This window comes from Daucus carota, chromosome 1, assembly GCF_001625215.2.
Source record: "Daucus carota subsp. sativus chromosome 1, DH1 v3.0, whole genome shotgun sequence".
NCBI lineage: Eukaryota > Viridiplantae > Streptophyta > Magnoliopsida > Apiales > Apiaceae > Daucus > Daucus carota.
This window is the reverse complement of record NC_030381.2, coordinates 19,197,310-19,255,625: the sequence shown is the minus strand read 5'-3', so window position 1 is coordinate 19,255,625 and position 58,316 is coordinate 19,197,310. Positions and strand designations below refer to the sequence as shown.

General features: G+C 35.6%; 6 protein-coding genes across 6 annotated transcripts; 2 read left to right on the top strand and 4 right to left on the bottom strand.

Annotated features, from left to right (window-relative positions):
• Positions 1–3,586: 3,586 nt before the first annotated feature.
• LOC108204929 (DEAD-box ATP-dependent RNA helicase 39) lies at positions 3,587–9,543 on the top strand. The gene is made up of 9 exons (XM_017374625.1): positions 3,587–4,257; positions 5,045–5,140; positions 5,216–5,404; positions 5,530–5,670; positions 6,573–6,713; positions 7,631–7,773; positions 8,178–8,307; positions 8,410–8,458; positions 8,801–9,543. The coding sequence occupies exons 1-9, from the start codon at positions 3,730–3,732 to the stop codon at positions 9,367–9,369; spliced, it is 1,986 nt and encodes a 661-aa protein (XP_017230114.1). The 5' UTR covers positions 3,587–3,729; the 3' UTR covers positions 9,370–9,543.
• Positions 9,544–9,725: 182 nt separating this feature from the next.
• On the bottom strand, positions 9,726–10,082 carry LOC108204930 (uncharacterized). Its single transcript, XM_017374626.2, has one exon. The coding sequence runs from the start codon at positions 10,080–10,082 to the stop codon at positions 9,726–9,728; it is 357 nt and encodes a 118-aa protein (XP_017230115.1).
• Positions 10,083–15,062: 4,980 nt separating this feature from the next.
• LOC108215427 (LRR receptor-like serine/threonine-protein kinase RGI5) lies at positions 15,063–19,161 on the bottom strand. The gene is made up of 2 exons (XM_017387932.2): positions 15,884–19,161; positions 15,063–15,690 (listed from the first exon to the last, which is right to left on the bottom strand). The coding sequence occupies exons 1-2, from the start codon at positions 18,759–18,761 to the stop codon at positions 15,308–15,310; spliced, it is 3,261 nt and encodes a 1,086-aa protein (XP_017243421.1). The 5' UTR covers positions 18,762–19,161; the 3' UTR covers positions 15,063–15,307.
• Positions 19,162–25,465: 6,304 nt separating this feature from the next.
• LOC108215957 (protein PIGMENT DEFECTIVE 338, chloroplastic) lies at positions 25,466–33,737 on the bottom strand. Its single transcript, XM_064092481.1, has 8 exons — positions 32,784–33,737; positions 29,292–29,366; positions 29,109–29,180; positions 28,381–28,461; positions 28,183–28,280; positions 27,052–27,177; positions 26,113–26,161; positions 25,466–25,995 (listed from the first exon to the last, which is right to left on the bottom strand). Exons 1-8 carry the CDS (start codon positions 33,690–33,692, stop codon positions 25,789–25,791), a joined length of 1,617 nt encoding a protein of 538 aa, XP_063948551.1. The 5' UTR covers positions 33,693–33,737; the 3' UTR covers positions 25,466–25,788.
• Positions 33,738–39,805: 6,068 nt separating this feature from the next.
• On the top strand, positions 39,806–53,299 carry LOC108192632 (type IV inositol polyphosphate 5-phosphatase 3). Its single transcript, XM_064092477.1, has 12 exons — positions 39,806–40,072; positions 40,207–40,315; positions 40,949–41,016; positions 41,550–41,629; positions 41,767–41,871; positions 42,101–42,430; positions 43,732–44,203; positions 50,606–50,790; positions 50,987–51,095; positions 51,386–51,528; positions 52,286–52,520; positions 52,669–53,299. Exons 1-11 carry the CDS (start codon positions 40,037–40,039, stop codon positions 52,512–52,514), a joined length of 1,866 nt encoding a protein of 621 aa, XP_063948547.1. The 5' UTR covers positions 39,806–40,036; the 3' UTR covers positions 52,515–52,520; positions 52,669–53,299.
• Positions 53,300–53,314: 15 nt separating this feature from the next.
• On the bottom strand, positions 53,315–57,247 carry LOC108192376 (probable choline kinase 2). The gene is made up of 8 exons (XM_017373199.2): positions 57,060–57,247; positions 56,294–56,668; positions 55,637–55,758; positions 55,350–55,545; positions 54,776–54,893; positions 54,621–54,668; positions 53,805–53,905; positions 53,315–53,698 (listed from the first exon to the last, which is right to left on the bottom strand). The coding sequence occupies exons 2-8, from the start codon at positions 56,639–56,641 to the stop codon at positions 53,549–53,551; spliced, it is 1,083 nt and encodes a 360-aa protein (XP_017228688.1). The 5' UTR covers positions 56,642–56,668; positions 57,060–57,247; the 3' UTR covers positions 53,315–53,548.
• Positions 57,248–58,316: the final 1,069 nt, after the last annotated feature.

Here is a 58,316-nt window from a genome sequence, read left to right as displayed (position 1 = left end):
GTGATTTAAAGAGCCACTAAGGGGCCGTTTGGTTAGGGGTATTCAGGAAAGGGAAAGGTAATCAAGAGGGAGAAACAAGAGGCTCTTAGTGATTTAAAGAGCCACTAAGGGGCCGTTTGGTTAGGGGTATTCAGGAAAGGGAAAGGTAATCAACCTATTGATTCCCTTTGTACGTATTTGTTTTGTAAAAATCATCTTTCTCTTTCTCCTTTTTTAGTAGTGGGTTTACCCAATAATGCTCATAGCTCATTCTCCACCCCCAACTAGGTATTTGGATTCCCTTTCCCCACCTTTTTTCTATTTTGAGTTATAATTCATATTTTAAACAATTAATATAAAAGATTATCATATAAAGTATTTTTAAGAATTAAAAATAATTTTAATTTAGTTTTTTAAATTAAATATAATTGTGACATAATTTACATGTTAATTTATTTTAAAAAATTAATAGTATGGTTAAATAAATTAGATTAATTTATTAGAATGTAAATAAATTATCTTGTTATAGATATGAATACATTTTACTCTTTTGAAATTATATAATATTAAAAAAATCGAATATAAAATTAATCACACAAATTTCCATTCCGTTTCTGCAACAAAACCAAACAGGTAAAACAATTCAGGATCATTCTTTTCCTTTCTCCGCGTTTCCTTTTTTGGATTCCATTCTGTTTTCTCGAATCGAACCAAACGGCCCCTAAGAGTCTCTTGGAGCAACATTTTTCCTCTCCCTCCTCAAATCTCAAGTTAGGAGCCTAAATGAAAAGTTTCTTGGAGATGCTCTAAGTTTCTAGTTCCATCAGGATTGTTAGAGGAACTCAATAATGCCGCCTAAATATAATAAATTAAAATTATTTAGTGATTTAGGATATTACATACATATATCAATTATAACAATATCATTATGTCATATTATTTATCATTATGTCATATTTATTGAAGAAATAATAAATCTGGAACATGCATCATTATTATATCTGTATTATTAAAATAGTAATATATCTATATATCTATATCTATACGAAGGAGGATCTCAGGAGGTCGACACGGCGTCTTCTAAATCTCACGTTCTATTTTTTCACATTTCCTAGAATTTCATTATTTGTTTATCAATGTTTTAAAATTTGGGATTTTTCGACAGAAAGTCAAAGGTCTCAATATTAATCATTGAACTTCACTACTTTAGTTAGGTATCCGTAAAGACTGAAACTGAAAATTTTATGTTCAACTTCACATCTCAAAACCTTTGAGTTCAAGTTCACATTTCAAAACTGACGATCAACGTCATGGCATTCGGATCTTCTTTGGATCTAAACAATTCTGGTTCTAAAGAATACAATTTCACTTCCGATAATATTCTCCTCTCTTATGAAGATCAAGCTAATCGACAAAATTCCAAACAGAACCTGAAACAAATATAATAGTTAGTAAGACACAAATAAGAAGTTAAAAATTATCATTTTTAGAAGATGAACGGAAAAGTTCGTCGAAAAAAATTTGCTCGAGGTTTGGACTGATTTTTGCCCTTGGATGAACTTGGACAGTCTTTACGGAGACCGGAAAGTGGTGCTGAGTGAGTTAGCTTGGTGTGAAAGAGCATGCAGATCAAAACCTTGAATATATATTCGAGAGAGAGAAGGTTTTAGAGAAAAAAAAAATATTCAGACAGTGTATAAACTTTTAAATCTTAAACATTTCTAAAAATTTCAGCACTTTATTAGTTCTTAGTTTAGAAAAAAATACGTTGGGGGAAATGGGATTTACAAGAGAAGTTGAGAGGTTAAATGTAATATTGTAAATGAAGTAATATTTGAAACGAAATTCAAATTAAAGTTGATTTGTCCCGTTGTCCCCCAAAAGCATAAAGTTTATGATAAAGTTGACCAACAATTATTGACAAAAATCTCAGTATTTAAATGTTCTAAAAGAAAGGCACACATATCGAGATAACGGTAACAAGTGTTACACTAAATAATATAATTTTTCGAACATTCTCAATAATTTCAGAAAATTATGATTAAATCATAGAATATTGAAAAATGATAATCTAAAAATTTTAATCAATTTTGGTCAAAATTGACTTGGTCAAACATACAATCAAACAATAAAATTGGTTCTTAGACCAAATATCTCAGAAAATTATGAAACTTTTGTTGTGCCTTACAACATTATTAAAATGGTCCATTTTAAGTTTCAAGTCATTCCAGCAAATGAAATTATTACATGTATGAGGTCGTCCAAGTAGCCGTCTCCATCATCGGAGATTATTTTGTTTGTTTTATCTTATTTGTTTCTTTCAATAATCTTCCTCGTTTAGGAAAGATTTATCTCATTTGATTTGTTTTTTAGACCTACATCATCGGAGCTTCCGATTTACATTTTTTATTCGATTCAAGCGGAGTTTATCGGATACGAGAGTTAACCGTTCTTCCTGTGGTTTCGACTGTTAGATTTAAGTTTTTATTTTCGTTTGTTTTCAGTTTGCTTTTATTTCGATTTGTGATTTGTATTTTCAGGTGGTCTTCTCTCCCTGATGAGAGTTTTGTTTTTCGCTTCTTAATTGTAAGCAAGTAGTGAGGTCTTGATTTGGTGATGAAAGTTCGTATGGAATCGCTGTTTTGATCGATATCTATTTCAGGGTATGATGAGAAGAGTACCACTAATTCAATGAGAATGCATGAAGCGGGTACTTGTATTTGTATATACATTTTCTTCAAAATATCGTTTAACTGTCTCTTTATGAGAAGAAGCGATTGCAAATTACTGTTTGTTCGACTCGATCATTGTTGTAGATGCCATATGGCTTTTTATTATTAGATTAACACCTTTATTTAAAAAAAGTGAATTTATTCTATTTGGATTTAAAACGATTAAAATCAGTTCCTTTGGTGAATAAAATATGATTAGCTTTTTACAATTTTAAATAGAACTTTTGTTGATATTTGAAAAAGACTTCGAAATGAATTTCTACGAAAATAAAATATTTACTGAGTGAAGGAAATATTTTTGAGAGATTAAAATGATTTATTTCATAAATAATAAATTATCTGTATTTGGAATAATTTTCTTAAAAAATAGGGATAATACGTTATGTCCTACAAATAAATGTCAAAAGAGTTCCTAAAGAATATAATGAATGTATATTTCTTGTTCAAGTTTCTTTTAAATTTATTTTCACAATTGTGAGTTAGAAAATAACATTAAATGATACCTTTTTTCCGAGAAATTGCGATATAAAATTTTGATTACTCCTTAGAAAAGTGAAAAGTAAACTTCTTATAAAATAAGAAATAATTTTATATTTTAATATCATATAAATATATCTGAAAAATATTTAAATTAGAATTGATCGTTTGACTTTTGATAGGATCAGTTTAATAAATTATCTCATTAAAGAGGAATATATGTGTATTTGGATTTTATGTTCGTTATGCAAATATCAAAATAATCATTTATAAAGCAATTCTTTCAAATCTAATTTAAAATTTATAAATAAAAAATAATATGATTCTATTTTAAAAAATTATATATTACTCAATATTTTATTCCCTGCACAAATTTTTTATAAATAACATTTACATCTAAAATTGTCTAATGCAAGCCCTTCAAGTCAAGTAATTTGGGATAACGCAACTTTCTTCTTCCCAGCCGGACCAAACCTCACACAGATACACAAACAATACTTACACCTATACACACAAATCCATCATCACGCAACAATCTCAAATGGGCACAACTGGTAGAACAATCTTAACACTCTCACTCTCCTCAACAGCCACTCGTTTCTCATTTTTACACATCCCCAAGACTTACAAGCCCATTTCACCGCTCTACCTCAAAAGGGTTTATCTGGGTTTTAGACCCCTTTGCTCAAACACTTCAATAGCCACAAACCCATCAGTAAATGAAGCTATAGAACCCATGAAACACTCAATTTTGCTTGAAAGGCTCAGAGTTAGGCACCTCAAGGACTCTACTAAAACCCCACAATCAAGAAGTGGTCAAGAAAGTGGTGGAGTGAGTGAGGGGGGTAAGGTTGGGAAGAAGGGGAGTGAGAATGGGGGTAAAGTTGTGAACTTTGGGGAGTTGGGGTTGAGTGATGAGGTTATTGGGGCTTTAGTCGAAATGGGTATTTCTGTTCCTACTGAGATTCAGTGTATTGGTGTGCCTGTTGTTCTTGAGGAGAAAAGTGTGGTTTTGGGGTCTCATACGGGTTCCGGAAAGACTCTTGCCTATATGTTGCCACTTGCTCAGGTTGATTTTTAAATTCCTGAAATGGGATTTAAGTATATGCCTTGTTGGTGAAAGGATTGCTGTAGTATGAACTTTTGGTGAATTAGTTTTGTCAAGCTAAACCTATGTGTGGTTATTGATTATGTTGACTTTAACTGTTTAGGATACTTGAGAAATATTGGTTGCACGTGTTTTAGTATGTGATAGATATAGCCAGCAAGATGTAAATTAACAGTTGTTCAAGTTATATAGTATGTTTTGGCTTGCCCATATTTAATTCGGGTTTTGGGACATGTTATATGTCTTACCGAATGACCTATTTACTAGTCGCACTTGATTGATATTTGTTTAAAAGCATAAGTAATTGTCTTTGTAGTATGCAATATTTTCAACATATAGGTCACTAAATCATTTCGAGATGTTGATCAAGGTCCGTGTTTTGACCTTATAGCAGCTTTTGCATTTATGTATCATCTGCTGAATTGCTTATTGAATCACCTCCTATATGAACCGATCTGGCATATTCTTTTTCCTTGGTAGGGATGTCTATGGCCCAGGGATCGTAATGCTCACTTGTTGAGATTATATTGAGGCAACATCTTAGTTTCTATTTTGTGTGCTTACTAAACTCTGAGAATCCATAGGCACACATCCCAAAAACCAACTAATATAATAACTCAACCATACATTGCCACTGGATGTGTCAGAACGTGATTTTGAAGTTCTTTCTTAAGAGTAATTACACACCGACTTTGTTTTATGGTTGCAGAAAATATACATAAACAAGTTTTATGCTCAAATTTTGTAGTTGTTGAGACGGGATGAGGCACTGTACGGTATGTTAATGAAGCCTAGACGTCCTCGAGCCGTTGTTCTATGCCCCACTAGAGAGCTCTCTGAGCAGGTCTGTAAGTTTACTATATTTGGATCCACATAAGTTTTAAGGACTTCCTATAACGGCAAGGAATTACCTTTTCAGGTTTTCCGTGTGGCAAAGTCTGTTAGCCACCATGCCCGGTTCAGGTGTACCATGGTTAGTGGTGGTGGCCGTCTAAGACCCCAGGAGGATTCACTAAATGGCCCAATTGATATGGTGGTTGGCACACCAGGCAGGGTTCTTCAACATATTGAGGAGGGAAACATTGTCTATGGTGACATCAAATATGTGGTGATTATCTCTCTACTTTTGCATATAGGGACTTCTTTGTGTTCACTCTTTTTTCAACTTACTGCAAGTGCTTGACTACTCTACTTCTTATTATAAACTCACAATGGCATTCCAATTACATGTAGGTTTTGGATGAGGCAGATACCATGTTTGATCGTGGCTTTGGTCCTGATATTCGCAAGTTTCTTGGCCCCTTGAAAAATCGAGCATCAAAACCTGGAGGCTTAGATTTTCAAACTGTTTTAGTTACTGCAACAATGACACAGGTTTGCTGATACTTTATCTTTCCAATTCTTCTACTGTATTCTACTATCCAATTAAAATTAGTATTAAAAGGACATTTGGTACCACAGAATTGAAGCTTACTTATAGTGGGGACTTCTATTGTAACAGTCAACTCTGAATCACCAATCGTCTCATTAGAAATATTCTTTTGTTATTTTCGTAGAAGCAGTGTACATAGATGAATATGTTTATTCGAGTAAATGATATTTCTAATGCTGACATCCTGGTATGCTTTGTAATGGTGCTGCCTAATTTATTGTTATATTTCTGGAATATATTTAGTGTATGCTGCTTGAAGGGTGTCTTACTTAAAAACTAATTGAACAGAAGAGTGACCCATCACTCCAATAGAAGATAATTAACATTTCTACTTTCTTACTTGTGTGCAAATAGAACAATCTTGGCTCTTGCATATCATTCGGGAACAATCTGCACTTGTGCATAACTTGTTTTTGTCTGTGACATGTGTGCACGCGCGTTTATGGGAGGTAGTGAAGGATACTTATAAAGACCAGAAAGGGTCTGTATTTCTGACCTTCTAAACTTATATCGAAATGCATTAGAGCTTTATTCTTGAATAGGCCAACTAAATTTGATTTATGGACTTCATTGCATATAGCAAATATAGAACTTTGTCCCTGGTCAAAGTATACCAAATCTTAAAGAAGCTGATGCAAGTAAATAAGCGGATAACCGAGTAGGTTGATACACAGATTTCACTCTAAGTTTAAATAACAATGCTGAATTTGAATTAGCTATATTTAAATAATTGAATAATCCATTAAGTGAAGTTGTTCCTCTTTTATGCAGTCTGCATATCATTTTGGTCTCTATATTTCAATCTGGGAGAATTTGGTATATCTGATTATTTTGTTATTTACAGGCAGTGCAAAAGTTGGTTGATGAGGAGTTTCAAGGAATTCTACATGTCCGTACTTCAACATTACATAAAAAGATTGCATTGGCACGCCATGATTTTATTAAACTCTCAGGTGCAGAAAACAAGCTTGAGGCATTATTACAGGTTAGTTCAGATGCTTTACTTGCAAGTATGATAATATCTATACTTCTATTCTCTCATTAATTAGTAACAATTTGTGCTGTATAAATACTACATAGTATATACATATAGTGGAAGAACTATAGTTACTCTAATCTTTTTCTATTGTTATCTAGAATTTTTGGAGTGGGGGCGAAAATAGGTTGCAGACTTGTCACGATGACAAGGCTGTGAATGATAAACAAGTGTAGTATCAGAATGAATATTTGTAGTTGGAAATTTTGATGTACTTGTATGTTTGAAATAATATCTATGAGGAAGTTGGATGTTTGATATTGAAGATTGGTTTTTTTTTTTCCCCATTATATTATTGAAGTAATCTTTGTGTAAAAGAAGTTATGATTATTGTGTTTTCCAATTTGATAAAGGGTATAATGATCAGGGCTATATTAGAGTAAAACAACTGGTAGTAAGGATTACGAAACATATTATTTAGAATCTTAGCTAGTATAAAGATCATTCCCTAAATCATCATAATTGTTGAAGTTAGTATAGTGTTATGGAATTTTTAAGTCAGTGGATCTTTAGACAAAATTTTCTTTTGGCTATAATATGTTGCATTTTAAGCATTTTTGTTCAAAATTACTCAATTGCTAGAAGGCCAGCTGTTAAAAATTGCTTTTTAGACATCATATGGGAATGTTGCAATTGTACCTATTACAAATGTAAGTATAAGCTATAGCATTTTCTAGGACATACCTGATCACCTGCAGTTTAGTCACGCTCCAGAGACACTTGGTGGAGCTACTTTCTGTGTTTCACTTTTGATATGGCTTTGTGAAATGTGGAAGCAGCTAGGTGCCTGTTTTATCTAAATTCATGTTATAGACAGTGGTGGCAGAACAGAACTTAACTGTTTAGTTTGTCTATATCAATTTCAGGTTCTGGAGCCAAGTTTAGCCAAGGGGAATAGAGTTATGGTGTTCTGCAATACATTAAATTCTAGTCGTGCTGTGGATCATTTTCTAAGTGAAAACCAAATCTCTACTGTTAACTACCACGGAGAAGTACCGGCAGAACAAAGGTGAGTAGGTACCAGGGTATACCTATTTGCTACATATATGCATACATTATTGTAGGGAAATCTTTACATTGCATACATTCTTTCAACACTTTCTGCTCTGTAAAACTCGTGCCACTGCCTGGATATTATATGTTTCTGGACTCTAGTCTTTGATAAGGTATGTGAAGATCCAAGTAAATCATCCGGCTAGGCACATTTTGGTAATTATAACTTTAGTTATAAACTTATTATATATCATCTATGATTGAAAATTTTATCTCTTAGCAGAACTATCGTATTCCCAAGCATGAAATATAGTCGTAGAAAACCAAAGGCTTGTGGATGCTTTTATACAATAAGATGCATGACAATCCTCTGTACTAGCAAAAGCTTGCGGTCATAAGTGTGTATTTTCTACATGATAGGGTTGAAAACTTAAAGAAGTTCAAAAGTGATGATGGAGATTGCCCAACACTCGTCTGCACAGACTTGGCTGCTAGAGGATTGGATCTGGATGTTGATCATGTTATTATGTTTGATTTCCCGCTGACCTCTGTAGGCATTCTATCTGAAATCTGTTAATATTCTATTGCTACAGTAGCTTTCGCATCAAGTGTTTCTTATTCTTTTACAGTAATAACCTACTATTGAATGCAGATTGACTATCTTCATCGAACTGGAAGAACAGCTCGAATGGGTGCAAAAGGTATGTAATATGTTAATGTACCCTTTGCTTTTTATGAAATGACCTCGGTACATTCTTGAAGCATTATATGACCTTAGTCTCAGTTTCCAAATTTGGGTGCAATTATGTTGAATACGAATCCAAAGCATGTACACCTGCACAGCACTCCTGTAAATGACATATTAAATTATTGTCGTCCAGTGTCAAGTGGTTTGACAATGAAATTGCTACTTTGAATATATTGCTCGTCTCTGTTGTGCTAGGGCTCATTTATTTTAGGGTTTACTTCCCGATTATAATTGTAGTTAGGTTTTGGGTACCAAGTGCTTTAAATTTTACAAAATTATCATCTTCAATTAACAGGAAAGGTGACAAGTTTGATAGCTAAAAAGGACCATAGTTTAGCAACTAGAATCGAGGAAGCCATAATGAAAAATGAGAGCTTGGAGTCTCTTACAGTAGATTATATTAAAAGAGATACGGCCAGGTCAAAAATATCTCAGAATACAGTTAAAAATGCAAAGTTGATTAAAGTTTCAAGTCGGGGGAAGAAAGCTGTATCTGGGAAATCAGCCTCTGTTCATGGCAAGGCTGGAAGCACAAGGGCATCTGGATCAAACTCTGGCAGAGCCTCCTCCACAATCAAATCTAAGAGGGGAGCGACTAAGGTTTCAAGACCACTGAAGTCTTCAAACACAAGTAACTCAAGAGGACCAGTGTCTGGTGGCAAGAAGCAGAGCTCGGGATTTAAGGTTTCAAAGCCTGTAAAATCTTCAACTGTGAGTAGCAATAGAGGGCCAGCAACCGGTGGCAAGAAACAGACAGGCAGTGGGAAGTCCAGTGCTGTGAAGTCTACATCAAAGCTGAATGTTGTTGGGTTCAGGGGGCGCAGCTCGTCATCTAACAAGAGCGGACCATTCAGAGCTTCTTGATTGCAGCGGCACAACAAATTTTGCTTTAAATTTCTTGTACATGTAATTTATTTATATGATGTATAATGTTACGAGGGGAACCAGTAATCTTTACCTTGTCATCTACTAACCAATTTCCACCTTGTAAGATGATTTATCTATAATGTTTAAAAAGAATCCAATATTTTTTTTCTACTGCAATGTGTTTAATGCCTGTCAAGTAGCTGAAGGTAAGGCCAGTTGGCAATAAGAACCTTGTGTATTTCTGTTGGACATTAACATTGAACAAATGACTTGCATTATATATAGAAAATTACAATCAAGAAATTGATCTGTATAAAGACCATAAGCAAACAAAAGAGTGCAAATTCTGTGTTTCATTTCCAAGTAAGAGCAAGAGGTGCAGCTGAAGGTTTAGGAGGTGTAACAACATTCCCTGTGGAATCATAAATTATGACACCTGAGAAATCCGGGAGCTGACACTTGCCACCCATGACTATATTCTTCTTCCAGACAGAAACTTCACCACTATTAGTGCTTTCATCACAGTTTCCAAACTGAAAACCATGATCCCCAGCCCCTTGTTGGTAGAGCTGTATAACAGGATCATGTTTATGGTAACCATAGCAGGCACTCCAGCGACGCCATTTTCGTGAAAGAAACAACTTCATCGACACATTTGCTCCAGATATTTTGCTTCTTAGCCGTTGCACCATGGAAACTTGTCTAGCCATGATGATTTTCTCTCTCACATCTATCTTAAACCTTGGTTGTTTTCTGTTTTATATAAGCAGTTGCAGACAATAATGTAGTTGGTTAGAGTTGGTGTGTTTAGAGGATTTGTTAAACAATTGTAACTGAGATTTTGACTAGAACACAATCTTTTTGTGGTTTTGGTGATCATTCAGTTATTTTAGTTAAGGTCAAATACATAACACACGTGGGCCTTCTCTTGAAAACCCATTATGGGCCTTTTCTGTTGGCCCATATAGCGTTAAGAATCTTTTCTTTTGAGAGCCCAGATATTATCTTACTTTTTTCTTCAGGACTCTACAATCAATTTCTTGAATTAGGGTTTTGAGTTCTTGAACCTAACCAATCTCTATCTTTCAAAATGCATCATCGTTCATCAATCTCTCTCTGCAAATCTTTGCTTTCTAGATACCCTTTTCGAAGTTCTTCAAAACCCATAAATTTGTTTCCCCTAAAATCACTCTCTACGCTATCAAATCAACCCATCTTAAAACCCAATAAAGATCACTTTTTTATCAACCAAAAGAGCACAACCCCATCAATTCACTTCAAGAATGCACAAAACTCAAGGCAATACAGTGTAGATACAGATAAAGTAGTGGATGAAATCAATCTCAAGTTTGCAGAGGCTAGAGAGGAGATTGAAATGGCATTAGAATCGAAAGAAACAGTGTATTTTGATGAAGAAGCTGAGTGTGCTCGTATCGCTGTTAAAGAAGTTTTGGACTTGTTTGAAGGGTTGTTGGCTAAATTGCCTGATAAAGAGAAGGGAGTAGTGCAGAGATCAATGGGGCTCAAGATTGAGCAGCTGAAGGCTGAGCTTGCCCAACTTAATGAGTAGTGAGCTTTTGCGCTTTTTAAGCACCGGGTCTTTACGGAAACAGCAAGGTGAGAAACTACATTTTGCCGATCGAGACAAGACTTATGTAAGTGTAATCTTATAGTTTTGAGGAATCTAATTTGATGATGATGATGATGATATTGATTATAACGTTCAATAATGGCGTATGAGAGTAATTTTCATTTAATTAATTATGTAGTTTTATTGAATAAGACGTGACTTATTGTACTCTCGCGCAATGGAATGGATAATTCTATTATAAATTGTATTGCTTTTGCGAGCTGCAACTTAATTAGGTTTTTTTTATATTTAAAACTGTTCATTTTGTTTTAGTAGCTAGTACTTATGATTAAAGTTGAGCACTGGAAATGATCATCTTGTGGAATTTGCCTGGCAGCTAGCAACTAAGAATGAACTGCTTGCCTAAAAAGCCTAGGACATGATGTCTTAACCAGTGATTTCATTACATAATGTTACCTATGACTACTATCTACTTATCTAGTATCTATATATAATAAAATTTGCAAACGACTTCCCAGTTTTTATAGTGGACTAGGTGAAATCTTCTTATACTCTGAATCGACATAATGAAATTCTGACATGTGCTTATGCTTTGCTGATAACATATATTCGCTTGATGAAAAATCATAATGAGAGAAAAATTTCGAGCAGAAGTACCACAAATCATAATATTCTTTTTGACCAGAGACATTTAAGAAATTCTTATTGAAGCCTCTCTAAAGCTTTGTTTAAATATATATAATAGTAGTTATAAGAATTTGTAAGGTTCATGCAATTTGGTTTACTAGAGTTCAGACTTCAGAATATGTACAAGGAGATTTGAGATTGATGTGTTGGACACAAAAAGAAACTTCTTTGCTGATTCTGACTTAAAGCAATCTGCATCTATATATGATAAAAACATAATCATAAATATTTCAAAAGTAAGCTCTTAGGTTCCTTGAAGAGGCTACCAGAAACCCATGCATATTCTTATTAGTATATAGCAAAGAAGTAGATGAAGAAAGGAGCTTCTTTTTGGATCTGCTATCAAGAAGGATGCAAAATCCTAACAAGGGAACCTAACACCGGGAATGGATTCTATAGTCAGGCTAGGCAAGATCTGTAATGTTTATGAACCTGCTAACTAGAATTTTGGGAAGTGATAAAAATGTGAATCAACTTCTGTTGCTTGTACTGAAAGTGGCAACTACAATTTAGAATCACCAAAAAAGAAAATGGCTACGAATGGATATCTCTGCCTTACTGCGAGTCAGCACCTCCGAAATAAACGGAGGATTTCATTCAGTGACCCCGCGATCACCCTCTAAACAATCAGAAGAGGGTTCTAGTAATTTCTCAGTCCTGGTCCTGGTGGCAGGGGATTCGGAGATATAGTTGCCGGTGTGTGACATCAAGTACATAAACTAACTATAGTATTTAATCTTGATTTTTCTAGGAAACTTGAGTGAAGCCTATAGTATGAGTAATAAAATAGAGAGTTCTATCGTTGGTTTTGTGCTCAAGTGGAGTAGCTGAACTAAAAAATGATTTAGTCCAATTGAGAATTAAATAATTTGTGATGAGTGATCCTATAATTGAGGACAGATATGCATGCATGATGATGTGTATTTCGAACCTCATTGAGCAAGTTATTCTATTTGGACATATAAACACCTCCAGCAGTCGCTGCTTGTAGAATGCTAGTCTTCATTTCCTCAGAGTGACACCTTTATTGAGTGCAGAACCACGGATCCTTGTTAGAAGTTTTTCTTCCCAGTTGTAAGTACCAGCTTGCACGACATAATAATATACATTGAAATGGTTGGTTTAGTTTATTTCTGACTTTTGTGATATTCAATTCTTTTCAAACATGGTAGTCAAAAATCTCATTAGTGATTGATGAATGCCGAAATGTTATAATTCAAAGGTATGGATGAGACAGGTATGTGGGAAAAGGTGCGAAAACTGAAAAACAAGTATCTCGAGAGGAGATTTATTAGGTTTAACATAGTAGGCGTGCAAATTCTATTGTAGTTTGATTATATCTTGGTTAGTTGTAATTAGTTTATTAGTATTGCCCCTCTGATATCATTTGTATATTTCTACCTTTGGGAGCATATGTGAAATGGTTTGCATATCATTAAAAGTACAAACCTGAAGCATAAGTGAATCAAGATTGTTTTTAGCATTCAAGAGTCTTGCATGAAGTTGTAGATACAAAAGTAACTGTCGCTTATATTTCGGGGACAGTCTTGTCATAAATCTTATTGTTAGCCAGTGCTGATCATCTTAAAAATTGTTTAAAACTGGTGGTTCCATATGTGAACCTTTTGATGTTGCAACTCAGGTGGCCTTGTTGATTTCTGGTGCAGATGAAAGATACTATGATCATAGTAGTAACTACTGTTGAGTCTTTTTGAGACCCTCTCAAAGTAAATTCCATTTAAATGTCCTCATTTGTTTTCCATCAGGTTGATAAATAAGCTCTAAAATCTAAAGTTTCATCAGTGCATTGGGCTACTTTTTTCATCGGTGCTTTGCACTTGCAGTATAACTTGGTTGGTGGAATTGGAGTTCATCTATAAACCATTTCTTAAACAACTTCAATACTTTGGATTTGAAATTACGGATTCAATTCTCTCTAAAAAAAAAACACGGATTCAATTCATTTCACAAGGTACTATGCGTTAGTATTATAACCTTGTGGAATATCATATTTCATTATTTTCATTATCAAAATTCTTAATTCTTCATTCTGCAAAATATGTGCAAAAATCTTGATATTATTATTTGTAGCTTCAGAGAATGTGCAAAATTCTTGATACTATCATAAGTAGCTTCAAAGAATGCGCTGAATTCCTTACATTACCGTTGATCGTACGACTTGATTGTAAAAATCCTTATATTATTATTTCTCCGTTTTAAATCGGACTATGTCTGTTGATGTTGGTCCGTCTGCTTGTAAGAGCTTGGATTTTGACATGACGTACTCTGCAACTACATGAAGTGAAGACTCCCCTCTTTATTCTTATTATCAAATTAAATTACCTAAATAAAAAAAATAAATTATTTAAGTTCTATTAATGTATAATCTGTTCAACTTATCTATCTACTCAAGTGTTGCTCAGAATCACTAGCTTTTGGATTCTTGGTTGCCCCCACACGGTTGCAACCGGTTTCTTTCTACTTGCCTATCACTTGATACATGTTATGTCATTACTTTGTCCAAAGAGAGACAATATCTCATGGCTCCATGGATTTTCTGACAGAACAAGTGAATGTATGGGAACAAATCTCAGAAACTGATAGTGCAATCTTACTGGATTCTCTTTTTGACCAAATTTTCATTTTTTCTGAATAAAAACACAAGTGGGATATGGACTTGCTCTTATTCAAATATGTAATGTGTGTTTGGGGAGACAGTTCCATTGTATGTGAAAGCATGTGGGGAATGGATGAATGCATGGTCTGTTATCATCTGTCTCTCTTTCCACTGCATTTCATGGCCTACATCAAAGTGTGATGTTCTTACAATTCCCTTTTTATCTTCGTTGCACGAGCAGGGTCTGGTGAAGGTTTTTCCACGATTCGGGATTTAGACAGTAGCCATTGCAGCAGTTACAGGGAAGGCGTTTTCACGAAGATACGAGGCTTGGCCATTGAGCCAGTTAGGTTTCCATATGAACAACAGACTAATGGCCTGTTTGGGAATGTGGATTTCGTTTGAAATTCTGGATTTGATGAAATAACTTGTTTGGGAATTTGAAAATGAAATCCAGACATTTAAATATTAGTATAAATCTGAGAATTGGAAATGACAACTCAAATCCTGTCATTTGAGATCCATCATTTGAAATGAAATGCACATTTCCAAACGGCCTCTTAATGAAAATGTGTTTTCTCTGTTGTAAAATGGATCTCTCTCTCCATGTGTGTGCGTTTATGTAAAGATGACTGAGTTTTTTAAGTTGTGCAATGTAAAACAAACAGCAACTCTTGGGGTGAAATGCAGCAACAATGCTATGCTTTTAGCCTTTTGAACTGTTAAGAACAAACAGACACTTAAAGGCTTCGAAGATGGATACTATTTTTTATTTAAATTTGCGATTTACATTCCTCTTAATCTTTCATGTATTCCAACATAGTCTGAGAATTACAGGAAACAGATAGCAAGAAAGAACAATGGCAAAAACATGATCCTAATCAGCTACATTAGGGATTCTAAAACTGTACAATAACAATATTCTTATCGAAAGCCAATACTACTACCTTCTAGCTTTTCCTACCTTTCCTGGCAATAATAATTCCAATTATCTTTTCCCTCCTGATAAATCTATGAACTTCTCACAATGAGGAGAAATATCAGCTCTGACTTGTGGATTGTTTGATTAAAGGCTGAGAAGTTTTCGCCCATTCCTCGGGAGTACTCTTAACTTCCATTAGCAATGCAACCACTTCTTTCATGGTCGGCCGTTCAGCTGGTGATGAGTTTACGCAGAACATGGCTATTCCGAGTGTTTGGAGCATTTCTTGTACCATCTGATCAGGTAGTCCCCTGAGCTTTGAGTCCAGAATTGTAACAGCTGGTTCGAAGCTTCCCATTTTCTTCTTCACCCAATCAACTATGTGTGATCCATCACCAACTCGGGATTCAACAGCGCTGCGCCCACTTAGGATCTCTAGCAAAACCACTCCATAACTATAGACATCGCTCTTTTCTGTTATGTTCATGGTGTATCCATATTCTGCATTAATATTAATAGATAACATTGTCATATAGTAATAACAAAATACTAAACCAATTACAAAAATGACTAAATCTAAGAGAATAGCATGCCAGACAGTATTTTCACAGTTAGTATGACAGCAAAATTATAATTTGTAATTAGCTATTGATGCTTAAGATCTATGCAAGACGAGGAAGTTTAAGTCACTTGCCTGGGGCAATGTATCCATACGAACCAGCTACCCTGGACATTGCTTGATGGTAAGTTGGAGAATTCATCAGCCTCGCCAGTCCGAAATCAGCCAGATAAGTTTCAAACCTAGAGTCCAGTAGAATGTTATTGCATTTCACATCTCTGTGTAGAATTGTTGGAACACAGTCATGATGAAGATAAGCAAGACCCTGGGCTGCTCCAACTGCAACTTTATACCTCGTCTCCCAATCCAGATTTCTGTTGCTCTGCAGAAGTTGTTGGAGATTCCCATTCGAGATATAGTTGTAGAGCAAGAGTTTGACACTCTTATTGGAACAGTACCCTAAAAGCTTTACTATGTTCCTATGCCGAATGTGCCCAAGGATTTGAATTTCTGCAGCAAAAGAGTCTATAGCTGCCTCTTCATCTCCCTTTGTTTTCCAAAGCTTCTTTACTGCTATCAACTCTCCATTGGGCATTTCTGCCTTGTAAACAACTCCAGAACAGCCTTTCCCGATCACATTTTCATCTTTGAGGCAATCTAGGATGTTGTCGATAGTGAAATTTAGCTTTTGAAATGGAATGAATGTCCAGGGATAAGAAAAATCTTCTCGGCCCGATGAAGAGGCTAATGTGCAAGATGATTTGTCTGCCATATACCTGTGATTCCTTGATACGAAAATCCAGAAGGCAACAACTGCTATTGTCACAGAAGTTAAAATAACAGCTACCAAAGCTACAGTCTTGGCAGATTTTAATCTGTTCTTGCGAAACTGATGTGAGGAGCAAGTATAACCGTTAACAGATTGGCAAAGATCTTCATTTTCAAGGAATGAGTCGGAAGATAATGTTTTGAAAAAAGGTGTCACGGGTATAGGACCTGAAAAATTATTGTATGAAATATTTAAAGAAGTAAGGCTTGTGAGGGAACCTAAAATTGCAATCTTTCCGTGGAGCATGTTGTGCGAAAGATCGAGGGCTTGCAATTGTGTCAAATCAGACATAGTCTCAGGGATCTCACCTGTAAATCCATTTGAGCTCAAGTCTAGACTAATGGTTAAGCTTGTAACATCACCAATCTCATCTGGGATTGCACCAGAAAGACTATTGAAGCTCAAATCAAGTAGAGTTAGTTTCTGAAGATTCCTAATGGACTTTGGTATTGAACCAGTAAGCAAATTGTTGTTGAGAATCATTTTATTTAAGTAACTGAAGTTCCCAAAACTCCAAGGAATTTCTCCAGTAAAACCGTTCCTGCTGAGATCAAGCTGCTCTAAATTCACAAGCTCCCCCAACCGAGATGGTATATCACCACTGATATGGTTATTGTGCACATCAAAAAGCTCAAGAACCGTTATATTAGCAATCTCCGCAGGCAAACCACCAGAGAAATGATTTGCATATAGATCAAGAAACACAAGATTTTGCAATTGGCCCAACTCCTTTGGAATGTGTCCTGAGAGCTGGTTCTCCCCAAGTCTTAATCTCACTAAAGACTGGCAATTAGCAACACTTGGAGGCAGCCCTCCCGACAAAGAATTCCCCAGTAATAGTAGCTTGCTCAGTTTTTTCAAACCAAATAACTCCTCAGGTATACTGCCAGTGAGTTTGTTCTTAGAAAGATCGACTGAATATAGTTCAGTGCAGTTCCCAAAAGAAGCTGGTATAGTTCCAGAGACCAAATTCCCCCAAAGAAAGAAACTCTGCAAGAATTTCAGATTTCCAATTTGTGATGGAATTGGACCTGAAAGTTGATTCTTGTCAAGCTGAAGAGCTGTAAGACTAGTGCAGTTACTCAACTGCCATGGAATAGACCCTGTAAGAAAATTATCAGACAAATGCAGCTCTTCAAGAAGTACTAGCTTCCCCAAATCACCTGGAATTACACCGCTTAACTCATTTGCAGAAACATCAAACACTACTAGGGATGAACAATTTGATATTTCACCCGGGATAGGTCCACTAAGAGAGTTTCCCCACAGGAGCAAGCTAGTAAGTTTCTGTAACTTGCCCAACTGTTGAGGCATTGAACCAGTGAGCTTGTTCATATGCAAATACAAATTCCTCAGCTCTGAACACAGCCCAAGTTCAGGAGGGATTCTCCCAGATATTTCAGTGTCGTAAATTGCCAAAGTTTGGAGATTGATCAAGTTTCCAAATGTAGGCGGTATGACACCAGATAGTCCAGTAGCTGCCGCGCCAAATGTTGTGAGATTAGTGAGTAATCCCAACTGCAGAGGTATTGCTCCACTCAAATATGGATTACCCCCAATCCTAAACTGTTGTAAGGAACTTAATGAGCCTAACTGCGACGGAATCGACCCATTAAGTAGATTATCTTGAACACAAAACACTTGCAAAGATGAAAGATTCCCAATTTGTGGAGGTATAGAATCTGTGAGTTGATTAGTATTCAAGAACAGAAACTGCAGTGAACTGAGCTGGCCTAGTTCAGGAGGGATTGACCCTGACAACGAATTCGAAGACAAGTCCAAAAGATGCAGATGACTAAATGAGCCAAAATAAGATGGAATATGACCAGAAATATTAGTAGAAGAGAGATTAAGAAGCTGCAGAGATGACAGTGAAGAAAGCTCTAAAGGCAAACCAGAGAGATTGAGAAAAGTGTTTGGTATAGAAACAGAAATAACCCTGTCTTGTGGAGAACAAGTAATACCTTGCCAAGAACATGGAGTTTGGCTTGAAGGGGTCCAAGTAGACAAAACAGAAGATGAAGATTTTGCATAATGGTCTGCAGTAGAGACCAGAGAGAGCAGAGCTTGGCCATCACTAGAGAGAGATGTCACAAGTTCTGGCCTTGTAAAAACTACCAAAAAACAAGAATAAACCAAGAAAAGTGAAGAGACTAAATCAAGGGTTGCTTTATTTTTCTCCATTTTTTGAGACTTAAAATCAAGAAATGGGCTTACAAGTATGGTGGTGGTGGTGGTGATGGTGAAAGTGAAAGTCCACTCTAGTAGACAACATGCATGTGAAGAACACAAATGTGAGATAATAATAAGAATGCTTAAAACTCACATTTGTGTGTGAATGTGTGTAAATGTTTCATTGCATGTGAACAAAAAGAGAAACTTCAAAAGGAAACTAGTAGTGTTATTGTTGTTGTGTATCTTGAAGCTATCATCTTACCGGAAAATAAAAATGTGTTCTTGAAACTCCGGCAGGCAGGGGGTTAAGTGGTTTCACTGTAAGCTTTAGGGTTGCTTCAGAGAGTGGCTCAGCTTTTGAGATTTGGACTCAAAGATGTTGCACTAAATATATCTTTTGTGCATTGCAGTGAACAGGAGCTCTCTGGTTTCATTTTAATATTTTTTTCTTTTTTATTTTCGTATGCAAAACTTTTTTTATTTAAGGGTAGACAAACTTGGTGGTAAAATTATGAATATTGTAACACAGCTTTAAAGTTTTTTCTAAAGATATTTTAAAAAATGACCACAAATCTCAAAAATTCTAGAAGTATTGTCAATAATAACTGAGTTGGAAAAAATATCCCCAATATCAGTTAGCAATGTCTCATAATTTAGCGTTTTGATGTTTCAGCGCCATCAAAACGCTACACTAGATTGCAACTAGCGTTTTGTTCTCTTAAACCTAATAGAACGCTAAACGATATAGCGTTTTGTATAAATATATATGTAGCCTTCACTAAATGTTATGTGGGATTATTTTTCTGTATCATAATATTTAGGACATTAATCATGGATATATTGTTTAAATACTCTCTAGTGTTTCCCTCCTCTCATTTTATGTCTTTTTGAAAAAAAAAATATACCCTAAAAACAATATGAGTTCATTGTCTATTCGTGATAATTAAACTAAATTAAATTATTTTATGAGTATAATGTATATTAGTCGAATATTGAAAATTGTATTACAAGAATATCTTTAAACTATTCAAAACACAGTATGTACAAAATACTAGCAAGGAGTATTTACTAAGAATAATTTTAGCTGGACAACCTCTTCGAGACTTATTAACATGCACTTCTATCATTGCCTATATTTTATATAAAACTAGTTGAGAAGCCGCGCGTTGCGGCGGTCTATAAAAATTATATTAATGATTCAATATTAATATTTGTAAAATAAAATAATTTTGTGGTTGTCTATAAAAAATATATTAATACTTGAAAATTAATATTTTTAGGATAAAATAAATTTATATTATAAAAATTTTGATGTAATACCAATGCTAATATATAAAATTGCAAAATTGGACTATAATTCATGGTGAAAAAATGAAAATAAATTTATACACATAATTACCAATTTAAATCATGACGAATCTTAATTTTATTTGTTCTTTTAAACGTAATCATGTTCTTACATTGTCACATTCCTCCAATTTTTTTGGATTGATTGTGCACAAAAACATTTAACTTAAATCTGTGAGATAGTGGTCTATAACTACCCTTGTTTGGATTTGTCGACTCCAATATAGCGGTCTATAACTACCTTTACTTGTAACCACCTTTATTTTTTTAATACTGTATAAACAGCCTTCACTTATCGTTGCAGAAAAACGGCACTTCCGGGTTAGAAATCAAGCAAGAGAACTATCAACAGAGAGAGGTAGGGTTGTGGTATTGAGAGGGAGAAGGTTGTGTTTAGCTGGTCCAAAACCCTACAATCTATAGGGGTATTTATAGGTGCAACCTTACGATCTACAGGGGTATTTATAGGTGCAGAGAGACTTGTGTGCTACTCATTCCCATAATTAAATGATCCGAAACAAAATCAGATTAAAACTTTTAAGCTACTATATTTCATAAATAATTTAAAACAAAATCAAATTCTGAAACTTGCTTCTAATATACCTGAAACTAAAAAAGGTAATTCTAATTTTGATATTTTTCATCCAAAAATTCCAGAAAATTAGAAAAATTGAACAGAACAATGTGTGAGCCGCCACCTACACGCTCCTCGCTTCTCCTTTAAAAATCGAGCAAAGGAACTATCACGTAAATAATTTGTACCTTTCCCATAATTAAATAATAACCTGAAACAAAATCAGATTAAAATTTTCAAGTCACTATATTCCATAAATAATTTGAAACAAAATCAGATTCTGAAACTTGCTTCAAATATAACCGAAACTAAAAAAGGTAGTTCTAATTTTTGATATTTTTTCATCCAAAAATTCCAGAATATTAGAAAAATAGAACTGAGCGATGTGTGAGGCGCCACCTACACGCCCCTCGCTTCTCCTTTATATAAGTATATTGATTATATATCCAATCTATTTCTTTCTCTACCTTATATTGTGTTTTAATGATAGAAAGAAAATATTTTATAATAAAATATTAAACATATATTAATAATAAGACACATTGATAAATACATGTCTTAAATCACTAGGACATCATATTTTATATTATATTTAGGGCTCAACTAGGACACTGTTGGACTTGCTCTAATGTCTTTGTTAAATTTAGTGGTGAGCTCAGAATTACTTTTTTAATTCTAGTTTATTTGATTTTTTTAGTAACAAAAATGAATATTTTTTTTCAAAAAAACATGCTTTAGATAAATATTTTTGGTAAGTGTAACAAAAATAAATTACCACCCATATAACATGTTTGTTAGAAAAAAAAGAGTATGGTAGAGTACAGCCGGGGGAATAGGAGGTTTTGAGGATGCTCAGGGGTTTGTGAAATGAAAAAGAAAGAAAGAAATATTTGTATTATTAGGCATTAGCTACTGTACTACTTCCTCGGTCTCAATTTATAGGTCTCTTTTGAAAAAAAAAAAATTGTCTCAAAATACTTGTCCATCTCTTCTTTTAATACAAATTTATCTACATATTAATTGTGATTTTTTTGAAACTCAACATTATTCTCATTTCTCAATGCATTAAATCCTTATATTTATTGTGATTTTTTTGAAACTCAACTATATTCTCACTTATCAATGCACTAATTAATGACACATGAGATAAGATGCTATATAACCAACTTTTTTCTTAATATGTGTGTTTATTCCAAAATGAACCTATAATTGAGACGGAGGGATTACATTAGTTCTTTTGTTTCTATCTTATTTAAACTAACATATTTGTGTTTGTCAGTAATGATGCATTTAAAGGAACGATGTTCGGGCAAAGTATCCTATAAACAGTGTCTTCAGTGATTGAGAACAAATTTTAGTATATAAATTTAAGTAATATAATTTATAACAATATTTTATTATTAAAACACTAATATGTTTGAATTAATATTAGAGAGAAGAGAAAAAATTGAGAGGAGAAGATATATTGGAATCGAAGGAAATTAATTTTTTATTGACAAAAATAGTTTAAAAATATATAGTAATATTTTTAAAAAAACATATAACAAATTTTAGTATATAAATTTAAGTAATATAATTTATAACAATATTTTATTATTAAAACACTAATATGTTTGAATTAATATTAGAGAGAAGAGAAAAAATGAGAGTAGAAGATATATTGGAATCGAAGGAAATTAATTTTTTATTGACAAAAATAGTTTAAAAATATATGTAATATTTTTAAAAAAAACATATTATATGTTTTTAATATTCTAAAACATCCCTAAAATATTAATATCTCACATTTTGGTTTAAGATATATCGGACTTGTTGATGACTATATTTGTCGAATCTCTACAAGTGTATAAGAAACCTGTTGAAAGATTGCACATCATTTATTATCATATTGAATTGATATATTCTATTTTAATACTCTAAAATATTGATAATATACTGTATCTAAATTATATACAATCAATTTATTCAATACCATTAACGCACAATGTTTTACATGTTCAACAAATTTTAATAATGTCTTGCAGGTTCAATTTAGTCAATGATTATAGCAATGTTTTACAGGTTCAATAAATTTTAATAATGTCTTGCAGGTTCAATTTAGTCAATGATTATAGTTAACGCTGGAGATGTTCTGAAAATGCAAAATCAGGTAGCCAGTAAAAAAAATTAACTTACCATGATTGCATAGATAAAAATGGAAAAAAAGGTGAAAATAAAAATAAAATGAAGGGTGCGTTTGGTTAATCGATGAGCAGTAGTGGAGGTGTTTTGGGAGTAGGGCTAAAGAGAGATACAAGTAGTATATACAAATACTACAATCACATGAAGTGAAGGTCCCAATAAATTAAGGCACATAAAACGATTTAGGGGTTTTATTTTATTTTGTTGGGTTGGTCTACTTTTAGGGTTTTAGGTTTTGACTTATTATAGTACTGCTACTTGTGTTTATCCACACAAATCATGGATTTCACTCATTAATGTCACTAATCTTGAAATGGCTTAATCAGTTTTTTATGTGATATGTATTGTATGAACCAAGGAAAGAACATTTTGATATGGGTGTTTCTAATTCTTTATAAGTCTAACCCTGGGTTGTTGTTTAGGAATTTTATGAAACTACTCCTCAAATTTTATGTGCACTTTTGAATTTTTCACCGTACTTAACCGCCGTTGTTAATTTATTTCAAATCAAATACGATCCACATTTTGAACTGTTAGTTTATTTCAAATCAAATATTATCCAGGACCACATTTTGAACCCTATACAAGTTCCCGAGAAAATCTGAATTTGTGTACAAGACCCTCGTATCATATGCATAAAATTATATCATCAAATTATTGTTATTATTATGGATATTAAATGGAATCCGAAAATCAGAGCGGAATTATTAAAACTCACAGTAAGCTTCTAACTCTGCCCTGTTATTATGATACGCTTAGATAAGGCTGTGGGATATGCAGTATATCCATTTTCACAGAATCATAAACAAGGTGATTGTAGTATGTGTAAGAGTATCTTCTTGGAGCTGGGGTTCCTCTTTTACTAGGAAACCTACTTGAAGGAGTTGATGTCACTCAATCAACAAGTGCATCTTAGAGCAACTCCAGCGGCTTCCCTATTTCATGTCCTAAGTCCAATTACAAGGAATGTGATATAAATTAGTGCTCCAGCAGTGTCTTAGAGGTGCCTTAAATCACTAGGATCCTCCTTCAATGCCTTATTAATAAGGCACCACTAGCCATGCCTTATTTGATTTCTTTAATAAAAAAATCATTTCTCTCTGTTATTGTAACTTATTTTCTCTCTCTTTCTTCCATCTTTTATCAATCTCTTTCCAAATTTATTATTATAATAATAATAAGGAATGAATTATAAGGATCATTGTTGGAGTTGAAATACAAAATCTTGTCATAAATCACTAGGATCCAATATTTTATAATATTTATAAGGAAGACACTGAGACACTGCTGGAGATGCTCTTAGTAACTAGAAATAGTGTAACCTAAGCTATATATCTGTGTGAACGATCTTCACTTAATTGACTGAGCTGGTCCTGGGCATGCATTTTAATGGTTAAGTGTAACCCAAGATACACTAGTAAAATCACCATTAATTTTCACACTTTTCATAAATCAGATTTCAAAATGTCAACATTAGACTTGGATGCTGAATAATAGGTACAGTAGTGGTTTATGTGCCCTCTCAGGGGTCAGAGGGTGCTGCCAAATCATTGTTAATTTCGTGTTTGTAAATATGTAAATCTCCAGGACTCGTTGTAACAAGTTTATTCAAATTTAGCATATCGTATTCATATTAATTTTTTATTTGTCTTTTTCAAGACAGGTTAGCGTTCAAGTCCGAGTTTAAGTTTGAGCCAAGAGACTGAGTTTGAGTGCAAGTTCAGTTCAAGTTTGAGCCAAGGGACTGAGTTTGAGTTCGAGTTTAGGAAGGGACCGAGTTTGAGTTCGAGTTCGAGCCGAGGCGTAGACATCTGTCACCCCTAAATCCCTATGCTTACTGCCAAGGGAGGTTCTCAAGTAGGGAGACGGTGAGCAACTTTTTATTAGCATAGCCAGTATAGTAAACTGAAGATGACAATTGGTACTTTAGACCCTACCAACATGGACACCACACAAGTATACACTTCACAGGGAACATGGCTTACTTAACTACAGTTAACTGATAAAGTACTTGATTTATTACAACATAGTGCCATAGATGCTGCCTAAATATTTGTCCATACCCTCACATTTTCATGCATCTTGCTCCCTGCTCCATCTGTAATTATTGCCCCATATGTTATCTTCTTGTATTGTAAAACTTCAATCATGCCAAACACATAATTTAAACATCTAGTTGAGTAAAGTCTACTATGTTTTGTAACTTTGGGGTGTTTTTGCTCTAGCTACACTTCATTATTAGATTCATGGAGCCCAGAACCCTGAATTTAGAATAGCTTGATAGGTCTGTTACACACAGGGGAGCTCACACATCACACACATGTATGTTTCTCATCATAACAAGTTAACAGAGTTAACGGATTTCGGAACTCGCGGTTCAGTTATTCCATCCGTCTGGTTCAGGAATCGCCGACACCCCTGATGAGCCCTAGTTTCATGCATGTTTATATTAGTTCAGCGATCCTTCAAAACCAACTTCTTACAAGCTAATGTGATATCTACAAGCAGATCATGTCACACTAAATGGAAAATGTAAAAATAGATACATCACCTCTCATCTCCTTGACAGGGAAAATAAAAATTACAGTTACCTACCAATGAAGCCAAGTCGAATAATAAGATGGTAAATCATTGATTTGCTGGGTTATTCTATACAGACTATATGCAACTACTGATACATATAAAAGGAACACCAGATTCATGGTACTCCTATACAAAATTTGTGGGACAAGCGGAGAAAAATGATCAAAGTTTTGCCTTATGACGTTCGATGTGGATGTATCTTGATTTAAAATTAACTACACAAAGCTTTTAAATATACAAAATATACCTTGTTTACGACCAACTCATCCTATCGGTTATCATCTCCAATTCGTAGTAGTGTCAGAAGTGCAGTCGAAAAGGCCTCCACACTCTTTCCTGGCTACATGTGTTTTACCTCAACTTAAGATTCTTGGGCACCGAAGAACTCGTTTTATCATCTCTTTCAAATTCGAACCATGTCCAATTTGAGAATAATTTTTCTTCATCTTCGTATGGAAGGGTATCATCAGGAAAGGCTTCTATATCTCGCGCTGCTGGGACTTTTGGTATCTTCTGCCTGTACTTATTCGCCATCATCTCAGCCTCAGAGAATACTCTCTATCAAATCAAAGGGTCAATGCGTTGATATCACAATAAAGGGTCAATCCATGTTATGATAGCATAAAAGATGCGCCTAAAGAATTTTAGATGTGTAAATAAGAAATTCTATGGTACCTCCTTGTTAGACACAAACAATCCAGGCTCACTCTCAAGTTCAGCAGTACTGCACATGGCAAAAGAAAGTGAATTTATAGCATATCGGTGATTGTAGCCACTAAATATACATGCATGTATATGTAAAATTATGATAAACAGCCACCCCATTGTATGTAGCATTATAAATTTATAGAAAAGAGAAGGGTATGAAGATCCTGCTTGTACTACACTATCTCCAGATACATTTAAAAATTTCCCTCTTCTCTTCCTGCCAGAAAACAAGCAGAAGTACAACAATGAATTTTTTTTGATATTTTTCTCCCTTTCTTTTCTTTTCTTTCCTTTTTTGAACACGAGACAAGACACAGTGTAAAAGACACGGCATGCAGATTAACTTGACCAATTATTATGTGGCTCCCCAAACTTATTAGTGATGACGTATTCAGACACTGAACAGTCAAAAACGAAAAACTGCTCTTTTATATCCTTCTGACTGCAGACTTTATCAAATGATTGTACTCCCTCCGTCCCGGTGAATTAATAATTTGGGAGGGAGGGCTCGGCACACATTTTAAGGCTCTTACAAAATATAGTTTCATAAATTGTTTTTTTATATAAAAAAATCTCCTGAATAAAAATATAATATTTAAATTTTTATTCAGAAACAAAATTTTAAAAAATATATTATAAAACTGTATTTTATAGAAGCCTTCAAATGTGTGCCAAGCAATGGAAAAAAACTGAATAAAAATGAGCGGGGACAGAGGAAGGAATAACTTAAGAAATTAATGTTTTGGGAGAAAATAATATTCAGAAATGACAAGCCTGAACATAAGAGCAAATTTAGGGGGAATGCATTTTTAGGATACAATCTCAACTAATTATAAAAATCTGAACTGACAGCAAAACAGCAAGTAAAAAAAAACTGACAGAAACATTATTTTCTTTCTACTTTACCTCAGAGATATTTTGCCAGGAAACATCGACTTTATAACCAAAGCTTTGACCTTCTCATCAACTGCCAGTAAGTCCCCAACAGATGTGACTCGTTCTCGAGTTATATTTGAAATATGCAACAATCCACTGAAACCAAGTACAGAGGCCAGTGCATAAATTTCAAGCATTTTGGATTTTGTAAAAAACATACATGAGCAATATCTTTCTAGGATACCTAAAATCTCTAAGTAATCATAAAGATGGCATGTTCAACTATCACACGTACATATCCCAGCCTTCAGGTTTTATATAAAATTTGTTTTAATACAAATTCTCATAATCACAGGCTAATCAGTAAATTCAGAACTATTGTCTATGAAAGTAAACTTTGATTTAAAGCATTACTTTGAGTAAACTTTGACTTAAAGCATAAACCAAAGTGTTGCACAACAAGTAAACAAGCCAGTGTTACAAAAATAACAAGTGTTGATTGTTAACAAGCAAGTGTTGATGATCTCCTGCTTCTATAAGTTTGATTTAGTTTGCATTTGTATGCATATTATTTGGTTTACATACTCCACCTCTTTAATCCCTCTTGTTCAAACTCGTTTGGCATATGGCATTTGTTGATTCTCATTCTCAAGTGGGTTTAATTTCATAGAGTTAGAACCGCAACAAACCCGAAGATACTTGCATACTAGCATTACTAAACAAGGAATTTATTTCCTTGGGTGGGATATCTACTTGCCTTGTTTACCATCTTTTACATAGCGCAAACATTGTGACTTTTTAAAATATCAAATTCACATATTGACGAGCACGGCAACACTCACCACATACACTGTACGTATGATCATTATGTGATATGGGGTGTTAGCATGCATCTGTTGGAAAAATGCACCACCTATGAAATTGTGTTCTCTACATTACTCACTTCCAATAAAAATTATTTAACTAATATTTTTTATCTAGTTAGTCAGTATTTTATTTGTTGTGCATTCATGAAGCCCGTATCTTAACTTTTGTTTCATCATTTACACTTTAGTTTCATTGCTAGTAACTGTAAGAATTTCAAAACTAAGAACCAACAAAAGTGAATCTGCATATAAACCAGGAAAATGTCCTAGCTAAAATAACAAAATCACTGCTCACCTTCTATTACTGTCACCTATCCTTATTTGAGCACCATAAGGGAAAATTTTCTTTACAGTACCGTCCAAAAGTGTTCCCTCCTTGAGATGTAGCAGACTCTGTTAAGTGGACATAGAGGTAATAAAAGGAAAAATTGGAGGAAGTATGATGTACAATCAGAAAAAGTTGGTATTGCATGATGCCTAGTTAAAAACCAACCCAGGCCTCCTTTTCGCTAAGAACCAAGTCATTGGTACTTTCATTGATCCTGGTAATCTGCACATTTATACATCGTCCTACCTGCAAACTAAAAATAATGAGTTAATCTAAACAAAGCCACTGCATGTGCAAAGAAAGAGGTGAACTACAAAAATGTACTAGTTATTTTACCAACATAGTCAAGGCACGCATTAGATCCTCTGTTTAAATTCCCACTGCAACCTTTACTAGATTCTAACACCAGGTATTCTCAGTTATGCAATGACATAGATCTTTACTCGACTCGCTGAAATCCAGGTACTATCTATTATCTGTTACTACCTCCGTCTAATTTCATATGTAAAAAGAATCACATCTGGGGTGTCCAAATGACAAAGTAAAACAACACTTTCCTTCTAAAGAACATATTCAATATATAGGGACCGGTACTTTATTCTAAAAGAAGGGAGCTACGTTGTCTGCATGTTGCTTGTTTTCTGGATTTTTTTTCTTTTTGCTAATTGTTCTAGAAAGTTTTAGCAGAAACACAAGCAACTCACAATGAATTTGATACTCAATATTGGCATAGACAGTTAAAATTACAAATTCTTAATAGTGGTTTTCATGGGGACATAAAATGAAGAATATACTTCAATTGCTACTCGGGTTTGTATATACTCCCTGAAGTGCTGATCATCACCCATCAAGAATACGGGATAATAAAATTCTCAAACAGCGTCTCAACTTACATTCTCTTTTAGTTCAGTGAAGGTGTGAGTTCTATTTACTAATTCAGCTTTTGGAAGAAAAGCTCTCAAACCCTGCCAAAATGAAATTTAACTCAGTAATAGAGAAAACAATTGGCATTTTCCATACATGCACACAGGCAAGAAAGATCAAGGGGGAAGAAGGCATAGTATGCAAGGTCAAACCTCAATTCTTGTAAGAAGACCATTACTACTCCATTCGGTAATTCTAACCTCAATAGGCTCATTGAACTGCTTAATCTGCAATGTAGACATATCTAACATGTTAGTAAGCACTTTGCACAGAGCATCAAACGATTTGAATTTTGGAAATGACAGGAGACTTGGAGAACTTTGATCATAGTACAGCATTGATTATAGTTTCATCTAGGGTTCTCAATTTCTCAATGGGGTGGGTTTGGAAAGAGGGAAATTAGTAATTGTTTTATGCCAGCCCCTCATGCTCATACCCTCCATTTTCCTCAACCCTATGAAAAGCAAAAATTTGTTAAACTACTTGCATGCACTTACACGTTATGTGCTATGCAATATGAAGAGTTTTGAGAACTGGAACTATTAAACAATCAATGGTCACACTTTATGCCTTTCCACTAGTTTAAGTGAGATGCAACACAATCGCAGGCCAAACACTAGAAAAGTCATATTCTGTGTACAGTTGATTCGAGCTAGACACCGCTGTCAGCAAGTATAGAAGTACACCTTTTGAATGGTGGCACATAAAACAGAGGACAGCTTATCTCAGTGTTGCATGGTTCACAGGTCATTCGGGTACGTGGTACGGGATCGGGAACATCAAATGTTGGTTTTTATTAATCGGGTACAATGACCCGCGAATTGGATTCGTGGGTCAATATGAGGATCCCTTTTTAGTGAGTTTTTAATAAACAATATATAGTCTAATTATGATTTTGAGATTAAAAATACTTAGTTTACCTGAAAATATAGAAGTTAATTAGAAAATGAAACTTTAAGGTTACTTGTTAAATGGTGAGGACCTTCGATACGTATTTATAAGGGGTTTTATATCAACGTGCCCACCGTTTTCGCCAAAAACTATCAAGTGACTACCCGATCTCCCCGGAGACTCATTTTAGCCACTAGAATCACTATATATATGAGCCTCTTTGCCTAGGCTTTAAGCCAATTTCGACTTTAAGCTTAAAAATGTCTGTTTGTGTAATAAGTCAGAAGTTGGCTTAAAGTTAGAAATAAGCCAAAAACTAAATTAAAGGCAGAAGTTAGTTTGAGGTATTTATTTCAGTGACTTAATTTTTAAATTTTTTTTATTAAAAATTACCGCTAAGATATAAGTTACCCATAAATCACTTTTATTTTTATTATTATAGTTTCAATAACCCATAAGTCATTAATAAGTTAGAATTACCCAAAAAGACAATTTAAACTCCCAGCTTATCACATTAAGTCGCGTTAAGTCATAAGTCAAGTTAAGTCATAAGCTAAGCCAAACATGCTCTATATCACTATGTTAAATCTTGAAAAATAATTAACATAAAACTTAATGCAATCCTAATCGCTGATGATGTGTGAGCCACATGGATTATTAAAAAAAACTAGAATAAAATATTACAACGAAATATAAAAAGATTGTAGCACATAAATCATCTGTTTGTTAAAAATTTTCATTAATATTTTTTCAAGATTCAACGGAGTAATATATATAGTGATTATGATGGCTTGAATGAGTCCCCGTGGAGATTTGACAGTCATTTGATAGTTTTTGATGAGAATGGTGAGCACTTTGATATAATACCCCATTTATAAGGGGATCTAAAATTGTTTTTGTAATCAAGGAATGTCTCGTGTGTCTTTTCTTTCATCTGTATCATCTTCTTAGCTCCTTCCTTCTCTTATTTCTTTTACTAAAGTATGTTTTTAAAAATAATTATAATCAAGATAGGGTCAAATTATCTTCCTTTTTTTATATCACCTAAGTTAAAGGTGGATCGCTGAAGTTAGTGAACTGGAACGTGATCCCTTATGATACGGGTTGAAGACGAATCGTGTCCCAAAACGAGGGAATTGGATCGCGGTTCCATAATTGATTCGAGCTGGACAGCGCCATCAGCAAGTACAAAAGTCTCCGTTTGGATGGTGGCACATGAAACAAATGTTCAAGAATTTTCCTTTTGTCATATGTAACAGTTAACTAATGTGAAAAGAAGCTCTATCATTAATAGTTTTTTAGCATCCAAGAGCAAGTCCAACAGTGCCCTAAACTAGTGTCCTACATTAAAATTTAAGGCATTTGACAGAAAGATGTAATCCAACAGTGTCCTAGTGGTGCCTTAAAACACTAGGACACACAACATGTGCCTCATTTAGAGCAAGTCCAAGAGAAGCCTTATATCATGTCCTAAGTTAAAATTTAGGGCATTTGATAAAAAAGTTTGCTCCAACAATGTCCTAGTGATGCCTTATATCACTAGGACAATCCCCTCAAGCCCTATTTTTGAGGCACTCTCTCTCCTTGTCCTATCCCATATTTTATAATAAATTCCTAACAACATCCTCTTTCTCTCTCTACTTTATATTATGTTTTAATGATGAAAGTGAACTTTTAATAATAAAATATTACACGTATAGAGAAAATAAAGCACATTGTTGGAGTTGAAATTAGTAGAATATGTCCTAAACTACTAGGACATAATTTTTTATATTATATTTAGGACTTCAGCTAGGACACTGTTGGACTTGCTCTTATAAGGCACTACCACACTTGTCCTGAACTATTTTAATCCATAAAAATATTCACTTTCTCTCTCTTTTCACACCTTTTCATACTTGACTTATATATAGTTGTATTCAAATATATTAATATTTAAGTATTAAGGCATGAAGATACGGCATATTGTTGGAATAGATGTATGTGTATGGCGTCCAAGATCACTAGGACATTATATTTTATTATATATTTAGGGTTTCTACTAAGACACTGTTGGACTTGCTCTAATACTTTCCATTTCTTGGAAATCCTAACTAATTTCTTTAACCATAAGCAAATTTAAAATCGACCCTCATGAGGACAACTTATCTCATTGCGGAGAGGTTAATTAGACAATACTTATGAATGAATGATCACCCATCAGACATGCCTTTCCAAATATGAAGTAAACTACACACATGAACCCAATACAACACCACAAAATTGGCAGATGAGCAACCCAAAAACCTAACCTTTTTGCATGTATATAGATGTATCATGTATGCATTAAACACTACTTGCTACCAAAAAAAAATAAAAAAGAATTACTGCATGCACTGGCAAACAAAGTGGGACTTTAAGGTCTTAGAAACAGTTCACTTCCTGCACATCTCCTTCAGCCAACCGCTACAGACTACAAAAAATTACTAACCTCTTTGGCCTTTTCCATCCACCATCCGGAACTACTATATCAAATAAAAACCAGAGTATCGGAATGTTTAAGTTTTATATATTTCTGTTAAGTGAAATATTTAATCCCCATTCAATTTTTATACAATGCATGTGACAATTAACTCTTGTTTTACAGGGTTGCAAATATTAAAACCAACATTAATTCATACAAATAAGAAAAACGACATTCATTCATAAATTAATATACACAATATCGAAGTCAACAAAACTGAATCAGGCACATATATAAGAGAGAAAAGAACCTGCCTAACTCGATGCCATGCAAGACGCCTAAAGTACCGTCTTGAAGAAATCAATGGTTTTCCACTAAGTGTTCTTCCCACAACTTCGGCAAATAAAACAGTTCCAGGTTCCACAACAGGCCTTCCAGGACCAACAACATCACCATTCGTCGAATCCTCATTTTTCACAATCCCCATCCTCCCTTTAACCATAAACGTATCTGCATCATTCTCGATATCACATAACAAATTATCCAATTCCTTATCAAACAAAGGAAGCACATCTTTCTTCAACATTGTACCCAACAAATCAGCCCCTATATTCACATCAATTTTATGCTCATTACCCGAAACCACAACACCTACAACAAAATCACCAGGTTTCGGATCATAATACTCAACACTAACCTCATTCCCATCTTCCTCAACATCATCACTCTCACTCTCCTCACTACTCACTTCCAACTCATCCAAATCACTAACTTTCTGACCCAAATCCCTGGGCTTAAAAAACCTCAGGAAAGGCTCTAAAACCTCCTCTCTATCCAACTTCTTAGGCTCATCTTCAACCTCAACCACAACTTCATCAAATACAGGCATTGGAGAAGGCTTATTTTGCAATTCAAGCTCTTCAACATCACCATTCCTCTCAAAATTCAAGTCTTCACTCAAATGGGTATCTCTAAAATCTTCCAAGATCTCACCTTTTGAGCAAAATGAGACATGAGTAGTTCTTGAAATTGCATATTTTGTAACAAAATACAAACTTTGACAAAACCCAGTTCTTGAAGTTGAAGTCGAAGCTCTAGTTTTGATGAATGAAGGTAATGGGAAGGGTGGAGGGGCTAAATTGTAAATAATAAACTTGTTGAGGGGTAAGGGTGGAATTAAGAAAGTGAAAGAATTACCAGGATGAAGAAGGACCTGCATATCTCCTTATCTTGATGCAACAATGGAGATCAAACTTATCCTTTTACATTTTGGGTCTTGATATAAAGTTTGGTCAAGTTCAGCCCATTAGGCCCAGTTTCCATTTCACTAAATTTGTCACGTCAGTGATTTAAATCCATGCACATCCATATTGTTTGTGTAAACGATTTCTATTTCGAGTCCTGAGTCATCAATCAAACATCATCGATCAATATAATTATATAAAAAAGAAGCGAGGGGTGTGGAGTTTTCGCTTATCAGATAGCTCCATTTTATTCTAATTTTCTGGAATTTTTAGATGAAAAATATAAAAAATAAAAATTACTCTTTTTAGTTTTGGATATATTTGAAGCAAGTTTCAAAACTATCTTTTTCAAAATATCAAAATAAAATCTATCTACCTTTTTTAGTATCAAAATTATTGGGAGAAAGTTTCAAATTATAATTTAAATTTTAAAATTATCAAAAATAAGAGTACTTTTTTTAGTTTCGAATATATTGGAGGAAAGTCTCAGAATTACTTTTTTCAATATATCAAAAATAAAAACTGCCCACCTTAATAAATATCAAATCAGAATTTGAAACTTCTTTTCAATTGTTTTGATACCAAAAAAGCCTTACTTTTCTTCCTAAACTATGACCAAATTTTGGAAAAGGTGTATATTAAAAACAAAAAATAATTTGATAAACCGGTTTTTTCTCGAATCAACCACTATAAATTAAGGTCGGACAATTTCTTTGTGTTAACTTATCTTCTTCATCTAATACAATAATGAGTTTCACTATGCTAGATGTTTTGAATGGCGATAGAGATAATTGGCTGATAAGAGTAAGAGTTTGTCGGATGTGGAAGTCGAAAAATCCAAACACGGGAGAAGAATATAGTCTTGACATTATATTGATGTATGAAAAGGCCAATAAATTAACTATTAGTGATATATGTTTGTTAGTTATTCTTTTTATAATATTTGTTTTGTTCGTTGGACATGTTTGTTGTTTTTAATTTTTATATGTTTTTACTTTGTATACAGGAAAATATTATTCATGCAACACTTCCGCAATATTTGTTTGCTAGGTTCAAGCACCTTTTAAGTGAAGCCTATTTATATAGTATTAAAAAAAATAAAAGTTGTCACAAGTAAGGATAGTTATAAACCGTTATTTCATGGATCCAAATTGATATTTTTGCGGACAACCAATCCTAAGAAATTAGAGAAAGGAGTCACTAATATATCTTTGCATGGATTGGGGTTTATACGCCCCGACATGATTAATGTTCGTACAATAGAACATTATGTTCTTCCAATATTACTCTCTGTTTTATTGGTCAATCGACATATTTGGCTAGATGTCATCAATCAGTTTTGTTAAAGAATCGTATGCTTTTTATATGAAAGGTGTGATGTATATATCTAAAAAGTAGTGTTTAGAAATTAATTACAATTTTACTGAAGAACATGATTACTTTAAAAAAAAAACACAACTAAAATTAAGACTCGTCGTGCTTTACATTGTTAATTACATGTATAATTTTACCATAAAAAATTAAAGTTTGTCATAAATGTATAAATTCGTAAAAATTTACTTAGGTAAATAAAAAAATTAGAAAATTAAAAAGATAGTTGATTTTTTATATCTACTTTCAGCCTCTAAAATAATTGAATTTTTTTTAGTAGATTATAGGTAGTCATTGTGAGATTTCCAAAAATTAGTCATACTTGTTGCTAACTTGTATTAATATTATATTATTCACCTCACTAGATATTTGCACTCGCAAAAGTGATGTTTAAAACCCGCAAGGGTTAGTCCAGCTGATTAAAGAGGGGATTTGTGTGCGCACCCAAAGAGTAGCGGCCGCGGGTTCCTATGTTAAATAAAAAAAAGTGATGCTTGAATTAGAAGAGAGTGAATTTAATCTCGTAAAATTGACATCTTTTTAAACTTTTATTGGACCAATTTATAAATATTTTTAACTGAGAAAATTTAAATTTAAATTTTATTTGAAATATAATATATTTAAATTTTATAATAAACATTTTTAAATAATATTATTGTGGTTAAGGAAATTTAACATGTGAATATTTCTGTGTACATATGCCTTACAAATCATATTTTTAATTATTATTTCGCACATCCAATTGCCCGAATAAAATATTTACACATAAATAAATGGATATACAATTTTTTTAATATACATGTTATAAATATATATATATATATATATATATATATATATCTTAAAATTTAAAATTTTAGATATATTAAAATATAAGTAACGTTTCAGATTTTTTTATTAAATTATGATTTAAAGTCACATCGTATACACTATTAATTTTAGCTAACTTATACTCACTATTTTTTTTAAAGGCAAATAGATATATTAATGGCCAACCAATTACAAACTTCACATGTCTTAGGCATGTCTTAGGCCCTGAAAAAAGAAACTTAAAAATCCATAAAAAGATCCCACAAGAAGATAGGATATACCTTGGGGTATGAACTAGAAGTAACTTTATCTACTAAAATCTACTTGATAAAACTTGAGAAAGACTAATTAAGATTATATAAACCCTAATCATCTTCCTCCCCATACCCGCTTCCTTGCATTGCATCCGAGCGGCTGCAACTGTCTTGGCTTCTCCTGCGTCGTCCCATACACGGTTGATCGATCCCCATAAACACCATATTTGTTTCTGCTTCATCCTCGTCAGATATCTCCATAACCTCCGCTCCGTGATTTTCTGGCTGCTCCTCCTCCCACAGCCATTCTTCATATTCATACTTAGATAAGATTTCAAGTCTCCTTGGCAGGTACCCAGACCCATATCCAACATCCAAAGCTCTCTAACTTTCCCAAACAAACGCCTAATCATGCCACCATCTTGACCCTCAACATGGCTCTCATTCTGGCTAGATAACGAGCAAGAGCATCTTGAGATTCCACAACAAGACTAACAACCAGTTTAAGATTGGGATCACTCTTCCTTTGCTTTAGTTGTTGAATAACACGAGCACGGTTAGGGTCTAAAAACAATTTCCATTCGTCCCATTCCTTGAGAGCCTCCAGATTGTCTGTCTTCAGCTCGACGTTGTTCTCGCCCCTAAGAAAAGCTCCCTTCAAACCTTTCAAGAGAGCCTAGAGCTTTTTGGCTCTCCTGGTCAGATTCTTTAGCATCTCTGAATACATTTTTATGATCGTTCCTTTCTGGTCCCTAAGAATGACCCATATCCATAAGTCGTTCTCATTTGGCATAGGCTCATCCAAGGTGAATGTATAACAAAGCCTTTCAAAGAGAAAATTGTTATTCAGACAATGCACACAATAAGTTAGATTGTAGAAGGGGGGTTGAATACAATCTACAAAAATTTCAACCAATTTTTGTTTTACAGTTCATATTTAAAACAAAAAAGAAATTTAAAACTAAAACTAAAATGAAAAGAACAAAGATCTTAAAAATTTCAGGTGGATTGTTTGATCCACCTTAGAGATTTTTATATTAAGAACATTCTAAGTAAGAATTATTTGGCTGCTTACAAAAGAATGAAGAGCAGAAGTTTACAATTTCTTACTTGCTATTTCTAATGCTTTGCTCTTCAGTTCTCAGTGTTTGGATACATTGAAATGGAAATTACAATGTGAATATATACTACTACAAACAAGGATAGTCTGCAAAAGTATTTTCCTACTCCTTTTCTAGCTATTACAAATGTAGAATTTCTTGGACTTGATAGTACATTTGGCAGCTTGAAATTCTTGTTGCTTTGCCAGAAATGGTAGGCTTCGAGGTTCTCAATATTTGACTAAATTGTTTTTAGTTTAGCTTCCAAAACTGGTGCAGCACCTGTCACATCAACCCATGTGCTTTCTGCCCTTTACTTGACTTGTAGCTTTCAACTGCTAGTCATCAACTACTAAAACAATAATTTCATAGAGCAATTCACCAGACTGATAGGCCTATAGTCCTTAATAGACTTTGGAGCTTTAGATTTAGGGATCAAAGTGATAAAAGAAGAGTTCATACCCTTAGGTAGTTGACCAGTAAAATCACAGCATTTGAACTAATCCATCATTTTAGGTTTTAATCTTTTCCAAAGCTCCTTGATGACCCCCATGTTCATACCATCCGGCCTTGGAGTTTTACTGCAATCACTTTGTCTTAAAGTAAGATCAACCTCTTCTCATATGATAGGACTTTCCAATCTTATTCCTCTTGCTCAGACAACTTTCTAAGCAAATTATGGCCAAGTTTAAATAAAAAGCGGCAGAGTTTTGGGCAAACATGTGCAGGAAATGATCCCGAATGGCTTTTTTTATAGCGTCTCTACCTGAAATAGTTATAATATTATCTTGAAGTTTGGTGATCCTGCTTCTGGCTCCTAATAATAGCTTTATGAAAGAACTTTGAGTTCTATCACCCTCTCTGAGCCATTTAACTTGTGCTTTTTGTTGCATCATACTATCTTTGATCAAACATTTGCATGTTTAACTTTAATAATATACTATAGCATTGAGAATTCGACGGTGACGAAAATTCATCAACTCTTGATGAGAAAAGATCATGAGTTTGAATCATTAATCCATCTCCGCTGGTGACAATTGTACAGAGTATGTTGTTGAGATTTGAGTACAAATTCGAAACATGAATACATATTCGACAATGTTGGTTTCGCTAATATTTTAAACAAATACTTTTTGTCTAAAATAAATATTTAGTGTCAGTAGTATTCTGATCAAAATGAAGAGTATGACAACATAAATTACTAAAACTTCCAACAAATTATCGCATTACTGAATATATCTTCATGCAAATGAAAAAATGCTAGAATACTTGGTGGAAGGAATTCCGGGGAAAACCCAACCGCAGCAAGTGAAAGCTACTAAACAACAAAGCTTTATATAAGTCAAAACAAAAACAGTAATAGACTAAATGTGCAGATTATAATTAGAATGCCAATGTTGACGATGAAAAACATAATTGTTAGTACTGGAAAAATGTGAGAAATAGCAGTTTAACTTGGAAAAATTGCACGACCAAGACCAAGTAATTTCTATCACAAAAAAGGTAAAAGTTACAACAGGCTCAACAATTATACAATGAGTTTCATTGGTAGATCACTAGGTATGATTTCGGTGAAGCTGATTTATAAAAATAAAATACAATTAAACCTCTTTAAAGTAATAATGCTGGGACCAACGAAAAAAATTACTTTATCAAATTTATTATTTTATTGAGAGTAAAAATACACTATTCATATTATGTTAAGACTTAAAAAAAATATTACTTTAGTAAATATATTATTTTATCAATTATTACTTAATCGAGTTTTAACTTTTAACTCCTTTTATTTAATTGGACAGAAGCTAAAGGAACAGATGACTGGGCCTATATTATTGGTTATAGAATCCTAGGCCACATTAGCATGGACTTGTTTGATTACCTCTTTGAACGAGTTCGTGCACCTCCAGATGGGCGGGCCCGGTAACCACCCCATTGTGTCTGCTCCAATCTAAATCCCCTACGATTAATAGACACATGAATTTTTTAATATCATGTATTGAAAATTCCCAAATTAATGTAATGAGCCTGGTATTTAAAATCTAGAAAGACGTAAAATTTGAAGCTATTTTAAGCCTCTAATTTTAAGCTCGAAACTCTGTTTGTGAAAATTTGATAGGCTCGAGTTCGGCTTAGAGCTCGAATGATTTCACCAAATATTAACAAAAATTGGAAACATGATCGGTTCGACTCAAGCTCAATTCGATTAAGTATATATATACATATAAAAATTAAATATTTTATATAATAAAACAAAATTAATATAAAATAATTATAATAATACAGACTCGATTAGGCTCGCGAGCCTCACGAACCAAATAATATGAAGCTCGAACTCGGTTTGGTAAACTATTCGAATAATGAAGCTCGAACTCGGCTCGATAAACTATTCGAATAGCTTGAACTCAAGTTTGGCTCGATTATTTTCAAGCCGAATTCAAATATTTTACAAGTCGAGTTCGATGAGCTTACGACCTGTTTGGCTCATTTAGACCCGAGCAGGACGCTCAGCTTATTTGTGTAGCAACCAACCAAGCAGCTGTTGCTTTGCGTTGCTATTTACTCGACAAGCACATCTCGCAAAGTCCCAACTGAGTGCGCCAACGCTCTTCATATTTTACACCAAAACTGCATGTTATATATTCACACGCATCGATCTTCCACCACTCCGCATCTACTAATTTCAAAGTAATAATATGCACAAACACACTCACACCTCTTGATTAATCCTCGTCATTTCTTCAAAATTTCTCACGCCATTTCCTTGTTCTACAACCATCCACAAACATGAAGCTGCTCCAACGTTCCAAAAATCAACACGAGGTACTTGTTCACACAATTTATCTATATATTATTATTATCATCTTCGGGCACTAGCTAGGCTCAGCTCCCTCACACACGATTGTTGCAACATATCCCGGTGAGAATCATGTGATAGCATTTCTTTGTATGTGAAGCTTGGAATGCTAGTGCGAAAATTGTTGAATATGAGAAAAAAAGGAACCGAGTATACTGCGGACGAGGTGGAAGAGGATCTTAACAGCAGCACTGATTCCGACACAGAAGGTTTAGATTCTACCTCTTCACCAACTTATATACTGTCTCTTTCTCAAATTTGATTCCACATTAGTACTACATCCTTATTCCTTAGTCATTAGTTATGCGTCTGAGTGGGTGACAACTACCGATGATACTCCCAGTGGCGGATCTGGCTATGAAGTTAAGGGGGGTCAATTTTTTTGTAAAAAAAATTAAAAGGGGTCACAAAAAAATTAAGGGGGGTCAATTTCAATTTTACAACCTAAAAATATGTATAATATTAATAAAAAAAAAATTAAGGGGGGTCAGTTGCCCCCTCTTGCCCCTTCTAAGATCCGCCTCTGGATACTCCCCTGTTTCAAAATACTTGTCCACTGCTGACTTTTAAAAAAATAATTTTCAATATTAAATCAAAACCGGTTAATTCGACAGATGGACAAATAGTATGAAACTCTCTTTTACCTTCACTCCAAGTAAAAACTTAGAATTCGACACAATTATTAATCAGCATCCTATCCCAAGACTGGCTCCCTTTTACACTTGAAGGCCCTGCTCCCCATTGATTGTAGCATCTTAATTCATTGACTTAATTGTTATTCAATATTTTTCTTTTTTGCTTATGATCATTAGCTGCAATTTCCTTTTTCTTACTCTTGGCAGAACTTTGTGAGTCCTCTAAGCAATCGAAATTTAACAAGTACAAAAGCGGAGAGGTCACAGTTGATCCGGTAATGCATGGCATTACATTTTATTGTATTATTTCTAGCTAAATTTTTATTTTGGGGGGCGATTTATGTTGTTGTATTTATGATTATCATTTCTAATGCAGTGCTGGCTTTATGTTTAATTTTTTTGCAATTGATTTGTCATATAAAAAAATTACTCTGGCTTGTCTTTAATAATCTTGTTGGGCTTTGTTAAAAGAAGCACATATTAAGGTTTAATATTTGACTTCCCCATGGAGCACTTTAGGAATTCTAAAACAACTAAAAGCAGCTAATTTGCATATTTAACCCTCAATGAAATAAAATTAGTTAGAATATTTATTTGGCACTAAGTATAAGCATATTGTTGCATTAGTCAGTTAGGTTACTACCAATATTTGATCAAGTTCTTAGTAGATTTGCATAATTGTAACATATTTGTGGCTTCAAATCAAGACTATTATATGATGCATTTCTGCTGTTTTCATCATTTAAATCCTGTTTGCATGCACAATGTTGTTGTCCGCATAGTTTAAACTCGTTTTTATTCTCTTAAGCTAAAAGAGGCGCTTCCTAGATTGAGAAGACGAAACTCTGAAACGTACAGGGCACAATATATAACAGCAAAAGAAGTCAGGTACTCCTGATTATCCTTAAACTAAGTCAAATGTGGTATATATTTTATTTCCGAATCAGTTGGTAATTTACTACTGTATGCTAACATTGTGGACTTAAAACTGATACCCTCATCCTTTCTGTGATGTGTGTTGTAAGAGTACATGCTTGTACATGGAACGTCGGTGGTGAACTTCCACCAGATGATCTGGATATTGAAGAATGGCTAAATGTCCGCGAACCTGCTGATATATATGTTATCGGGCAAGTATTGAATTGATTTTTACTGAATTTTTATGAATTTACCTGTTTAGTAATTATGTTTGTTTTACATGACAACCGCTACAACTGTGTGCTTGATCTTTTATATATTCTGTACATTGAAGTTTATTTTGCTGACTCCTTAAAATCTTGCCACTTTGTAATTAGGGCTCAAAATTTTGTTATTATACTGGTACAGAGGCAAGTTAACTGCCTCGTTCTTATTCTGCAGTTTTCAGGAGATTATACCATTAAATGCTGGCAACATCTTCGGTGCTGAGGATAGTCGGCCCATTCCAAAATGGGAACACATCATTCGTAGAACACTTGATAAGACTCAGCCAGTCAAAGCTAATTGCAAATGCTATAGTGATCCTCCTTCTCCATCAAAATTTAAGCCATCTAAAGATTTTCCTAATTTAGAAGATCAAGTACTGCTCGATAGTGATTGTGATGAGGACAAATCGGATTATAGTGAAGACATTGATGAACTTGTTGGAAATCAAGACTATTATAGCAACATAGTGGCAGTTATATATCATATTATACAAGCCAAGGCCAAGCAAATCGAAACAAAACGTGAAGGTAAAAAGCATGCATATCAGTGACTGCAAGAGGAAAGAAAGAATAGAATATATACCCGTAACCATAGCTTATGCAGACTGATAACGAAACAGAAGCCAACAACAGGTACAACAAAGAACACAAAAGATCAGCTGAGTCGTCAGGCCTTATACGAAGACCTGACTGCTCTTGAAGAGATAGTTGCCCCCACCTGCTGTGTTGGGATGCTTGCAACACCTCCTCCAGGATAAAACAGCTCCGAGCTTTGGCTAAGCAGCACCTCCAAAGCTCAACAACGACTGACTCCTCACTCGCCGGAAAACAACTACTGACTGACTGTGTTTGGGAGAGAGAGCAGAGAGGAAGAAGAGAAGAGAATGTAGGGTGTGGTGTGTAAAACTCAGCAGCTTAGTCCTCTATTTATACTAGAGGCTAAGTGTAACTGACCACCCCGAATTTAATATATGAATTAAACTGCACATTTAAAATAAATCAAAACTGACGATTTATTATAATGTAACAGCTGATATATTAATCCACACATTAAACCAGCCGTTTTATATATATATATTTTAATTTCTGAATATATATCATCAGTTACAAGTCCAGGTTCATTGTATCTGACTTAGCCCAATTATGCAATCCGACCCAGTCCAATTGAGCCCAACAGACACAACCCAGCCCAACTGATAAATAAATTCTAATTAAAATATTATATTAAACCAATACGAAATAAAATTCCCCGCCCAGGTCGCCTCGCGTACGCGAGACGCCGAGACATTCGCCCAAATCGCCCTTCGACCCGACCGGACCCGACCCGTGTCGTGTCGTGACGTGACGTGCCGAGCCGAGGCGAGGCGTGGCGGGGCGGGGCGGGGCGGCGGCGCGCGCGTGGGCTCGTGAGAACACCACGCACCATAACACACCTTAGTAGTTGTGCACTACCCATGTGTGTTATACTATATAAAGCCAACACCCCCTTTATTTCTTTCAATGTGGGACAAACAACATTCTCAAACACAAGCTCTTTCAAGCTACTAACTTCAACTTCATTTCTCTTATGGATTTCATTAAGAAAATTCTTAAACCCATACATGAAAGTTTAAGTTCCGATATCTAGAAACAACTTTCAATCATTAGATTATGGAATTAACAACAAGAACATAATAAAATTATGAGCTTAAAACTCCATTTTCTAACAGAACTAATTACAGGGCAAGAGGTTCTTTCAACTGTTGCTGCTTCATTCCCTACTTTTGGTGCCATATTGAGTTCACCACATGATGAACATTTGTCAAGATATCTTGATTCTCCCAAGAAATTGGATAGATCAAATTGTCTCCAAATTGAAGGAGCTTCAGAACCATCTTTTCTTATGCGGAGTAATAGAATAAGAAAACCTCTCAGTAAGACAGAAGTGGTGGGCCTGAGCTGGGCTGAGCCACCATTGGATCTTCTGGCTCAGTGTACTCTTGATAGGCCTAATTCTTTCAAGTCTTTCAAAGCCTATAAATATTTTAGGACATTTAATCCTTTCAAGTCATCTATGACAGATGATGCTAGAGTGCATTCTGATGCAGCTTACATCTCAAATGCTGGCCTTGAATTGCTTGTGAAACGTAAGAGAAGATCACGTTATGTAAGAATATTAAGCAAGCAGATGGTTGGCCTTTTCATCACTATATGGGTGCGCCGAAGTCTGCGAAGGGGTATTCAAAATGTGAATGTGTCTACTGTTGGAGTTGGTGCTATGGGTTACATAGGAAACAAGGTGAGTTCTGTTGCCCCTCCATCTTTTTATCTATGTCATAACTATACTCTTTATTAGTTTGTTCTCAAATAAGTGATTACGAAAACAGACTCTTTAGGAATAGAAATAAAGACCTACATAGATGATAGATCTTACCCTCCCTATGATCAACGTAGTGAGATAGATTGGGTACATTGTGGTTTGGTTAAGTTTTTCCTGATAAAACTATAAAGTTTTCTCTCCACACTTTGATTTCGTAACTTCTGATATTTTGCCTAAAATTGGTTTTGCTTAGAAATTAGATGACAATGAATTATTTTTTGCATAAAGCAAATGTAGAGTAGTCCATCAACCTGTTTATATGGTAGACAGATTAGATAATGAAATACTTACGAAAAAGAAGAAGCAGAATAACCAAGGAACCGGATTTCTCTTTACAAATACTGCCCAAAGGAATAGCATGGTGGCGGCAAAGCCTACATGTGACCATTAGGTCATAGGTTCAATATCTCTTCTCTCAAGTTCTCAGACGTATATTACCAGAACAGTTTTCGGTTATAACTGTAAAACTTATATAGCTATAGCTCCATCTGGGCTACTATCTGCTGTTGTCCTCGAGCCCCTTGCAACATTTTTGCCAGGTACATAATTGGTTGTGAATTTAACTAGTGGAGGTCTTGTTCTTATTAAGGGGTCCTGTAATGAGCCCAAATAACACACTGATTAAGTTCACCAGACGTGAGAAACAGAGCAGGGGTACGAAAGTAAATGGACAGCAGGTCAACAAGGGCAGTCAAGTAAAAGACTAGAAAGGGCAGAAATGGGAAGTGAGGAAAAGGGAGCGTAGTAAAGAAGCTGTGGGAAGGGATCTAGGGTTTTTATCGATTATCTTGTATTGATTTATGTTGCTGTGGAGAGAATGAACCTCTCGAATTGTTCATGAACTCTATTATTCAGTAGTAATACAGCTTGCTTGTTGTTTTTGGTTGAATTGTGTATCGTAAAGCATTCCAGGTGGTATTAGAGCTTAGATCCATGGGTCCGCCGACTAAGGCACAACGATTGGAGCAATTGGAGGAACGGCTCACCGATTTGGATGGATCAATTGTAGAGTTGGTCTCCAAGGCTGTTGAGCGTGGTATGGAAGCGATGCGCTCATCGTTGTCTACGATGCTGGTCGAAAACCAAACGGCTGCGTCTCAAAAGTTTGGGGCGGAGTTTGAAACCCTCACCACCACGTTGGAAGGACGGCTTCACCGGAGTCGTGAATACCATGAGTCTCTCATCAACGTCATCCGTACTGAGCAACTCAAATTTCAGTCTGAAATTAAGTTGATCCTCAACAAGAGTGTCGCTCTTGACCCACATGCTACTGGTGGGCATCGTGAGGGATCTGCCTCTAAAGGGTCAATGGTGTTTATGGGGAGTGGTGGCGAGATGGAGGGGGTAATTTTGGAGGAGGTCCAGGACCACCGCCAGGAGGGTTTCATGGCGGCGGGGCTAGCGGTGGAGCAGGGCACTGGCGTTATCGGAAGCTTGATATGCCAATTTTTGACGGGAGTGACCCGGATGGATGGATTCTTCGTGTAGAACGCTATTTCGCGTTTTATCGCCTCACTGAGGTGGAGATGCTAGAGGCGGTGGCTGTTGCCCTTGAAGGGGACGCCCTAAAGTGGTATCAATGGGAAAACAAAGCGCCACCCCATACGGCGTTAGGATGACATGAAGCTGTTTATTCTACGCCAATTTCGTTCAGCCGGGGGGGGGGTTCATTATATGAACAATGGTTGGCTACGGCTCAAACTGGGTCAGTTGAGGAGTATAGGCGTAAATTCATTGAGACCGCAGCCCCATTGGACAAGGTTTCGGAGGACATTTTAATGGGTCACTTTGTGAATGGACTGAAGGAGGAGATCAAAGCTGAGATTAGACTCATGGGGCCCTTGTCACTCGAACAAGCAATGGAGTGGGCTGTTAGAGTGGAAGAAAAACAAAAAGTGTTGGCTGGGAGGAAGACAATGGTTAGCTCTTTTAAGGCAGGTTTTTACTCCAGTTTCAACAAAGGCACATCCACACTCACTAACTCAGCACCTCTATTGGGATTCTCTGCATCCAAGTCCGGGGGTAGTATGGCTGCAGAATCCCAGGCTTCGGTCTCGTCGGCCAAGGGAGTCACTCAATCTGTTAAGAGTGGTGATGGGGTAAGACGTCTCACTGAGAAGGAGCTTCAAGATAAGAGAGATCGGGGCGTGTGCTACCGTTGCGATGACAAATGGGGTCCAGGGCACCGCTGTAAGAAAAAAGAGCTCAGCGTCTTATTGATTGATGAAGAGGACGAGGAGGAAGAAAGTGAGCACCATGACACTGGCCACCCAGAATCAACAGAACTGACGTCTGAGGTATCCTTGAACTCTGTTGTTGGCCTTACTAACCCTAAAACTATGCGTCTTCGTGGTTTGCTTGGCTCACAGGAAGTAATTGTGTTAATTGACCCGGGAGCGACACATAACTTCCTGTCGTTGGGATTAATTAAGGCAGCGGGACTTGAAGTATTGCCTACTGGTTGTTTTGGTGTATCCTTAGGCAATGGGGATGCCATTAAAGGTGAAGGGCTCTGTAAGGGTGTGGTTTTACAGTTGGATGGCGGGGTCGAAGTCCAGGCTGATTTTTTGCCGTTGGAATTGGGCAGTTCTGATGTAATCTTGGGTGTGTAATGGCTGGAAACGCTGGGCATGGTCCTTACTAACTGGAAAACCCAGGTGATGAAATTCGAGATGCACGGATAGCCAGTTACTCTGGTGGGTGATCCCACGTTGGTTCGCTCTAAAATCTCACTTAAAGCAATGATAAGGTCCCTGAAAAAGAATGGTGAAGGGTTTTGGATAGAGTGTAACAGAATGGAAGTGGAACCTGAGACATTGAATGGCCAGGGGGGGCAATCAACCTATATTCCAGCCTTTCTCACAGGCGTTCTCAACCGTTATTCCAAGGTCTTTGCCACTCCTCAAGGCTTACCACCTAAACGTAATCACGAGCACACGATTACCCTGAAGGAGGGGACTGATCCTGTAGGAGTTCGACCTTTTCGTTATCCCCAGTCCCAAAAGGACGAAATTGAGAGGCTAATTGAGGAGATGTTGACTGCCGGGATCATCAAGCCCTCTACAAGTGTTTTTTCCAGTCCAGTATTATTAGTCAAGAAGAAGGACGGATCGTGGCGATTCTGTGTGGACTATCGTGCGTTGAATAAAGAGACTATACCACACAAGTACCCGATACCAGTTATAGATGAGTTATTGGATGAACTCAATGGGGCTAAGGTGTTTTCGAAGTTGGACTTGAAAGCCGGGTACCACCAGATTTTGGTACGCCCATAGGATACGCATAAGACAGCATTTCGTACCCATGATGGTCATTACGAATTCCACGTAATGCCATTCGGGCTGTCCAATGCACCAGCGACTTTCCAGTCCCTGATGAATGATATATTCAGGCCATATTTACGGATGTTCGTCCTTGTATTCTTTGACGACATATTGGTGTACAGCCAAGACAAGAACAAGCATCAGGGGCAGCTCGACTTAGTACTGCAGAAGCTAGCAGACAACAGCCTCTATGCGAACCTAAAAAAATGTGAGTTTGGTCAATCTACAATTGGGTATTTGGGTCACCGTATTAGTGGGGACGGAGTTGGTGCCGAGGAGGATAAGAACAAAGCAATAAAAGAATGGCCTCAACCGCAAAACTTACGTGAACTCCGTGGTTTTCTAGGACTTACCGGCTATTACAGAAAATTTGTAGCCTCATATGCCCAAATAGCTCAACCCTTGACGGACCAGTTGAAACGGGATAATTTTGGATGGACAGAGGCTGCCACAACTGCATATGAGACGCTGAAAACAGCTATGGTCCAAGCTCCAGTCTTACGTCTGCCTAATTTTGATCAGCTGTTTGTTTTGGAAACCGACGCCTCAGGTTATGGCATTGGAGGGGTCCTGATGCAGCAAAACCAGCCCATTGCGTACTTCAGCAAGCTACTTGGCCCAAGAACACAATTGAAGTCAACATATGAAAAGGAATTGATTGCCATATGTTTGTCTATTCAAAAATAGCGGCATTATCTGATTGGGAGACACTTTATTGTGAGGTCAGACCAACAAAGTCTCCGGCACTTGATGCAACAACGTGAAGTGAGTAGTAGCTATCAGAAGTGGATTGTTAAACTGCTGTGTTACGACTTCGAGGTTCAGTATAAGCCGAGAACAGCAAATAAAGTGGCAGACGCACTTTCACGAAAGACAGTAGGCGAGGTAGCTCTGGAAACTTTAGTTTCGTCCTTTGAGGTTGATTGGGCTCAGCTACAGGAGGAAATAGAACGGGATAAGGCCCTGCAATTAATCAAACAACGGCTCTCGAATGGAGAGGTTGTGGCTGGGGGCTTCCGAATTAGTGAAGGGAGATTGTTGTACAAAAACAGAGTGGTTATTCCCAAACAATCATATGTCATTCCCATATTGCTTCGAGAGTATCATGATTCTGTGGTTGGGGGTCACACAAGGGAAGTGAAGACTTATTTACGGATTGCTGTAGATTGGTATTGGGTAGGCATGAAGGACCGGGTGAAGGAGTATGTACAACAGTGCCAGGTGTGTCAACAGAATAAGTCATCGCAGCGGTTACCAGCAGGCTTACTTCAGCCCTTACCAGTGCCATCCATGGTTTGGGAAGATCTTTCGTTGGATTTCATTGAAGGGTTACCACTTTCAGGGGGTTTCAACACAGTCCTAGTTGTGGTTGATCGTTTTTCAAAGTATGCCCATTTCCTGGGTTTACGACACCCGTTTGATGCTCGAACAGTAGCAACAGTGTTCATTCAAGGTGTAGTTCGTTTGCATGGGTTTCCAGGTTCCATTGTGTCAGATAGGGACCGCATTTTTCTGAGTGGGTTTTGGAAGGAGTTGTTTAAACTTCAAGGTACCGAACTGAGGCGAAGCACGGCATACCACCCTCAGACGGATGGACAGACCGAGAATGTCAATAAGGTGCTAGAAACTTACTTGAGGTGCTTTGTGGGCAGCAATCCAAAGACCTGGGCAAAATGGCTGGGGTGGGCCGAGTTTTCATACAATACAGCCCCGCATTGCTCTACCAAAATGAGTCCCTTCAAGGTTCTATATGGTCGGGATCCGCCTCATCTACTGCAGGTCAAATCAGGGCAAACACCAGTGAACAGTGTGGAAGAAATGCTCCTGGACAGGGACGCTATTATAGCAGATTTGCAGTTTAACTTGACTCGTGCTCAGCAAATCATGAAGCTGGCAGCTGATGGGAAGCGTTGAGATGAGACATTTGAGATTGATGACTGGGTGTATCTCAAACTACAGTCGTACCGGCAGCAGTCTTTGGCTAAACGTCGTTTTGAGAAGCTCTCGCCTCGATTTTATGGGCCATTTCAGGTTATTGAAAAGATTGGCAAGGTAGCTTACAAACTGGAACTCCCGACTTCTAGCCAAATTCACCCTGTGTTCCATGTTTCTCAGCTCAAACGCAGCGTTGGCCCCTCAGGTAGCTGCTGCTATTCCTCAGCAGTTATCCACTGATATGGAGATGATTGTGGAACCTGAAATTGGATGTTCGTTGAGTCAAAGCAGGTGGTAAGACAATACTAGAGGCACTGATTCGATGGAAAAATCTTTCCCCTCATGAAGCAACGTGGGAAGATGTCAACCTCATGCAGCAGCAATTTCCGATGTTCCACCTTGAGGACAAGGTGAGTTTTTGGGACCGGGGTAATGTAATGAGCCCAAATAACATACTGATTAAGTTCACCAGACGTGAGAAACAGAGCAGGGGTACGAAAGTAAATGGACAGCAGGTCAACAAGGGCAGTCAAGTAAAAGACTATAAAGGGCAGAAATGGGAAGGGAGGAAAAGGGAGCGTAGTAAAGAAGCTGTGGGAAGGGATCTAGGGTTTTTATCGATTATCTTGTATTGACTTATGTTGCTGTGGAGAGAATGAACCTCTCGAATTGTTCATGAACTCTATTATTCAGTAGTAATACAGCTTGCTTGTTGTTTTTGGTTGAATTGTGTATCGTAAAGCATTCCAGGTCCTTACTATGGAAAGCCGGATCCCTGTACTAAAATAATCAAACCAAATGAGACAACTATCCATGAAAAATTTTAAGGTCTAAATGATGCATGTAATGGTATGAGACTCTAGCACAGCGACTATTCCTGATTCAGGAGAATTTACACATTTATTCTTATATCATGTCGCACCATGGCATGCATGTGGGGACAGGTTGCATAACAGACATTATTGCAGTTGGTAAATGTCTGGACCAGTTTACTTGCTCTACCATATTCTGTAATTAGTTAAAGCAGTTTTTTCTATGTCATGACATTGTTTTCATCTCGCAGGGATCAATATCAGTTAGTATGTCTATATACCAGAATCTGTTCTGTTTCGTATGTACTCACCTTTCATCCGGTGAAAAGGAAGATGAAGCAATCAAACGAAATGCTGATGTGCGTGCAATACATCGTAGAACCCAATTTAGTTCCTTTTCAGGCATTGCACTTCTGAGAAGCATCTACGATCACGAGTGAGTTCAAATCTTTCACTTATTCGACCAACACAAATGTGGAGTCTGCAACGAATGGCAGATGAAAAATGAAAAATGCAGTGTATATGTAGTTGGGAATACTGAATCATGTGATATTATTTCTGTACTAGATTTAGTTATTCTCAACTTTTTAATGTCATTATGAGAAGTAAGTTAATACAATTTCACTTGCCAGGAGAATTATTTGGCTAGGTGATCTCAATTACCGGTTAAATTTGCCTTACGAAGAAACACAACAGCTCATCTCCAGAAGGGACTGGTCTGAGCTGGTTGAGTATGACCAGGTAGGTAGATATCTCTCTTTAACGTTTTGATCCTCCTCTCTCATCCTTCTCGACGACCTTAAATATTTTACATATTTCATTCCATTTTATTACAATGAACTAAGTCGGGCCTATAAGAGTTCTATTCTACTATGGGGCAATGGTGTTTTGGAGCACCTATACATCTGGGTTCATCCCTGATATGATTGATTATAAAGTACTCGAGCAATTTTAAATTTTGAAATTTATGGTATATTTTTATATTGGTATACTGAGCAGATGCTTAATTTGTCGAACTTCTTATCTGGCAGCTCATTCAAGAATTTGGAGAAGGAAAAGCATTTTGTGGATGGTCAGAAGGTACTCTAAACTTTCCACCAACTTATAAGTATGAGTTGAATTCAGAGAAGTACTATGGAGAAGATCCAAAATTTGGAAGGCGAACTCCGGCATGGTATGTAAGATACATTAATTTTTACCTCACTGATTACAGATGGAGTCTCGTTTAATTATCTTGGTAAATTCGATAAAAGGTTTGCTAGGTAATACTCTTGCAGTCATGATCCCTATTTTCTTTGTTATTACATTTTTTTAACCTACATCTTTGTCGAGCAACAATAGCACTAATTTTGTTTCTTTATATAATTAAAAACAACCTTTTCAGTTCTGTATATATGTTTCTAATTATCATTATATTTTTTGCCAAGTCTGTTTTTGATTATTGCTGTATTGTTCTTTCACAAGTATTAACAGTTTTACCTTGTAGAGTCTATTCAGCCTTTCCTGAAGTCTGTATGACTATATCCGACATCATTTAAATAATGTGGAACATGAATGCAAATTACAAAGTCTTACCCTGTAGTACTGGGGAGAGCTTAGTTTAGTTAGGTTATTGTTCTGAATTTAAATAAGGGCAGGGCAGAAATAAGGTGGTAAATGGTAATTACATATGTGGATATTCATTTAAAGATTTTTTTCTCTATATTGGCAGAACACCTACATGGTTTTGCATGATAAATTTTGCATTTAGTTCAAGATTGGCTCAAAAGCTGAAACTGTAAAATTCTGAAAAAATGAAACAATTGTTAGGCAAGACCAAGGCAAAAAAAAAAAAGCATAAGGCATCAAGCCTACTTAATGCTACATGTTGTAATGTTTTGATTAATATAGGTCCAATTTCAGACACTCTGTATTGCATGTATTTGTTTCAGGTGTGACCGCATCGTATCACATGGGAAGGGATTCAAGTTAATGAGCTACAGGAGGACTGATCTCAGGCTCTCTGATCACCGACCTGTGTCTGCATCATACATGGTAGAGGTTGAGGTATTTTCTCCAAAGAGGTTACAAAAAGCACTTCTATTTACTAATGCAGAAATTGAACATGACGAATTCGTTGCCAGCATGGGGCTTGCTGGTGGAATCAGTAGGCCAGGATGATTAGAGGTGAGTACGTTACTGGTTTACTAGTTCTAGGTTGCAAGATTGACTACTCTTTTCTGCAACTCAAACAAATATTTTCTCTAGCAAAGTTTGTATTCAAACAATAATTCGTGTCATTGTTTGAATCTTGCTTCTGTTGTTGCTGATGCAGGATGCATCTGATCGGGGTCGCTAGATTGTGAACTGTATAATCCATGTGAAGACCTGACATGAGGTTGTCCAGTGACTCGTGTACAACTCAAAGTGGAGGGAGTATATCACAATTATGAATTATCCCTTATAATTGCAGTTTTGTCTATTTCGATGATCCTTAACACATGGAAAAGAAGGGCATTGCAGAAGAAGTCAGCCTTCATGATTTTTGCAAGTTCATCACCACTCCTTAAGGATCCACTTTAACAAAAGCCTCTCTGGCTGCACATACAATTGCAATGTCACATCAATGTATATAAGCCCTGATGATCTCGATCTACTTCTACAATGGCGTGTTAATGACAGCACATCTCTCAGGATTTGCTACGATAGAGGATGTTGTGCTGGTCATTCTGAACAAGAAGTTCTCTTCATTTCTCTACAATCTCCGACTACACATCAAATATGATATGTTTAATTCTCAGTCTCTCTCAAGCCACAGTTCTTGGCTTGTTGTAAGTTACACTTTCTCACACAGAACAAGTGGAGATATTGCCACATGCATTTGTAAGCTAAATAAATCTGCAACTATCCTAATAATTAGTTATCATGAAATCAATAAACAAAATTATGGTTTGATATTTTCTATAGTTGTATTCCTTCACTTTCACAATATTCACATTTAATATACTCATTTTACACATTATACACAAGAGTTTTCTGTATCCACTTGTGAATCCCCTTTTCTGATTACATTCTTACATTCGAGTTAAGCAACAAACATCGCTGCAAAATGACAGAAGAGAGCAGAACACTCGGCCAAGGATCATCTGATAGCAAGATTGTTTATTTTGTAATATAACACCCATATACATTATCGTATGAAAAAAATACACACTTCATGGAGTAAAATCTGCAGAACCATCATCAACATCGGTAGAGATTGCTTTGGTAGCTAAGGGCAAGAGTTGCGGCTTTCTCAACCAGTACTGTTCAAACCTCTGCCTTGCATAATCAATGTAATCAAAATCTATAGTATTCACATACGCCTGCATTACCAAAGATTGAATATTAACTAGTGTCTGAATTCTTTATACATTTGTATGCCAAGATTTCATTATGTATACAACAAAAACTTAATTTAAAGATTTGTACCGAGATGATCCCCCATATGCCCCAGAACAAATGGTTTGCTAAGGTGTACTTCTCTACATCATTGACAAGCTTCTTTACTTCAGTCTCACTTGGTTCATTCCCTATACATGTATAAATAAATTTAGCTATATGGAGGTAATATTAGCATGATAAGATCAAGAAATATGTGCTGTGCATGTGTTGCTTTCAGCCACAATTTATGCAAGTTGAAATATAATTCGATATCCAGTCAATATCTATTTGCTGATAAAAGAGTATACAGATCAGCAGAACAGATCAGGTCACAGTCTGGGTCCAAGAGTTGAGAATGACCTGTGAGCTAACATAAATGTCACTTATCTGGCATGCTTATCTGCACACTACTGCTTTTATACAAACAGTTCTGGACAGCAGTAAGCAAAAAGTATAGCACAATGGATGTAGAATAGATTGTTAGTAAACTAGGATCTATTTACTTATCCTCATTTTGCTCATTAAAATCTCATCAGAGTGCTTATGGTAATCACATTGCATGTTATTTAATATAAGGTTCAATTAAATGAAGGTACCTCCCTCGCTCCTCTTACAGGATGTCCAGGGTTCAATCATGTGAGTTTGTTAACTAACAAAAGAGTAGTTCAATTAAGTGATCAGTAAAGTTTATCACTGGTTATGAAGGTTTTTAAAATTAGAAAAGATTAGGAGGAAATGACAAAGAATGGCTTTGAAAATATGAAGCTAAAGATAAAGCATAGTCACGAAATGTTTAAGCATAGAAACAAAGGCAGAACAAGTAATTTAAAAAAATCCAGAAATCCAAAGATAAAATTGACTAACCAGTAGAACTCAGATATGAGAGTACAAATCTTTCACGCTCCTCCAGACCTGCCAAAAAGAAAAGAGAATGATGTAAAGCCGCATGATGCTTCTTTAAGTATTAAGGTGGCGGGGGGTTTCCTACAAAAGATTGACATAATTGACAGTCAAATTACCTGGGTAGACATTATAGTCTAAAATATGTGGTGTCTCAGAGTGGTAATCAGCTGCCATTTCACAGAAGTGATTTGCAAGGTCGTAAGCAGCAGGATTGTAACTGGCATACTCATAATCCTGTCAAATAATAAATAAAATATAATAAAATAAAATTTAGCTGCATAACGTGATCACCATACGCTAAAGCACAAATAGAACAGTGAAGATCTCGACCAAATTGCACATATTTATCAGTTATCGTGACTAATTCTTAAGAGACAATTTAAATGCAGTTTCATTTAACATTATGCAACTACTAAAATGTACAGGACAACTCCAATTACTAATAAACATGGTGTACTCGTAATTTTTTGTATATTATGCAACGACTGACATTCCTTTCTTGCTACCACAATAAGGTTCTTTATTTTTAATCTTCTAGAGTTAGAATAGAGGTTGTGAAGCAACTAATCATCTCTGACCTTCTCGAGAATTCTATCTCACACCTAAGGTACAAGCAAATATAATATAGAAGTAAACATTTCAAATCCCTTATATTACATAAGATATCACAAGGCTCAAGATTGTACTCACAATTATAGTAATCGATCTTGTCTTTTCATCAATCATAATGTTCCCATACTGCAAGTCATTGTGACAAAACACAACACCCTGAGGGCTCTGTGACAGTTCCTTTTCTACTATATCAATTTCATCCGCTAATGTGTCCAGGTGAAACTCTTTTGCACATTCATCAGAGCACAATTTTCTGGCCTTAGTAAGCCAGTTTCTAAAAAATCAAAATTTTGGTCAGTATAACTGTGTTACATAAATATGTACTAATAGGCAAACAAATTTGGTTGCTGTGTGCTTGACAGTACCTCATTCTGTCCCAAAGAATCACATCCTTAGAACCAGGCATATTTAGAGTATGAAATTCCCGCAGTTTAGCTGCAATCAGAGCAGAGGTTTCAGGATCTCGAAGATCACTAGCTGATAATGTCTGAAAATTAAAGAACTGCTATCAGTAACTTTTAAGTAATTGTATCCCTAGAAAGAGAATCCAGGAACCTTCATCAATCTGTTTACAAGTATTTATTGATTTGAGTACCCTATAGTCCTTTATAGATAAAATTAATTACTGTTATTTCTGTTAAATGAAATAGTAATAGCCATCCAGTCAATGATTAATTTTCCTTTCACTGTTTATGCATTAGAAAGCATTGAGTTTGTCCATGACATAAAATCATCATATACATGCTTTAGAATATACAATTAGTATATTGCTAAAGTTTCTACAAGAAAGAATGATAAAATAAGTAGCAGGGACCCTTACATGAAGATACATTATTATACTTAAAGATGTATGAACACTAAAATCTGGCTAACAAAAGGGCCTATTTTTCTAAGAAGCAAAAAACACATTAGGCCTTTTGAGAAACATTAAATTAGTCAAGAGTTAGTAAACTGTCACATTCCCTAGCCGAACCAAACCAAGATTAATCAAAAGTTCAGCAGAATACTCAAATTTAACATACCTTAGCATGAATGAACTCCTCCACTCTCCCTTCTGGAAACTGTCCTAGAAGACGAGGACCATGTCCATGCTTCGACATGCAATCAAAAGTCTGAATTTCCTCATCGCGGTCAAAGAAAACATCAACACCTTCACCATAGATCCTTAGTAAAACGTTTCGCTCAACATCATCCGTGGTTGTAGGCCAAGTTATTCGATAGACTTCATTAGTCATAGCACCACTAAGATGGATCACTTTCAACAAGTTAAAATCAATCACATCTTCCCATTCTCCAGCCACTAAGGACAATACCTTCTTCAGTTCTTCTGGCAGATAACCTTCTTCCAACCCTTTTGTCTTTATTGCCATAGAATAAAACCAACTAAGATCGTGCACCTAAATCAAGAACAAAAAAAAAAAATCCTAAATCAGCACACAGTTTACAAAATCAAGAATATAAACACAAACAAAATCTGGGAGCTTTTTGCACACAAGGACTATGATTGTATAAGCAAAACTTATGTATGAAAAGTGGGTAGTAACAAGAAAATCAATTAGACCATTACAATTTCAAGAAACAAAATCTGGGTCCACCATAAATATTTCACTCAACTCAAGAACAACACATATATCATACATAATCTTGAAATTTAGCAAAAAAAACTACCAAGATTATAGCATACTTAAACATGTGCATAATTAATCATAAACCAACTTTAAAAAAATACAAAAAAAATCAAGAACTATCAAAATGGCCGCTACAAAAGAAGGCTATTCAAGAACATACCTGTGATTTGAAATAGATACTAATATAGTAGCAGAGTTTACAGGGCTGAAATGAAGACACTACAAAGTTGTATACAGAGAGAGAGAGAGAGAGAGAGAGAGAGAGAGAGAGATTTGGGCAGTAATTAGTCCTTGCTAAGAATCTTTGTGTGAAGGTTTAGACAGGAATCATACAAGAATCAAGAAGTATATAAGGATGGTTTGTAGATATAGAAAACAGAATAATCTACAGTTATGTGTTTGGATTGGCAGGGTGACGCAGCAGGGAAGCGCGTGAATGATAAACAGCCAATGGGGAGAAGACACGTCGGCATGTAGTTGAAAATTGCCGGGAATTTTGGAGGCTGTAAAGTCAAAGTAAACGCCTGCAACCACTATTCTCTGTTTTTAAATGTTGAAAATCATCTTTACGAAGGTTGGACTTTGGAGAAATATATACGCTTTTTTAAAATGGATTTGTTTGGTGTGTGCCCGTGGGCACATGTTAAACGCGGAATTTGATATGTTTGAGGGATTTTGATTGATTGGTGTGGTTGTTGCATTTGCAGGGGGTCCACCATTATTAAGAAATGAGAGCCAATCAAAATCTCTCAAGCTTGTAAAATTCCGCGCTTAGCATGTGCCCATAGGCACACACTAGAAAAACCGTTTTAAAATTACTACCTCCGTCCCATTTTATGTGAATGGGTTTGACTTTCACGGAGATTAAGAAAAAGGTAGTAAATGTAGTTGAAAAGTGGGTAAAGTGGTGAGACCTATCAATATTTAATAATAGATTTGAGACAGTGGAGAAAAGTAGTGGGTGTAATAGTGTTTATTTAATAATAAGAGAGTATAAAATATAGAGTTAGTGGGTGTAATAGTGAAAACTAGTGTTCAAAAATAGTAAGTATTCTAGGTTCATTCTTTTTGGGACGTCCCAAAAAGGAAATGAGGTCACATAAAATGGGACGGAGAGAGTATGATTTAAATAAGGAAGATGTTATATATTTTTTAGAAAAACAAATATTACTCCCTCCGTCCCTTCTTATCTGTCCATTTTGGTAAAAAAAAACACATACCAAGAAATACTTGATTGTATAAACTTTTTCATTAAATACCTCTAATTAATATCTTGAAAACGGTGGAATACCCCTACTTTATGTCTTGAAAACATGAATTCAACCAAGTTTTAAATAAGTCAAGTCTTGAAAATTGAAATTATGCAGATATATTTGAAAAACTATCATTAAATTAGTTTTGAAAGTATAAATAGACA

Excerpts from the sequence above, each read along its gene's own strand:
- LOC108204929 (XM_017374625.1), top strand. The coding sequence starts at position 3,730 with ATGGGCACAACTGGTAGAACAATCTTAACACTCTCACTCTCCTCAACA. Across the intron at positions 5,141-5,215 it reads CTAGAGAGCTCTCTGAGCAG|GTTTTCCGTGTGGCAAAGTC; the intron begins GTCTGTAAGTTT and ends TTACCTTTTCAG. Across the intron at positions 5,405-5,529 it reads ATGGTGACATCAAATATGTG|GTTTTGGATGAGGCAGATAC; the intron begins GTGATTATCTCT and ends AATTACATGTAG.
- LOC108204930 (XM_017374626.2), bottom strand. The coding sequence starts at position 10,082 with ATGGCTAGACAAGTTTCCATGGTGCAACGGCTAAGAAGCAAAATATCT.
- LOC108215427 (XM_017387932.2), bottom strand. The coding sequence starts at position 18,761 with ATGGAGAAAAATAAAGCAACCCTTGATTTAGTCTCTTCACTTTTCTTG. Across the intron at positions 15,691-15,883 it reads GTATGGATACATTGCCCCAG|AATATGGATACACCATGAAC; the intron begins GCAAGTGACTTA and ends ATATTAATGCAG.
- LOC108215957 (XM_064092481.1), bottom strand. The coding sequence starts at position 33,692 with ATGCAGGTCCTTCTTCATCCTGGTAATTCTTTCACTTTCTTAATTCCA. Across the intron at positions 29,367-32,783 it reads CATGGCATCGAGTTAGGCAG|ATTAAGCAGTTCAATGAGCC; the intron begins GTTCTTTTCTCT and ends TCTACATTGCAG. Across the intron at positions 27,178-28,182 it reads ATAGGTGACAGTAATAGAAG|TGGATTGTTGCATATTTCAA; the intron begins GTGAGCAGTGAT and ends ACTTGGTTTCAG.
- LOC108192632 (XM_064092477.1), top strand. The coding sequence starts at position 40,037 with ATGAAGCTGCTCCAACGTTCCAAAAATCAACACGAG. Across the intron at positions 42,431-43,731 it reads ATTATACAAGCCAAGGCCAA|ATATCTTGATTCTCCCAAGA; the intron begins GCAAATCGAAAC and ends ACATTTGTCAAG. Across the intron at positions 50,791-50,986 it reads AGAAGCATCTACGATCACGA|GAGAATTATTTGGCTAGGTG; the intron begins GTGAGTTCAAAT and ends TTCACTTGCCAG.
- LOC108192376 (XM_017373199.2), bottom strand. The coding sequence starts at position 56,641 with ATGGCAATAAAGACAAAAGGGTTGGAAGAAGGTTATCTGCCAGAAGAA. Across the intron at positions 55,759-56,293 it reads AGGAGTTCATTCATGCTAAG|ACATTATCAGCTAGTGATCT; the intron begins GTATGTTAAATT and ends TTTAATTTTCAG. Across the intron at positions 53,699-53,804 it reads GCATATGGGGGATCATCTCG|GCGTATGTGAATACTATAGA; the intron begins GTACAAATCTTT and ends TTGGTAATGCAG.